The sequence below is a fragment of the Prosopis cineraria genome, unplaced genomic scaffold, assembly GCF_029017545.1.
Source record: "Prosopis cineraria cultivar Desert tree isolate PC_DT_omini unplaced genomic scaffold, ASM2901754v1 PC14, whole genome shotgun sequence".
In the NCBI taxonomy this organism is placed as follows: domain Eukaryota; kingdom Viridiplantae; phylum Streptophyta; class Magnoliopsida; order Fabales; family Fabaceae; genus Prosopis; species Prosopis cineraria.
The window spans coordinates 13,325,962-13,398,050 of NW_026555345.1; the positions used below are offsets into that span (position 1 = coordinate 13,325,962).

Genomic DNA, 72,089 nt, shown 5'->3' on the forward strand with positions numbered 1-72,089 from the left:
TCATCTAAAACGTATAGCTCCAGGGTAGATTTATAGTCCTGATAGATAGAAGGTTTTCAAGATGCCCTCACCACATGGTAAAGACCTTACTTAGTAATTTTGACCCTCCAAGAACATAGCTCTACGGGGACCGAATTTACTGAATAAGTAACAGCTTGGGTGGGGTATTCATAGTAACCTCCAAGAGTTCAACAACTCCACAGGGAAACCACTACTAACTTCTACTAACTTATAGTACTCACAGACCTGAGTATAAGGCTCAAAATATGTGTGTGTCAAATTGTGTAAGTGCACAGTGTGTGATGAGAGCATGCAAGCATGTTATCTTATTCTCATATGCTACCCAACCCTCAACTGTTAATCAGGTCAAACACAGAGACATATATATGTACAGATAAAAGTCTTCTATCCTAGGATTTATTCCGTATATTATCTATCCTAAGACATGTTATAAAAATGAAAAGAGAAAGAGAAGAGGAAAAGAAGGGGAAAAGCACACACAAATTAAAAGGGATAATAATAATAAAAGAAAAACCATATTATATTTTTAGCACGAGAAACTTATACAAGCTTGACTCTCTAACTTATCCCCAGCAAAGTAGCTAACTATTGCACCTGGAAAAATGCGACGCGGACAATGCGCGAGCAGAGGTCCAGGCCTTCGCGGCAATAATTAGATGGAACGAGGAGTCGCCACTAAGATTTTAAGGGAAATCTTGGGAAAATTGATTAATGGAGGATAAGGATGTTCTGTAAAATCAGAAAATAAATTGATTTGGGAGTCAATTGAGTGTAGGGAAGGTGTTAGGCACCCCACAATACCCATTCGTCAGAACGGTTACCTGAAGTTTTTTGTGCTCTATTAATATGGTATTATAATTATTTTAATTATCCCTTTTATATTCATGTGTTTTAAAAAATGATACAAATTAAGTGAGAAATATTTATTTATTTTTGAGGGAGGACTTGACTCAGAATCTGACTTTGAGGCCTACGTACCCTGTGATGGGGATTAAAGTCCACATAGTTCGGTCTTGAAAATTGTTGGTGAAAATATATTTTTTGAAGAGAAATTAATTAAAAATAGTTTACCATTTTGCTAATAAAATGATTTCTAAAATTTTGATATGTGTGTTTTAAATTGCAAAAAGTAATTTAATTTTAATTATTTTCTCAATTTTTGAATTTTTGGAATAAAGAAAGAAAAGAGTTTAAAATTATTTTTCTTTTATATTTTATGATTGGGAATTTAATTGTTATATTTGCAGAGCTTTATTAGTTCATATAGTAATGTAGTTGTTCTAAATATCTGAGGAGATTCCAAAATCTCACACAATAAAAGAATTTAGCAATTTATTTTATTTTATATTCTTATGTATATTTTAAGTGTTAAAAATATATTTTAAGTGTGTATATACATGTTTTAAAGATTTTTAATCATCATACCTGCAAAGTCTTATTGACTTATACAGTAATATGATTATCCTAAATATCTACGGAGATTTCAAAATCTCACACGATAAAGAAATTAAATTTATTTAAATACATCTTTTAGTTTAATTAATTTAATATATAATTTATATATATTTTTTAAAAAATTTATCATTATATCTGCTGAGTCTTATTGACTCATACGATAATACGATTATCTTAAAAGTCTATAGAAATTCAAAAATCTCATATGACTAAAAGATATAATCGGTGAATATGATTACAATTTCAATACATTAATTTGATTAATTAATTTTCTAAGTTGTGTTATATGATTATTTGCAAAAAATAATTTATTTATTATAAAAATTGAGAATTACTATATTGCGAGGACTTATTATCCCACACGAGGACTTAAATAAATTAATTTGGATTATAAAAGAGAGTTAATTTTAATATATAAGTTTTGCTCTCATATCTGCGAAATCTTATTGATTTACATGATACGATATTATCCTAAATATCTGTAGAGATTCAAAGTCTCACACGATAAAAAAATTAAATAATATTCACTTTGAATATATTTTAATGCGTAATTATACAATGCATATTTTTAAATATAAAAATCTTAATTGTTATACCTGCAAAGCTTTATTGACTCACACAATAGTACGATTATCTTAAAAGTCTACGGAGTTTCAAAAATCTCACATGACTAAAAGATCTAATTAGATAATATAATTATAATTCAAATTTATTAATTTAATTAATTAAAATCATAAAAACATTTATTATTTTATTTACAAAATTCATTTATTTATTTACCATATAAATTGTGAATCATGATATCTGCACGAATTTATTATCCTACATGATAATGTGATTAATTTAAGTCTCTACGAAGATTCTTGAAATCTCACATGAGACTTAAATATTTATTATAAAATTGATTCTCATACCTGCAAAATCTTATTGATTTACACCATATGAGATCATTTTAAATTTAAATGCTTGCGGAGACTCTTAAAATCTCACACTACAAATAAACCATAAATATATATATATATATATATATATCTTTTTTTCTTTTTATAAGAAAATCATGACAGCATATGGGAATATAAAGCACCATGATGTATATGTATGTTATTAGCCACAATTATCAGTATGCATGAATAAACTACTACAAATGAACAAAAATTAATGTAAGGATCAAAACCATGTCACCTCATGTTGCATTATTCTAAAACATAGTAATTAAAAAGTTACAAAGTTTATTTGAGAATCAACCATGCAAAACTAAATGTACCTTAGACATGTTGGATATCTTATAATACTACTTTTTGATGGCATTCACAGCGCACATCCTTCCAAGCACAGAGTCCTTCCCAATTTAACAACTGTAATCTTCAAAATGGTATACCGGTCAAAGTGCTCTTAATCTCATAGTTCAATATTCTAACATGCCTTCCAGTTTCTTCTTGTGTAAAAATGAGCCCCATCTCCTTGTCAAGCTCCTCAGCCTTTTTCTTGAGAATCAGCTCAAAAGTTTTCACACTCAACAGATCAAGAATAATGTGGACAAGCATTAGTGCAATTAATGAAATAGAATAAACTTAAGCACGTTTGAACATGGTGAGACACAAGATTCCATTCCCTTGGACAATACTGTTTGACAGAAGCACGTAATAAAGCATCCTCCTCAACTCTCCAACATTACCTCCCCTTCATTTCCAAGCGCAAATCCCACTGCCCATTTTCTCTAACAACTTGGCAACAACTCGGTTCATCTCCAATGCATCTCTTGCTATGTTTTTCTTTCAGCTTTCTCGTTCCCTCTTCCTCCCTATTTTTTTTTCTTCTCTTCCTCGATCTCTCTTTTTTGCTCTGTTTTTGTACTCTTCTTGCTCGATTTCTCTTCTTTGGTTTCCTCTCTCTCTCAATCTTGTCTTGATGCTCTATTTTTGCTTCCTTTTCAATCCATTCTCAGACTCTCCGTCTTAATTTTCTCCTCTTCTTTTTCTAGTTTTTTTTGTGCTTTATCGCTGAAGCTTCTCGGTTTTCTGCTCTCATTCTTGTGCTTTCTTTTTCTATTTTTTCTGTATTTTGTTTCTCTTCCTCTGTACTCCATTTTTCTTCCAGTTTCTCGTCCACCCGCGTCTCTGGCTCTGTTCTCTCTTTTATCCTCTATTTTTTCATTTTCATGTGGCTATGTGTTTTGCCTTTTTCTGTATTTTTCTATGCTTGTTTCAGCTAGCGTATAGGTGCTACATTTTTGCTCTGTTTCTTCTCACTTTTTCCCTACTATAACATCTGCTTTCTTTGCTATTCCGTCTACAAGAGTGTGTGTCTTTGCATGGCTACCTTTCTGTGTGTTTTTTGTATGTGTTTTTGTTTTTCAGTGCACACCTCTACTTCTTCTGTTTCTATTTTCTTTCTGCTCTTCTTGCTGTCTATTCCTTCATCTCTGTTTTTCTTTCTGCATTTTTATTTTGTGCGTTTCTACTCATGTTTTATATTTTTCTTCTGTGCTGTGGCTGTCTGTGACTCTAGTTTTTTGTTTATGTGTTCTCTATGCATGCAAATTTCTCCCTGGTCTACTGCTTTGTGTTTGCTTGCTTTGTGAAGCTTCTCATGCTCCGTACGTACATGTCCAGCATGTTTGCCATTCTTTTTAATGCTTTTTTTAATTAGATTGAAGGAGGGAAAGGAAAATTTAATTTTAATATATATATATATATATATATATTTAAATGGAGAACAAAAAGATTTAAGGAGAGAAATTTAAAATATAGTTGAGTCTAAAAAAAAATTGATTCCCAATATCTTTGAGTGGTTGAGATAATTTAAGAGAGATTTTAAAAGATTTAAACAAGATTTTTTTGATTTTGTTAAAATTATTTTTGTTAAAATATAATCCTAAAAAAAGGATTAAATTTCATTTTTGTATTTTTTTTATATTTTTTAATTATTTATTATTAAATTTAAAAAATGTCCAGACAAAATATAGTGTTCACAGCTTATACCTAATACTTCTGCTGTGTAATATTTTACAAATTGAGTATTTTATGAAATTATTTTAGAAATGTTTTTATTAGGATCCTAAAACTTTCAAAATAAATTGTTTGAATTTATTAGTAGATTGCATGGAAGATTGTATGGTAATGTCAGTAAGGGCATTTTACCACCTTGCAAGTGTGATAAGACCCCAAAATTCCTTTTTATTTTGTTTTCTTTTATTTTAATTAGTGATCAACTGAAGGGAAACTTATATATGCATGTCCATTCACACTAAATTTTTAGATTCACCACCCCATTTTCACCATCTTTTCCATTTTCTCTCTCTAGTTCATAGTGTTCTTTATTTTCTCCACCTTCTCACTACTTTCTCCATTTTTCTAGCACCTATATCTCTTCATCCATCTATCAAACTTCAAAAATTCTTCCACCATTCTTCTTCCCTCCTTTGGTCGACTATAACCCAACTAATTGCAAGAGATTTGAAGCTTAATCCATTAATGAACACCTTCAACCTCATAGCCTCTTGGAGATCTTGGAGAAGCAAGATGTTCTTGATGTTATCTAGCTAGATTATCCATGGAATCCTAGGGGAGAGTTGATGGAAGAGGATCTTTAAAGTCTTCACTTGGTTAAGCTCAACTATTTCTTCATCTTATTTCAATTTCACTAGAATATTATGACTATTGTTGAATGTAGTTCAATTTGACTTTAATTTCATGGTTTTTTGTAATTTGCAATGTTGAAACAATATTGTCAACTTGAATTTCATGTCCTTCTTGCTACTAGAATTTCATCCACATAATGATTTTACATTGTAATTGTGTTGACCTAGCATGCAATTGTGTGGTGAATACTTGATAGGTTGCTTGAGTTTTATAGTTTTGAGCTTATATATAGCCTTGAGTAGTGGCATTTGGGAATGAATTTTTAACTAACCACGTAGTTAATTCTTGAGCTAAGCTAGGGAGGCTACTAAGGGGTTTGTAATAGCACTTAGGAAATTGAATTAGTAAAGCTAAGTTGCTTGAATTAGGAAGAGGAGTTGGGTAAGCTGTCATAATTAATTAAAAGGTAAGATTCTTTCCTTAACAATACCCTGGGGTTCCTACTTTAATAGAAAAGCCACTCCATTCACAATTAGGTTTAGTTTGTTAGTTTAATTCTCTAGATAATTAGATTAGTAATTAGGTAATCAATCTTCCAGCTTGGGGTGATTTATTCCACCAGATAACTTTTAATTAGACTAAGATCATTACTTAGGAGATAACCTAAGATTAGCCCTATATTACATTAGGGTTAGCTTTAGTTTTAATTTTAAGGGTTGAGCGACATATCCGATCACTAAGGTAACATACTACATCTGATGAATCCCTTCTCTAATAACTCCTCCAGTTGTTTCTTAAGTTCAGTTAATTTTGATGGAGCTATACGATATGAAGCCTTAGAGATAGGCTCAGTACTAGGTACTAGGTCAATCGAGAAATCTACTTCCCTTTCCAACGATAACCCAGATATCTCATTAGCAAATACTTTGAGAAATTCATTCATAACCCTAATTTTATCAAAAGCCCCATCATACACTCCATGTAAAGAAAAGAAAACTATGAAATCTTGACACCCTTTTCTCACTAATTTATCTACTTGTACTGCAAACAAAAACTTAGGAGTTTTAAGAACAACTGTAAACAAGAATTGTGTAGGTTTAGAAGCAACTGTAACACTATATATACCAGTAATAAAACCATCTTTTTTATAGTCTAGTGCTACCCTATTAGCAGACAACCAATTCATCCCAATTATCACATCAATTCTTGAAATTGCAAACAAATTAAATCAATTCTTGTGATTATTTTACCAAACTTTAATTTAAATTTCAAACAAGTATGACAATTTTTCATAGAGGCACCAGTCGATGTAGACAAATTCATCAAGAAAGGCATTTTAATTACATTCAAATTCAACCTTATTGTACACTTATAAAAAAATAAAAGAGTGAATGGTGCTAGAATTGAATAATACAACAATTTAATTGTCATTAAGAGAAACCATACCTCGAATAAGCTCGAGGAAGCCTCATCCTCTTCCCTTGACATGGTAAATACTTGACAAGGCATAGATAACTGCTATTCAGAAGTAGGAACATTCTAAGGGCAATAGCGAGTGATGTGCCTTGTTGGATAGGGAGGCACATCGAAAGATTAAAATTTTAAAGTCTCTATCCTAATATGGACCAAACGAACTCATTTAAGTCAAAGTAGATAAAAGAGTTACCTTTCTAATTCTTTAAAGTTGGCGCACATTTGGATCTCAAGAGCTGACAACGTAGGTTTGCTCCCTTTACCGATATCCACACGAATAGCTCTCTAACTTGAACAGCATGCTAGTACTCTCAACGTCTATTCTTTTTTTTTAACGTTAATTTTTCTTTCTATAGGATGTTTCATGGCTCTTAGAGTGTTTTTATCATTAGAATTTTTCTAACTTTGTGCCTTTATAAGGACGTCCCTATCTATATATAGTATATAGATAAGGGTTTCTTTGTCTTCTACTTAAAAGCTCACGAAAATTTAATTAAATTTATCTCATAAATTTAATTCATAATATAATATCTAATTCAAATTTATCTTATAACTTCAAATTATAAAAATGACATGATATTCTCTCTTATCATGTTAGTTATTAAATTTAATCTATCATATAAAATTAAATTTAAAACTAACATAAGATAAGATAATATAATATAATATATATCACATTTACATATTATATTATATATATATATATACACACACGAATATATATACACATATATATTTCAAATATATATATATATATCATATTATCTATATTTAATTTTATATATCATATACATATATTATATAATATATATATACACATATATGGATATATATATATATATCTATATATATTTTGAAAATATATATACATATATATATATAATTATATTTTGAATTTTGTATTTCATATAAATATATATATAAATATTTATCAAATAAATATTCAAAATATATATATATATATATATATAACATTCATTCACCCTATATTACATTCATTGAATCTAGACATATTCCAGATTCAATAAACTTAGACATTATAGCTCGAGTTAAGCCGTTCTTGTGTGCGATCCTGTAAGCCCATATGAAATTGGCAGTGGGCTAATAACGCTAATAGCCCACAAGTTACAAGTAGCCTCTAGCAAGACATTGCAACTACCTAATTCACATGGGGATCGATGATCCAATGTAATCTATCATGCAACCATATCACATCCCTTTTATCATGTAATATTTCGGTCAACTATGAGACATAAAATTGTCATTCTCTTTTACCTGATCATTACTTTCTCAATCTCTGAGTAGACTAACAGTAGCAATGGAAAAACCCTTTCCATTGTAGTATAGCCATACATTTTCTCAGTCTTACTCATTGAGGGGCCTAGTAATATCTCTCACTTAATGTGAGGGACAAATTTCATCTTGACCGCTTATATTCCTCTGCATGAATATTACTAAACTCAATCATAGCTTTTATGATCACCCGGTCAAAGGTGACTTTTAATTAGGTCAATGTTCAGTGGTTATCATCTAGGAATCCATAATGATCTCAAGTTAAATGGCTTAGTGAAGTAGTTACATATGAGATAAGCTTATGATTTATACTATGCAGCTTTCTCATAGCGGGTCGGTCCAGCACCTTGTACTCTTTCAAGTGCCTATGACTTTAATTTGTATCTCTATAATTAATCAAAGTCATACCAGTCTTGTTTCATCTATGACCCCTCAAAGATAACTGACCAGGGACATTTAGGATAATTACTATAGTTTGTCCAAGGATACAGTTATCATGTTAAACATGCAATTGTTATGATAACAAAAGAAAAATTCATTAAATAACAATATGCATAATACAATGATTGGCCCTGGGGCACAATTTCCAACGTCTTCCCACTTGCACTAGGTACAATCATTAATTTGTCTAATTCCCATTATACTGACATGATGTTTATGCTTCACTTGTGCAAGAGGCTTTGTAAGAGGATCAGTAACATTGCCTTCTGCTACTTTGCATACTTTTATATCACCTCTATCATTGATCTCTTTGATAAGATGGAAATGCCTAAGTATATGTTTGGTTTTTTTTAGTGTGACCTTGGCTCCTTACTCTGTGCAACTGCACCGCTATTATCACAAAACAAGTTTATTAGATCTGAGATGCTAGGCACCACTCCTAGTTTAGCAATGAACTTCCTGATCCAAATGGCTTCCTTAGTTGCATCTGATGCTGTTATATACTCAACTTCTATTACAGAATTTGCTGTTGTGCTCTGTTTTGAGCTCTTCTAGCTCACTGACCCACCATTTAAGGTGAACACATATCCTAATTGTTATTTAAGGTCATCTTGGTCAGTTTGGAAGCTTGCATCTATGTAACCTATTATAATTGGCTCGTCATCCAATCCACCATATACTAAGAATAAATCCTTAGTCTTTCTTACGTACTTTAGGATATTCTTGACAGCAGTCCAATGATGCTCTCCTAGATCTGCTTGATATCTATTGGTCATACTTAAGGCAAATGAAACATCTGGTCGAGTGCACAGCATGGCATACATGATAGATCCAATTACCAAGGCATATAACACCTTACTCATGTGATCTCACTGATTTTGTGTACTAGGACACTGGCCTTAGTTGAGATGAATGCCATGAGACAAGGGGATAAAACCCCTTTTTGAATCCTACATGCTGAACCTATGAAATATCTTATCTATCTATGTGCTTTGACTTAGGCTTATTAACCTTTTGGATCTATCTCTATAAATCTTAATCCTAAGGATGTAAGTGGCTTTACTTAAGTCCTTCATAGAGAAAAATTTTCCTAACCAAGACTTGACATTCTGTAAGGTAGGAATGTCATTCCCAATGACTAGGATATTATCTATATATAGCACTAAAAATATAACTATGCTGCCATAAACCCTTTTATAAATACAAGTTTCATCAATATTTTGAATGAATCCAAACTCTTTGATTACTTTATCAAAACATTAATTCTAGCTCTAAGATGCTTGCTTCAATCCATAAATGGATCTTTAAAGCTTGCATACCTTTCCAGAGTCCTCTGGATGCACAAAACTTTCAGGTTGTGTCATGTACAGTTCTTCAAGTAGACGTCTATTGAGGAATGTTATTTTAACATCCATCTGCCATATTTCATAGTCATAATATACTGCAATGGCAAGGAAGATTTTGATTGATTTGGCCATTGTGATGAGTGAAAAGGTTTCATCATAGCCTACACCATGAGTTTGGGTGAATCCTTATGCAACCAATCGTGCCTTAAAGATATTTACTTTGCAATCCATGTCAGTTTTCTCTTTAAAAACTCACTTGCACCTAATGGTTTTTATTCCTTCAGGTGGATCGATTAAGGTCCATACCTTATTATCGTGAATGGATTGCATTTCAAACTTCATGGCATTTAGCCATTTCTCAGAACTTAATCCCATTATGGCTTCTTGGTAAGTGGTTAGTTCATTGTGTTCAATGAGCAACACATCACGACATTCATTAATCAGAAATTCATATCTCTGAGGATGATGATGTGTCCTATCAGACCTTCACGATCCTTGTGTTATTTGAGTAGGCTCATTTACTTCTTGTGAGTCTTTTTAGTTTTCCATCTAGAACTCTGTGCTATTTTATGGTTCTTGAATTTCTTCAAGATGTATCTTGCTCCCACTGGTTCTTTGAGAGATAAATTCTCTTTCTAAAAAGATACCATTTTGAATTATGAACACTTTGTTATCGGTGGGATTGTAGACAAAGTATCTCCTTATTTCTTTAGGATACCCCATAAAAAGGCACTTTGTGGATTTGGGTGCTAACTTGTCTAAGGCTTGTTTCTTAACATAAACCTCACTTCCCCAAATCTTGAGAAAAGACAAACTAAGTTTCTTCCCAATCCATATCTCATATGGTGTCTTCTCAATTGCCTTAAATGGAACACGGTTCAGTGTGAATGTAGCTGTTTCTAGTGTATGGCCTCAAAAGGATGGTGGAAGATCTACTTGACTCATCATGGATTGAACCATATCTAATAGTGTCTAATTTCTCTGCTTAGAAACACCATTCCATTGTGGTGTTGCTGGAGGAGTTAATTGCGAGACTATCCCACAAGTCCTTAGATGATTAATGAATTCTTGGGTCAAATATTCACCTCCTCGATCAGATCGAAGAGATTTAATAGTCTTGCCAAGTTGATTTTGTACTTCATTTTAGAATACTTTGAACATTTCAAAAGATTCAAATTTGTGTTTCATTAAGTAGATGTATCCATATCTACTATAGTCATCAATAAAGGTAATGAAGTATAGATAACCCCCTCTAGTAGTTGTACTCATTGGTCTACCTACATCTGTATTTATAAGTCCTAATAAGTCATTAGACCTCTCACTATGCCTAGTAAAAGATGCTTTGTCATCTTTCCTAATAAACAAGATTCATAAGTGTCATAAGATTCAAAAAATGCGTTGAGAAGTCCATCTTGATGGAGCTTAGAAATGTGTTTCTCATTTATATGGCCGAGATGATAATGCCATAGGTAGGGTGGATTCAAATCATTTGATTTGATCTTTTTGATAGTTACGTTATAGATGTCTTCATTACTAGAATGTTCCAGATTTAAAAGATAATGACCAAAATGCAAATCACCATTAGCATAAAAAAATGTCATTTCGATAAATAGAACATTTACCATTCTTAGTAATGGAAGTAAAATCTTCCTTATCCAAATAAGAAAGAGAAACAATATTGCTACTCAAAGTAGGGACATAATAGCAATTGTTTAAAACGAACAAAAGCCCATTGGGCAAAAGTAATTCATAAGTGCCTACGGCTAAAGTAGCAACTCTTTCTTTATTTCTAACTCGTAGGTCCACTTTGCCCTTCATCAACTTTCTACTGTTTTTGAGACCCTGCACATATGTACAAATGTGAGAACCACATGTAGTATCTAATACCCATGCAAAAGAAGTAGAAAGGTGAATGTCTATAACAAAAATACTTGAAGGAGTAGCCCCGCTATCCTTTTTTTTTTAGATCTTCTAGGTAGAGCTTACAGTTTCTCTTCTAATGACCTGATTTATTGCAAAAGAAGCAAACTCCTTCCTCTAAAAGCATCGCCTTCTTGGCTGGAAGCTTGGTTTCAGGCTTGTTCGACTCTTTGGTCTTACCATCTAAGCCTTTACCTTTTCCCTTGCCCTTGCCCTTACCTTTCTTTTTCATACCCTTTCCTTTCTGAACCACCAAAACAATGCTAGGCTTTTTCTTAATGTTTTGCTCAGCAGTTTTAAGCATCCCATGCAATTTAAAAATGGATTTCTCCATGTCATTCATGTTATAGTTCATAACAAACTGGTCATAACTTTTCGGGAGCGAGTTCAAGATCAAATCTGTAGCCAACTCCTGGCTTAAGGAAAATCTGAGCCTCTCAAGGTGATCAATATAGCTCTTCATCTTTAAAACATGAGTGCTAACTGATGCACCCTCAGCCATCTTGTAGGAGTGTAAGGCCTTTGTGGTCTCATACCTCTCTTGCCTTGCCTGTTGCTGAAACATTTTCTTGAGATGTACAATCATCTCATAAGCCTCTATGTGTTCCAAATCTCTTTAAAGTTCTGGAACTATGGTAACTAGTATTAGGCATCCTATATCCACCGAGTCATTGGTGTGCTTTGTGTAAGTATCTCTTTGAGCTCTTAGAGTGTTAGCCACAGGCTCCTTAGGAATTAGTTCATCCAGGACATAAACCTTTTTCTTTCCTGCTTGAGAACAATTCTCAAGTTCCTGAACCAGTTAAGAAAGTTCGTCCAATTGAGTTTGTCTTTCTCAAGGACTGATCGCAATGATAATATAGCAGTGTTACTAGTCGACAAGATTCTACAATAAAATACACAAAGTTAATTTTATATCTCCTACCAAAACTAACAACCCTCAAATTTGATTGGTGGGCTAAAACCCATATGTCACTTAAATTTAAATCTGCTTTGGCAGGATGCTTAAAATTAAATTATTTAGGTAGGTAACTCATTTACCAATTACATCACATATAACTCTTAGATCTTTATAGGATTCAATCATCATATGATCCGGCATGTTCAATCCTATCTAATGCCTTGAGATCCAAAACCATTTTGAAAATCTCAATTAAGTCAAACAATAATGAATCTTTATGAGTAGCACTATTACTCACGCTTGTCTCACTAAGATAACCCAAATGTATCCACTTTGGTGGATCTTACATTTAAGGGATCTAGATTTTGACAAGTATTCATTAATTGACGGCATTATGACTTAACATTTTGGTTAGAGGGTTTGATTTATTAATTTAATAAATGTGTAAAGTGAAAGCAGTTGTATCTCAAACAAAATCATGCATATTATGATCTAATCAAAAGCATAATTAAACGTGACACAATATGGCTCACCTAACCTATGTCTATCCCAAGACAATGAGAGGACCTCTTTAAGAAGACAAATTACATCAAGAAACCTCATTTATTCATATGAGGGGATTTAGATGAGAAGAGAATGTACATTTAGAGTTTATAGAGAGAGGCACGACACGCAAGCCGTATTTAAAATTTACAACCCTTGTAAAACAAAAGCCATATGTGTCACCATACCCAAACAACTTTAAGGCAAAGAAAACACATCAAATAAACAATTCATATATAATGAAAGGCTATAAATTGTGAATTAGATTGTGCTATGCACAGTTAGCCATGACGGTCCTGTTAAACCATATGAGAACGTGAACGAACAATAATGACATTAAGAACGCACATCATATGGATGAATATTAGTCATATTGAGAACACATATCATATAGCTAAATATTAATCATATTAATTTATTTAAATTCATATAAATTTGAATATATATATATAAAATGAGTTTATAGATATATATGTTTCGAAAACATCACATAAAAAACATATATATAGATTTCAAAAATATCACATATAAATTTCAAAAATCTTAAAGCAACATTCATCCAAAGAAGTTCATCATACGGAGATTTAAGAATGTAATCAACCAAAACCCAACTTACACAAAAATTTGACCTGGCTCTGGTACCACTGTTGGATAGGGAGGTGCAGGGAAAGATTAAAATTTTAAAGTCCCTATCCTAATATGGACCGAACGAACTCGCTTAAGTTAAGGTGGATAGAAGAGTTACCTTTTTAATTCTTTAAAGTTGGCGCATGTTTGGATCTCAAAAGCTAACAACATGGATCTGCTCCCTCTACTGGTATCCACACAAACAACTGTCTAACTCAAACAGCGTGCTAGTGCTCTCAGTGTCTGTTCTTCTTTAAATGTTAATTTTCCTTTCTATAAGGTGTTTCATGGCTCTCAGAGCGTTTTTGCCGTCAGAACTTTTCTAACTCTCTCCCTACCTTTATAAGGACGTTCTTATCTATATATAGTAGATAAATAAGGGTTTTTTTATCTTCCACTTAAAAGCTCACGAAAATTTAATTAAATTTATCTTATAAATTTAATTCATAATATCATATCTAATTCAAATTTATCTTATAAATTTAAATTATAAAACTGACATGATATTCTCTCTTATCATATTAGTTATTAAATTTAATCTATCATATAAAATTAAATTTAAAACTAACATAATATAATATAATATAATATAATATAATATATATCATATATACATACTATATTATATATATACACATGAATATATATATATATACATATATATTTCGAAATATATATATATATATTATCTATGTTTAATTTTATACATCATAACGACAGGGTCTTGGTTCAAAACTAAAACTTCTTCTAGTATTAGGTTAATTTATATTTATATTTAATGTTGGTGTACTTATTCTTAATGTTCTTTGTCCTATGTTGTCATTAGTTATCAATCTTCTTGAATTATTTTCATTTTCATAATATCCTATTGTATTATCTAATTCTAATCTTAATTGTTCAAGTATTGTTATTTTGGTTGGGTCTAATTCTATTTCTTGTAATACAAGCATAAAATGTTTATCAATTATTAATTTACCTTTATTTCTTTTATAAATCTTATGTTCATTTGCAAATACTAATCCTATCATAGCAGTTATACTTATTGTTCTTGATCTTGGTAATAATTTTATTCCTCCTAATTTATGATATATTAACAAGGTCTTATTCATATTTTCATCAACTCTTGAAATACAAAAGTTAGTATTTATTGTAAATTTTAATTTTTGATATATTAGATTTCCAGTTAATATTCCTAAAATACTATCTTCAACACTACTTGTTATTCTTTCATCAGTTATTAATAATTCTATTGATAAATTTCTTCCTTCTTGAAAATAAGCTTTTACTAATAATTATACTCCAGCAATATATATTTATGTTACTTCATCTTTAAATGATAATTTATTAATTTTAGCATGTATTAAGGCTTTACTTATTAATGTAATTCTTAACACTCCTTCTGTTAATGTTGATTCTATAGGGTGTTTTTTTTTTAATACTACACATGCATTTTTTTTTTGTTTCTTAGACTTCACAAGTTTTCTTACTTTGTTCATAAAACTTTCATTTTTTAATTCTTCAAGTTTTAAATTTAATTTTGAATCTCTTATCTTCTCATATTGTTTTTGATCAAAAGTCATCCTTTTTTGAATCATTCCTTCTTCTGCACTTACAACTTCTTTATATTCACTATATTTATTTTGGTTACTACTTTCAAGTTCATCTTCTGACCTATTCATCATATATATATATAACTCATTTCTTCTTCTTCTTCAGATTCATTACTTTCAATTTCAGTTTCAGTAATTATTTTTAATTTATAGATTTCTGTTTCTGAAGTATTTAATTCATTTTCTATTTTAGATAATTCTTCATCATATCCTATTGGTTCTAGATTTTCTTTATATGCTTCTTCCATTATTTCTATAATTTTCTTATCTTTTTTAATTGGACAGTTAGGTGATATGTGTCCTAATTCTCCACAATTATAACATTTACATTTCTTAGGTCTTTTATTATAATTTATTCTTCTTTTTCCTTTTCTTTTAAAGAACTTTCTTGGTTTATATTTACTATATTTTTTATAATATTTTTCTTTAGGATATTTTTTGAATTTTATTTTTAATTTTCTTTTCTTCTTTTTTCTTCCATATTTTTCTAGTTTACATCCCCATTTATGTCCTTTCATTATTTCTCCACATCTTAATATTGTTTTATTGGTTTTATAATATTTTATATTTCTCTTTGTAGTTCTACATTTATCGGCTATATATTTTCTTAAAAATAATTCTCTTTTTATCATAGTATCTACTTTATTTAAAACATTGATTGGACCTTATCTTGTATCATCTATTATTTCATCCCCTTCTGAGGTTACTTTATAAGTATCATAGTAATCTTTTAATATTGTATCTGATATTAATTTTGATAGTTTTTTATAAAATAAGTCTAACTAGAATCTTTCTTCTTTTAATTCTTCTAATCCTGCTTCATAATAATATTTTTTGTATTCACATATAAAAACATTTAAATATTCTGGTTCTAATGAACATAATTCTATTTCATGTAATATTTTTATTGCTTCTTTTTGTTTACTCATTTTATTTATATCCATACTTATTCCTCCAAATTCATTTAATAATGTTTTTATATATTTATCTATTAACATAGCATAATATTCTCTTTTACTTTGATAACTTTTACCTAATCTTCTAAATTTTTCTCTAAATTCTTGAGATTTTTTATTCCGCCAATTTTTTACATTTCCTAAAATTGTTGCTTCTATTAACATATTTACAGTGTTTACATCTACATTTTTTCCTATTAATGCTATTAATATCGATTTTTCCCATTCTTCTATTACTTCAATATTGTTTAAATTACATTTTAAATTTAACCATATTCCTGAATTTGATATTTGTTTACTTTCATATTGTGCTAATGGTGTGGCTGTAAATTCATTATTTTTTAGTATATTAAATGTAGCTTGAAAAGGCATGTTATTACATTCTTTTTTATTTGAATTTATAAAATCTATTTCATAATATGTTTCTTTCATCTAGTTCCATCATTCTTTCATCTCTATGTTCTTTAGATATTCTACTTGATTCTACATTTCTATTATTATAAGATGGATCATCTAAATTTGGTGCTATAAAATTTTGAGGTATTCCATATGGTTGTTGGTCATGATTTACTATTTGTAAATTTTGCATATTTACAATCCTTCTTCAAAATTATTATTTATCAGATGTTTATACTCTTGTTTTATTTTTTCTAATTCTTCTCTTTCTTCTCTTTCTTCATTTTTTTAATAATTTTTAAAATTCTATTTTTAATTCTTCAGATTGACTTTCTAATTCATTTTCTATGCCATTTATTGTTTGTGCCATATTTATTTTTGCATTATGTTGAGGTTTTGGTTTATTTTTCTTTCTAGGTTTATAATTATAATTTTCTAACATTATTTCTGCAGCTATATTTGTACTCTCCCATTCTTCTTCATCTATTTCATTTTCTCCTCTTAATTCTCTTCCTATTTCCTCTTCTAATCTTTGTTTTTATTTTTTATCTTTTTTCTTTGCATAATTTGTTCCATTTTCTCTATCAAATATTTGTAATTCTATTTTTTCTATTTGTGCATGTATAAACCATAAATTATTATTCATTATCTCTTATCCTTTCTTTATTTTTTTCTGTTTCTATTCTTGTTTGTTCTATATTTTCATGCATATCTTGTTTTCTTATTTTTTTTCTTCATTTATAATTTCTTCATCTTCAACTATTCTCATTATATTTATTTGTGACCATTCATCTTCTAATTTATTATGAGGATTTATTCCTAAATATTCCATTATTCTATAAATATTATGACTTATCATACTTTGTTCAATTCTTAGTTTTTCTGTATCATATTTTATTTCATCTAATTTTTCATTACATTCTTTCTTTATTTCATATACTTTTTATTCTAGTGGTTTTGCATATTCTTTAAGTCTTTTCATTTTTTTTCTAGTCTTTTATATTTTCATTTATATAACAATCTAATTATTTCATTAAAAACATATTTGTCCAATTTTCTTGATTGCTTATACTATATCCTTCTCCTCCTAATAAGAAAGGTATTAAAATACATGATAAATTTTGAGAAGTCGGGCATTCCCGGCCCACCAAGCGAAACCTCTACTGGTATATAAGAACTTTTTAGAATTTTATTTTGCTCTACTTCATACATTTTTGGTTTAATTGTTTTTATGATATTCATGGGGAAACTTCTTCTAATACATGTATTATTGAAAAACAAATACTTAGAAAGATTAAAAATTTTCTAGGATTTCTTTGTCTTATAGGTGTTGAATAATATATTATAATTTCTCTTCCTATATATTCATTAATTACCAATATTAATCCTATTTTTGTTTCTAAACTTTCTAAATCTTATTCTATTAGCCAATTTAAAAATATAGATATCATTTTTTGACTTATTATTTGAACAACTATTCACCCAATTGCAATACTATTAGCCAACTAATCAACTATCAAAATATTCAAACTATTCAAAGCAACATATAAGAAAAGCAAGTAAGCAGATAAGGAAAGCAAGAAAATAGGTAACTGAGTAAAATAACAATAAACTTTAAGGATTAAGGAGTTCATATTATCTTCTTCTTAACATCATTTTGACCTTCTGCTTTGATACCATAACGACAACAGCTAGCTATGTATTGCTACAGGGTTTGACCAACACTAATTCGGGTCATAGCAAAACATGAAAAGTTCTCAGTCCTCTTTCATACTGAGATTAACAAGCCAGCAATCTCAAAACCCTGACTATAGACCTTTCACAGAACTACTTCCTTCAGACCAGCATAGCCTTCCTTCATTTCCTACTGGAGGCGTAGCCACAGCAACACATAACTAATAATTTCCCTTATAGGATCATTGTGAAAATCCAAAACTTTTGTTAAGTATTAGATAATAATCCTCCCTTAACCCCTAAAAAGAAATTACTCAGCCATACCTTTTAATCTTCAATACTTGTAAAGGAGGAAATAAATAAACAGAATACTTTTATTGATAATAAGAGAGCAAGATTACAAGGAGGCAGAGAACTTAAGTGCTCAGGAAAGCTCTAAGGTTCTCAGCTGTGTGTTGCCTCAGAGATTACAAGGCTTTATATGGAGTTGGCATTCCAACCCTGGTTACATAACCTTAGTTAATTTTAACTCTAATAATTACAAGAAAACAAAACTACTTTTGACAAAATGAAAAAGCTAGACTTAGACTTCATAGACTTTTTGACAAAATGGAAGGTTAAAGTAATTATTACAAGAGACAATATAGGTTTAGGCTTCTTTTTAGCTCTTAGTCTTTTTGACTTTCTCTTCTTCCATCTTCTTCAGTCTTCTTTTACTTGTCGGCAGGCTAATCCAGAATATTCATGTTGATAAAAGGGTCTTCATAGTTCTTGTCAGCTTCTCTTTTTTCATCACAATATTTACATTTATGGATAGCATATTCTGATAATACTTGACATATTTTCTTCTTTGTCCCTTCATCATTATCTATCAAATTATTTCTTAGTCTTTGGTACCAATTATTGAAGCTTCTTGAATTTCTGCTATTTTTTCCCACTGAGAAAATACATGTTGTTGGACCAGTAAAATATGTCCACTGTTCTTCTTCTATAGTAGTTGTCCTATTGAGTTCTTGAAAAATAATGTGTACTTCTTGTGCTTTGATAATGGAGATCTTATATTTGAGATCTTCATCATTTATAATATCTTCTTTTTCTTTTTGGTCATACTCAAATGGTCTTCTTATTGTCCCAAACTTAATCAGATTAATTGGAGGATAGAATTTGTCAGGAGTTATTTCAGCTATTGTTGAGTAACACCTAATGAAGACTCGGTATTGAGTTACTATTCCAAAATAATATTTGGCGACTTCCTTAATTGACTCTAGAAGTTTTAATATTTCTGACATATCATTAGAAGGATATATTGAGTGAATAAGGCCATAACTATACAAGGTTTTTACAAGATTAGGGTTAGTGTTTGGATAAACAATGACTTTGTTAAAGGAATAATGAGAAACATATTTAATGTTACAGGTATTAGGAAGGGCAAAATGGTTAGTCTTATTGATGAGAAGTTTGAAATAATTATACTGGTCTAAGGTCTTAAAGGATAGTGAAGTTACTGGCCTTGGACTTCTTCTCTTAGAAGAGGTAGAAGTAGATGCACTATTTTGAGGTGTCTTTGTCACTATTTAGGCTTTAGACTTTTGGGCTTCTTTTAATATTTTAGTGAAAGGAATTATTGGGCCAAATTTAGTTGAACTATGAGGCTAGAATAATGACTTAGGAGTTTGAGTAGATGACTCAATTACTTGTTTTACTTGCATTTCAGGGGATTGGGATAATAGACCCTTAGATTTCTCTAAGTCCTCCCTTTACTTGTCAAAATATTCACCTCATTTCTGAGATGAGATACTAATTCAGATAATGATTACATACTATTATTTAGTTGTCCCATAAGAAGGGTCATATTCATCTCAAGAATACTTACCTTCATGATTACTTGGTCAAGTGGGGTCATTATTAGTCCTGTAGGTGAACCACCACTACCACTACTTGTCATCATATTGGTCTCTCTTCTGTTTGACTCCATCTGGACAAATAATCAGCAGCAAGATTATTTTTTCCTTTAATATATTCAATTTCATAATCATAATAAGACATATTTGATTGTCATTTAATTAACATCTTATTACATAACTGGATTGTCTTTATTCCTTTATTTAACCAATGTTTTACTTGAGTATTATCACTTCTTATAATGAATCTAGTATTAACAATAAATAATTCAAACTTTTGTATAGCTTTTACTATTGCTAAAAACTCTTTCCAATTTGAATGATATCTAGTTTGAAAATTATTAAATTTTCCACTTGCATATCTAGTTATTACTTCTTTTTCTTTTTCATTAATGTGATATAAAGCTGCTCCCCAATAATTTTCACTAGCATCTATGTATATTATCCATATTACATCATTATTTATTGGAATAGTTAATTTAGGTAGATTTTGACATAAAGTTTTTATCTGGTTTACTAATTTTTTTCTTTTTCTTTATCCCATATCCATATTGTCTTTTCTCTAGCTAATTTACTTACTTTTGCTATTAATTTTGATAAGTTTGGAATACAGTTTCTAGCCTGATTTACTAATCCTAAAAATGATTGAAGTTCTTTTTTTATTTTTAACCTCCTTAAATTCTAGTATTTTCTTACTAATATGTTCTTGTAATTATATTCCATTATTGGATATGTCCTGTCTTAAAAATCCTATTCTTTCTTTTCTTAATTCAGCTTTCTTAGGCGATATGTTTAATCCTTTTTTTCTATAAGATCTATAAATTGTTCTAAATGTGTTTCATGTTGTTCTTTATCTTTTGAAAATATTAAAATATCATCTATATATATTATAGCAAAATCTTTTATTGGAAATAATAATTTTGTCACATATTCTTGAAATATACTAGGACTATTATGAAATCCCATAGGTAATACATTCCATTCATACAATCCTTCAAATGTACTAAAAGCAGTATATTTTTTATTTTTTCTTCTAATTTTATTTGAAAAAATCCTGATTTGCAATCAAATTTACTAAATATATTTTTTCTCTTATTAAATTAAATAATAAATCTATTTTTGGGATTGGATATCTATTTCTTATTGTTAATTCATTTAATTTTTTATAGTTTATAACTAATCTTGACTTTCCTCTTTTTTCTTCCCTATGTTTTACTATAATTATAGTAGGTGATGAATATTCATATCTACTTTCTCTTATTAAATCATATTATTTCATTTCATTAATATGCATAATAAATTTTTTTTATCATTTTCTATCCATGGGTATGATTTACAGTTTATTTCTTTACTATAATCTCTTAATTCTATTTTTGCTAAAGGTTTATATTTTTCCCAATGAACTAAAGGATTATTACTATAATTTTTTAATAATCTTTGTTCAATTGTTTTAATTTCTTTTATAGTATTTAACAGTTTTATTGAATTTATAACATCATTATTATACAAGGTTTTTTATTTGGTAGAAACTATACTTCATATTCTTCTGTTTTCTTTTGAAATTTTTTATCTCTTCTACTGTAAGGATTAGTTACTCTTACTCCCCATGCTTGGTGTTTACAAGGTGTAGTTAATATTATTTCTTTTTCAAACATATGTAAAGGATAATATTGTTCAATAAAATCTATTCCTAAAATTACATCACATGAGTTATCATGATATTGGTTTAATTTTCTTATTTTTAATTCATATTCTCCTATTTGTATCATAATTTCTCTTGCTTCTAATTCAATATAATTAATTTCTTGTCCTACCCCTTGCATTCTTAATACTTTCTTTTTCTTTTTCCATAATTCATTTGGTAATATATTTGCTTTTGCTACTGAAATATTTGCTCTTGTATCAACTAAAGCATGATATTTTCTAGATCTATATTTTTGATAATTAAATTTTATCGATATGTAATATAATTTTGTCATAACAATTTCATCTTTTAGATTACTATTATTTGATGATTAATATTTATCATAATTCTTTCATTTTATATTCTCCATGGTTTTACTTGTTCTAAGAAATATATTCCTAGGATTATTTTACATTGATTATTATCATCATCTATTACCCAAAATTTTACAGTTAACACATCTCTTTCATTTATTTTTATTAAAGATATTGTTCTATTTCCTTTATTTGTTACTTCAAGATTATTATTTGTTAATCCTAATTATATTGTACTTTTTTGCTCTCTTAGGTCTACTAAGGCCATTATATCTATCCAATTAACATCTTGTTTTACTTGTATAGCTATATAATTATTATTTTCTATTAGTGTCTTTGGTCTTATTGATTCTAAATCTGAACTTATAGGTCTTTCAATTCTAGATCTTCTATGTATTGCTAAAGGGTTTGACCGACACTGATCTGAGTCATAACAGAACATGAAAGGTTCTTGGTCCTCTTTCATACTAAGATTAACAAGCCGGCAGTCTCAAAAGCCTGGCTATAGACCTTTTACAGAACTACTTCCTTTAGAGCAGCACAGCACAGCGTTCCTTCGTTTCCTACTGGAGGCATAGCCATAGCAACACATAACCAGCAATTCTCCTTATAGGATCATTACGGAAATCTTGCCCTCTTATATATATATATATATCATATATACATACTATATTATATATACACGAATATATATATACATATGTATTTCAAAAAATATATATATTATCTATATTTAATTTTATATATCATATACATATATCATATATATATATATCTGATATATAAACATATATGGATATATATATATATATATAATTATATTTTAAATTTTGTATTTCATATAAATAAATATATATATATATATTTATCAAATAAATATTCAAATATATATGTCTATAAAATTCATACACCCTATATTACATTCATTGAATCTAGACATATTCTAGATTCAATGAACTTGGACATTATAGCTCGAGTTATGTCGTTCTTGTGTGCGACCCTGTAAGCCCATATGAAATTAGCAGTGGGCTAATAACACTATTAGCCCACAAGTTACAAGTGGTCTCTAGCAAGACATTGCAACTACCTAATTCACATGGGGATCGATGATCTAATGTAACCTATAATGCAACCATATCACATCCCTTCTGTCATGCAATATTTCAGTCAAGTATGAGATATGGAATTGTCATTCTCCTTTACCTGATCATTACTTTCTCGATCTCTGAGTAGATTGACAGTAGCAATAGAAAAACCCTTTCTATTGTAGTATGACCATATATTTTCTCAGTCTTACTCATCAAGGGGTCCAGTAATATCTCTCACTTAATGTGAAGGACAAATTTCATCTTGACTACTCATATTCCTCTGCATAAATATCACTAAACTCAATCATAGCCTTTATGATCACCTAGTCAAAGGTGTCTTTTGACTAGGTCAAAGTTCAGTGATCATCATATAGGAATCCATGATGATCTTAGATCAAAGGGCTTAGTGATGTAGTTACATATGAGATAAGCTTATAACTTATACTATACAACTTTCTCATAGCAGGTCGATCTAGCACCTTGTACTCTTTCAAGTGCCTATGACTTTAATTTATATCTCTATAATTAATCAAAGTCATACTAGTCTTGTTTCATCTATGATCCCTCAAAGATAACTGACCGGGGACATTTAAGACAATCAATATAGTTTGTCCAGGGATATAGTTATCATATTGAACATGCAATTATTATGATAACAAAAGAGAAATTCATTAAATAATAATGTGCATAGTATAATGATTGGCCCTAGGGCACAATTTCCAATAGTGCCTAACTTTTGTCACTTGAAGCATGCCAAGCAATCTCTAGTCTGATGCCTCCCACATTTCTTGCATTGTGGGGCTTTAATTGGTCCAGCTACAGTAGAGGCAAAATCCTACCTAGATGCTTGACTTTGCCCTCCAATACTCTTAGAGACATTACTCTTTATCTGGGACCTTTGGATTAGCACCCTTTCTGAAAGCTCTTCCTCTTACTACCACTACTGCTGAATCTTGGATTACTACAACTCTTTTACTCATACCTCTAGTAGGGCCCACATAATTAAAGAAACAACCCCACCTATCTCTTTTCTAGCTATCCTCAACCTTATGGCCTCGTCTAGCCATGACTCTCAACTTAATACATATATCCTCAAATTAGATAATATCAAACGGTGCCAGCTATTAATGATAATCAAGCCGTATCTTCTCAAGAAACTGCTCGACCTTCTACTAGTCATCATCATAATTTTGCAGATATGTTAAATACTTCAACAACTTATTAAACTTCATAATGAATTCCTTTGAATTCATACTCCCCTGTTGTAATCTATAAAATTTTGCCTCTCTCTCAACTTTGAATGAGGCAGGGATGTATTGGGCAAAGAACCTTCTCTTAAATCTTTTTTAAAAGAGTTGTCCGCCGGTTTAACACTCTCCCAACACTGCTTGGCAACATCTTCAAGCATAAAGGTGGCTATGATAACTTGCTATTCATATGTGCAGGATATCACAAAGAAAACCATTTCTAACTAATCAATAAAGAAAATATCCATTGAACCCTCAAATGATAGAGGATTCAATCTCGTAAACTTCTTCAAGGCAAGATCAATAGAACTCTCCAGCTCTTTCCCCTTAGTTCTTATAAGTTCTAACCTCTTTATCTCGCTTTCTTTAAAGTAATTATCATATGGGTGGCCACGTGCCTCCCCATGGAAATCATCATGTTTTTCTTTCTCATGGCTCTCTTTGGCCTGCTCTACAGTCTTGCTACTCTTAGTTGACCTCTTCTTAAGGATTTCATCATTCTCCTCAATCATTCTCTGGATATTCTTTATCATCTCTTTCAATTCGAGCAATACATCATCATTACCCGTAGAAGGTCTCAATTGCTCCCTTTGTTCTGAGCCTTGCCTAATTTCAAGCATCTTTTGCTCTATTAGAATAGCTTGTCCTAGTCTTGGCACATTCTCTAGGGCATTGCTAGTGTTTGTCGCTCTCATTTACATCATCTTCTCTTTTAAGGATGAAAGTAATTCCATAAAAGGAAAATATTAGTACTAGCTCAATAGAGGAAAACAATATGCTTAGTATGATAATTACCAAGCTCTATATGCAAATGTACAATCACAAGTAACCATAAATCCTAACACACATACCACAGACCAATTCCAAAACTAGAGAAATTGATATCAAGTTGTAGGGTCTCCCTTAGTAATCCATAATTAACTCCAAAATCGAGATAATCATGGGACTAACCTAAGTAAATTACTAAGTTTATAAAATTTACATAAATAGGATTTCAAGTTTTCAAAATTTAAAATGCTATAAAATCATTTCATAAACTAAAATTAAAGCAAAACTTATATATGAAAGCATGGATATCATACAGGGTAAGATAACATCAAATTGAGGTTTAAAGAGTAAAAATAGTGATTTTGGCATAATAATTTTTACGCTGTGACATAAAATGCAAAACCTATGACAGCCCATGCTATCATGGCAAATTTTCTGGCCTAATTTCTAACACACCTCATTTCTTCATTTGATGTCTAATTGAGGTGATCTAAGTGTCCACAAAAAGCATTCTTGAGTTTTGGGTAATGGTAATGGTTTCACATTCAAATCATTTCTCAATCAAAAGTTAGACACCAAAATAAAAAATCACTCATTTTTACTTTTAAAATATAACTACGATGTCCAAAATCACCACTGAGTGCCACAAGCCCACAACCACACATAGACCATACTCAACTGACTCAATAAGACATGTGCTACATACCACAACACTCTAATAACATGTATAACACATTTTCAATGCTCAATCCCTTCATTTAAAAAAAATGACAAGAAGAGTCTCAATCATGTAATTCCACATCTAATTCACCATCATTCACAAATATACTCACTCCTTACTTGTACAAGTATTTTGGCCACTTATGAAAAGGTTTTTCCTAGCAGTTGTAGCTATCAATAAGAGAAAGAGAGAAAGAGCATTTATTTATTAGATAAAGAGGCATAAACGGTGATTATTGTAGTTGTTTAAAGAGGTTCAGGGCAAAGAAATAAGGAATTTCAAAAAGACTTGCATCTGATTCAATAGCAGGGGATTTAATAAGAACTAGGAGAAGAGCGGATTCATGTAAAAGAGCTAACATTTGATTTTTCACATTTAATTTATACAACCTAAGACCCAAAATACACAACTTAGATCAATGATCAAATAGTGCAAGTAAGCAAAAACATGTAATCTCCTTATTGGCATTATCAAGATAAATCATACACATCAACTCTTAAATAAATGAGGCCTAAAAACCTAGGATAGAAATCCTAGGCCTCTAATTATTTCCCTTGATCCTATCCTGATGAGTTAGTACCTATAATATTGAAGAGACAGGGTGACTACAACTACTTAGTAACCAAGGTTAATCTAACATATACAAATGCAAGTTAATTAATTGTAATGATGCAAATGGCATATTCAAATCAAACATATTCACATATTAAACAAGAAAATTTATATAGTCACAAAACTAACGATCATATGATATTAGATTATTTTACATGCAAGTGTCATAACATTAACAACCTTGTGCCCTTTATAAAACATGCAAGACTACAAAAGTAATAACCATGTGGCCATATAATGATATGCATGATCAGTATCAACCTTATACCCTCCTAATACCTTCAACATAAAGCCAGTGGCTATTTAGTGGGATTCATAGTGATCATCAAACTATTTAAGCCTTTTACTTGTGAGAAGATACCCAGCCAAGGCTACTACACTCATTGTAAGTCATGATTTTCCCTAAGACTAACAATCATAAGATGCCATACCCCTAATCTAGCCTTCTTATGAACTGATGGAGACTAGTTTGGTCCAAGTCCCTCAATAAACAAGTAAGATACTCCCTCAATGAACAAGTGGGACAATAAAATAAAGAGGCAAGCCATCAAGCTCTTAATGGTGGCCTTACTATATGGATTTCTATTATGTACTCATCTTCCTACAAGCAAAACCCCACCTCATATGATCATGCAATTAAATCATAGTTAACACATAATATATGTAATTATTCATCAACTTCTCTACATGGCATACACATATCACACTCATTGCTTCTCATACTCTCCTACACTCCTATCATAATTTCATCACTTCCTAAACCCACGTTTTTTTCAAATCATGCTTAAACAAAGACTAAGAAATAATTTCTCACAATTAAATTCTTTTTCACAACAAAATCTTTAAATATTATCTCTATGCCACAATTTTCATTCTTTCATATATTCAAAAACATACTCATATCTTCAATTATAAATGGCTATAACAAATTAACAAATAAATGCGCAAACTAAATTTCCCTTAGTTACCTCAAACTTTGAAAGGCTAAAGGTTTACCCCTCAATCAAAGTACTTTACAAGCTGTGCAAAAGCTTGAATGGTGTACAAATAATTAATCTATAATTAATTATACCAATCATTATTAATATCATCATAAACACTCTTCCAACTCCCATTAATCAACACTTTAATTACCAAAAATTTTAATTTCTTACACTTAAGCATAACCATTAGGTTTATTAACTTTCATTAACTCCATTTAGCTTCCATTAACTTCAATAATCACTAACATATTATCCAACAATCCAAAATCACATTTTAAAGGTCTATAGTTCATCCAAAATGGATGACCCAAGCTCAGAACCTTGTAGAAACTTCTAAACTTTGTGTAGAATACTTAAACAACTACCATGAGTCTCATATAGATTAATAGTTTAGACTTATAGCTCTAGGTTCAAAAATCCTCATCCCCTAACCTCAAATCTCACTTCTAAAACGCATAGAGAGAAGAAGAAGAGATAAGAAAGACATATCTAGGTGAAATCTACAATATTCTTTTTCTTTTATTATCTTTTTTTTACATTAAATAAATCATTACGTACGAGCTCTCATATAATTTTACCTATAATAACATTAAAAACTTAAAAATGGATATAGATATCACAATATATTAATTACTAATACTTAATAATTATTTTAATCTAAAATAAATAATACCTGAACTAAGATTGTTGCTACCTTAGTAAAATAACACTAAGCTACACTAATATGATATCAATGTGAACCTAAGTTGATCTCTATAAGGAGGCTTAGTTGAAATTTAGGTTTGAAGTGTGCTACAAGTTAAGAGATGATTTAGACAGATTTGGGTTTAAAACTAAATGAGCTAATAGACCTAATTTTAAGGTGAATGAAGTAGGTGTGTGAAAGCCTATTAGAAGTAGGAACTCCTATGTGGAATTGGTTACCTATCCTTGTTTGATTACAACCTAGCTAGTTTGGTTTCTTCTCTCTTCTCTTTAGTTTTAATGGCTTAGTTATATTAATCAAGACTTAGCTAATAACTTGACCAACCCCAATCCAAGATTATGGTCTTAGAATAAGCCAAAGCAAAGCTAGCTTTAAGCTTAACCAAAGTGTTAGAAACATGAGTCAATTAAGTTTAGCATATATGAAGGAATCAATATGATCAAAATTATGATTCATGAAGATATTCACATGCATTCAAGTTGGCAAGATTATGACAAGCAAGAAAACATGTTGAAATTATTAAGCTAACTAAAATTATGAATCAACTTGAAGAGGCCAAAATCTAGAGCTCAAATTAACAAAATTCAAGTTGTAAAAAGCATTTCTCAATCATATGAATCCTCACTTGAAATTACAATATCAAATAGTCATACAAATTTATAATTCTAGAGAGAGAAAAGTAGAGAGAAGAAATTCAAATCCAACTAGAAAATAATATAAAGTCAAGGTTTCCTCCTCCTTATAGTAGCTTCTTCAAGAACTTAGCATTGCATCTTTGAGTGATGAATAAGATAAAGCTCTAAAATATTGGCCATTCTTCACCTCAATTTCATCCCAAGTAAATAAGGTTTGATCCTTGAGAAAGCTGTTAGGTTATATAGAGAGGAAGAGAATGATGGTGGTTTGGTAAAATTTGGATGGTTAGATTAAGAAATATGAAGGAGAGAGAGTAGAAGCATAGAGAGAGAAGTGAGAGGATTTGATGAGCTTGAAGTTTGAAATCTAAAAATATGAGTGAATGATCCCAAAATCTAATCCTAAGCCTAACTAAATATGTTTGGGATGAAAATATGGTGAGCTACTTGCTAAACAAGTTGCCACAAAACTCAAAACAAGTTATTAGGTCAAATGAGGTTAAGGATAGTCTAGGTTCAAGTCACTTAGGTGATAATTTCAATGTTGCTCTTCTAATCCCATATGTGCATGTATATGATAAGCTCTTACGATCACTTAATTACCTTGTAGTTCACTCCTAATGCCATTCAAATTTAGATCTAAAATTTGCTTTCAAGCTTTTCAAACACATTGCAATTATCTTGAACTTTGACAAGTCAACTTGATCCCTTGTTTGAAAGTGCATGGAAACTTCATGTGTGCCTCATTAGACTTGATAAATCACACCATTTTGAAGCCCTTTCAGGTCTGAAATTTTGTGCTCCTTAGCTCCCCCATGTGCCAAACCAAGTCTTGAACTAAAGCCTCTTCTATGCAAAATGTCACTTTGAGTTATGTCTTTATTTGTCACACTAATTCACTTATATCACAATTAAATCAAATAATCAAATAACTATAGTGTGACATTTATTTAAGTAAACTAAGAAAGAAAGTATTTAATTCATCTAAGGTATTAAAATGACTAAAGGAAAAGAGCCTTACAAGACATAAGTATAAACAAGCACATACTTGAACCAAAATTAAAGGGAGACAACCTTAAAATGTTATCTTTTCTGATAACTCTTAACCTATGATAAATTAATAAAAATAAATTAGACCAATCATCTGAGCTCATTAAAAGACATAAACCTTTAGCTTAACCCTAATTTGGTAAAAAAGTGCATTTTATGATCATATTACCCCTAATGTACGTATTTGAACACTTAGGCAAAATTGCACTACGAATGTGATATCAATGTATATGGAGACTTTTAATATATAGAAATGGTCCTAAAACTAATGCACACATAAAATTTCCAATTTGCCCTTGAATTCCTAACAAAGTACAAAATGACCAAAATACCCCTAATATGCACACATTTTCACTATGACCCAAAATCCTAATTTAACACCAAGAATCCATATTTTAGGGTTTCTTACTATGAATTGTGGACATAATGGCTTAAGAAAAGTGTGTAACAAATATGACTCATTAATATCCCTTATGAGTACATATCATCTCATGCTAGTACATTATCATGATAAGACAATTACAAAGCAAAGTCAATATTATTGATATCTAATAATATTCATAATCCTAAGAGTCACTAGTTAGAGGAAAAAGCTTATTCAGATCTAGCAGAAACTCTTGATCTTCAAATGGAGAAGGAGCAATCGAAAAGTTCACAAGATCTAGCAGGGGAGCTAGAACATCTAGAGCTGATAAAAAGTCTTCATATGGAGGGAATGGATATTCATTTTGGGATGTGGAATAAAAATTATAAAATGGAGGTTGAGTAAAGGGATAATTCACAAGTAGAGTTACATTAGCAGTGTCTACAATAACTATACTTCGTATGATTGGTATTTCCCCAATTCTTGGTTAAAACATGATAATCCAATCAATTTCGAGTAGCACTTGGGTGAGTGGCATCTGGACACATTATGAAAATTAATGAGTATTATAAAATAGAAATTTTAAACTAATAATGGTCCAACTGCTTAACCAACAGAAAGAATTCTTTTCCCTGCACTAAAATATTTATTAACATATACATGCATGAATAAAACAATAGAGCCTTATTCATATCAAAATAATAAATTCATGTATCTAGGGCATCCTGACCCCTAGCGTGGCCACAACATGAAACCTTTTAATCTTATGGATATTCTCCCTTAGAATTCCTTTGAAGCTCTTGGAGTATAATTCTTTCTTATGCATGAATACATAAATAAATACAATAGCAAACTAAAAGAAAATAATAACAAAAATACTTAAACAAAATTTTAATTTCTTTGAGTTTAGAATAAACAACTAAGTCTAAATATAGATCACAATTTATTATCTAAAATAATATTATGAATAATATATTTAATGATCAATCTCACGTGTGAATTTTAGTGGATTATAAGTTCTTGGATACAGTGCCACTCTTGTAAAGAGAAAACTCAATCAGATTAATATCATATGCCTTTATTAATTTCGTGTGTGTGTGTGTGTAACGTGCAAAAGTGTGTGTGGTTGTGAGAGAGGAAAATCAATTATGTGTCTTTGGTAGTGCGTGAGTGCCCGAAAGTATAGATGAAACACACACACACACACACACACAACAATTCCATCACAGAGTTTAGTATAGATGAAATAAAACAATATGAATGAATGATAACCAATTTTAAGGAAATAAAAGTACATATATTTAAAAGAAGGAAGGGAAGATTACAATACTCAATAAGACTAGAAGAAAGTCTTGCTCTCTTTTCTTTTTCTGGGTTATATTTCATTCTCTTAGCTTTCTCTTTCTGTATATATCCTGATTTTTTTTGTTGTGGTTTACTAATTAAGAAAACACCTTATTTACACTGAAAAGTGGCAGCTGCGCTCTCATATTTATTTCTATTTTTCGTGCATGTATAGTCTGTTCATTCGACAACGAATCCTACGTGTAACTTTTATAAGTCTTTTGACCATGATGTCATCCTCTTTTACGTAGGCACTTTTATCTTCTTGTGCAAGGAAAAGTTTCTCTTTATTAATAATTTATAATATTATTTAATTTGGTGATATGCAAACACACACTTTATATTATACATACATGTGTGTGTGTGTTCTTGTACACACACTTTGCATGCGTTACCCTCCCCTCTATTATTATTATTATTAAATAATAGTTGCATCCTATCGTTTTATTTATTATATATATATATATCATAATTATTATTATTTTTAGGATGTTACAAAATCAAACTCTAATCACCTCTAAAATGTCCAAAAGTTAATAATCTAGCAAAGAAAATATTCTCTATGTCACCCCTCTCTATTTTCTGGTATCTCTCTTCGTTTTGAGCTACTTTCACGTTTTAAAAAAAAATTGATTCTAAAAATTATATTATAATGTAAATTTTTATACTGCAGCATAATACACAGTAGGTCAAAATTTAATTTTTTTTCTCTACAATTTGAGCCCAAATGGCCCCATTTACTTCTGAATCTAATCCAAAGAATAAAGCCAAACTCAATAGCATTATATTAACTTTCAAAGCCATGGAAATATAAACTTTAATCCTCAAGTCAATGCTAGCACATATCATGTACTAATTTCCTTTACTTAGTGAACATACTTGCACAACTTTCCTAAGCCTTTAGGACACCATTCATGAGATTACATAACTTGATTTTACTATAGAACCTTTATGACTTGATGTCTTTGGATCATTGGCCTCAAAGGGAACTTTATCTTGACTTCTTCAGCCTATCAAGACTAGCTTTATGTGGCAGCAAGGGCACTTAAAAATTCAAGCTTAGTCTAGGCCCAATCATGGAGCATAAGGCCTATTAACTTTAAACTTGTAAATTTTCAAGTTTCTATCCAATTAATTTATATTTCAAAATTATACATTAACTTTGAAAAATCATAACTAATTCTAAAAAATTATTTGAGCATGACCTAGGTCTCAAATTAAATCTTGAGAAGTCCTCTTCAATGCAAAATAATTTCCAAGAGAGCCTACGCACCATAAATAATTCATAAACTTAAGAATCATACTATTTCAGATTTGCCAATGCATTTTTAGATTTCAAACCCCAATTTTAAAAATTTATAACTTATTCGTTAGAAATCATATGAGTATGATTCTGGAGTCAACTTAAACTAATTGAATTCAATTATTTTCGAAAAATATAAATTGGACAATACATCATACATATATTTTCATAATTGCACACAAAGTTCAACTTTATAAAATCTCTTCCTACCACTTCTAGATTTTTAGCCTTAACTTGTAAAATTCATAACTAATTATATACATCTTTGATTTAGGTAAAATAAAACTGTTTTTAAATATCAACATGTCCTCTCATAATGTCCCAAATATGGTGGTTAGATTCAAAATACAAATTTCAAAAACTACTACACAATAAGACAAACTTGAATCTAAATAGTGATGAACTTGTGTTTAAATCTCATGGATTAACTTAGGCTTTGAATCTCATGCATGCTCTTGGATGCCTCCATACTTAAATAAAAACGTGCATCAACATTGAATAGCCTTCACAAGGTCTGAAAACTTCATACAAGGCCAAAAAATAAACTGAAAATTCAGACAGCATAACACCTAAGACAAAAACCATATGCAAGCTTCTAATCTTATGGTTTCCATCGAGAATCTCAACATACAATGCTATATACAACTTAAATACATACTTTTCTGACATTTCCAAAACCTAAAATCATGTTCAACATGGTGAAGTAAGAGATCAAGCTAGCAAAATTCACTTGCAAGCTTGAAAACTAAGAGAAAGTGGAAGAAAACTTGATGAAATCATGATTTACTATTAAGATTTGGCTTGGAGCTTTAAGATATCCCTTTTCCTCTTCTCCTTCTCTCTAAAACTCTCTCTTCCTCTCTCTCTCTCTCTCTCTCTAAGCTGCTGGACGAAAATGCAAATAGGTGGGGAAGGAGATGTCTTCACTTTAAGACAAGGAGGCATCCTTAAAAAGACTCATTAATGGCCTGCTTGTAATTTGTGGCTTGTATGGTGTCTTCTTTTAATCCTTTTTTTCACTTGCTTTACTTTAATTCAAATATGAATTTTAAATCATCTTTATACATGTGATGACAAGTGGCATGATCTTCTGTTAAGTGTGAGGCCCACTTTGACTTCTTGGCATATTTTCAAGTGTTGGGTTGACTATCATTTTTTATTAGATTTATTGAGAATTGTACTTATCGAATGCATGTTTTTGTACATACTTTCATAAAATTTGATCCAAATAATTTTCTCAAACATTTTACTCAAGCTGGACCTTGCATCATTTTGCATGCCAAGAACACTATACTCGTGTAAGTCCTTATTAAAACATTTGGCTGCTTAGTAAAATGTGTTCTTAACTAATTACAATAATATTTATTTCTCCTTATTCATGCACATAAATACTTATTTCTTTGCACTGTAAAACATGCATTAAATTCTCTTGTATCATTTCTCATTAATTGCTTGTCTTGTAAAGCGTGCACTTTAACTTTACTCATTTTTATGTGCACCGTTCTCATAAGGTGTGCAATCACCTGCAACTTACTTTATGGCATAGAATACTATATGTAGGCACCTTTGTGCCTTACTATGATATATAAAATGAAAGAATTCAAAAACTTTTCTAAAAACTAAAGCCATAATTCCCAATTCAAATATACTAATAAAAGCTACAATAATTGAAAGGAATCAATATTAAAGCTTAAAATGAAAATGGAAACCAATTAAAACTTGAAATTTAAACTTTAAACAAATAGGAAACAGTTCGAATCGGTATTAAAGGCTTGAAGCATTTGGGAATCGTGCTACTTATTGCCTTCAAATTAGCTCTAAAAAATGTGCATCATCATTCCACCCTACACTTATCACATGGTGAGTAAGTATGTCAAAGTTTGGATGTTTTGGGCTAGATCTTCATTGTCTTGGGCCTTAGGAAGTCCTCTTTAGTGGCTTTGAAAAGGGACATATGTACTTTAATAATTTGGGCTTGATTTATGTTGATCTCCTTTCTTAAGCCTTTAGATTAGTCTTTAGACTTCTCTTCAAGGCACATGGGCTCTTCATTGAATGGGGCTTGCAACATATAGATCTCCATTATTGAACCCTTATTGGATGCCATCTTGTTGGTTTAGGCTCCCATCAATAGGTATTCAAAACTTCATAGTAGATCCTTAAATACAACAAGCTTGTATTCTTTGACTTAGAACTTGTTGAACATACATGGGATCTCTTGAGCTCCTCCAAGCATGCCACTTTCACCCTTTGGGCCTTGCTTTGCATGGTCAAGCCCCTCCATCTTAGTTTTATCATATGAAGTTCTCCATTGGCCCTCTAAATTTGCTTTATAATGGATTTTCATCTCCTTTTGTTTCAATAATTTTTCCTCCATTTGATCAGCCAAGATTTCTATTGGCAATTCTTTAATTTCTTTCTTCTTCTTTCAGCTATCATCACATGTATCCAAGGTTCTATCCAGCGATGACTTTCATTGGCCAATATCATCTAGGACTGTGCAATTTACCTGATAATCTATTTACTCGCTCGACCCGTGTTTAAACGGGTCAACCCATAGCCATTATTTAAGAAAAATAAATGGGTATGGGTAGGTATATACCTGTATATCAATAAACGAGTGGGTGATAGGTAAGGCTACGGGTGGCCCGTACCCGCTTGTTTATATTTAAAAAAAACCTTCACTACCACTAAACTGCTGGACTAGGATTGGGATGCATCTGGGCATCTAGCTTCTGGACTTCTAGACTCTGGAGACTATTTGGGCTTATGCATTCAGTTCCATTCCACCTGCTGCAGTGCTACCCGTGAGGCTGTGACATAAACCAGCTCTGTTTTATTTAGCCTCTACCGTGAGTCCGTGACCCATGATGTTGATGCCTTTCGTGTATATGTCAGTGTGTGAGATAGTGAGAGACTTACTCTCAGCTGTGCATGTGCCCTAAACAGGTCCTAACTCCTGAGTAGTGTGTTGAGTGCCGATTGTCAAGCTGTGACTCTACGAGCTAATCATCCTCTCGCCCTCTGGTAGATTGGCACTATGCTTCTCATACTTTAGTTTTCCATTTTCCTTCGCCAGTAGCCACGCCAGCCATAACCAGTCACCCTTGCCTAGCTTCCCTCTGACTAATCAACTATCTCCCCTTCTTTGTTCGTGACTTCACATCTATCGGTGAGTTTGATGGGCTGATGGCTCATAATCTCAATTTTAAAATTTTAAGTTTTCTTCGTTCTAACATGCTTCAATGCTTCCTTTTTAGTTTTCACAGCCAATCGAGTGAAGCTTGTTCAGGATTTCAGCTTCTCTAAGTAGACTTCTCATTTATTCGAGATTTCGCTTCAGCTTCACTAAATCACTGTATAGTACTACAGTGTTCAGCCATTCACCATTTTGCATTCACTAATTTATTTTCTCCTCTTTGGTTATATTTATGGATTCTCGTCCTCTTCTTTGACTCTCCGGTTATAATCTGTTGGTAATTTGGTCTGAACTTCTAGGTGATTGATACACTGATCATATTGAATTTTAGTCTAAACTTTCTAGACTCTACCACTCTGGTTATATTATGTTGATAATTTGGTTTGAACTCTTGATTTGGCTCTGTGGTTATATTGAATTTTGAATTTATATGCATGTTTAAGTGTTTAGAAGATTCATGATTCTTTAGTTATATTGATCATATTGTTTAATTTTTCTAGCTGGCTGTTATTGGTTCGGTATTCTGTTCTGCCTATAATTCTCACTGATAGCAAACAAAGCTCTATATTTTAAGCAAATTCTTAGATAGATTCAGTCTATTAAAAATTCATAAACAAACTTCTACATTTGCTTTAATTTACTATTGGTGGCATATTCTTTTTATTGTTGAAGTTTGTCCTTTTTGTTACTTTGATCTAGAGACTTTTTAGTCTTTCCCATAAGACATTATCTATTTCCTAAGGCTTGTTGGTAATTGTATTTGTATTGTGTGTGATTGTTAATATGCTACACCTAACATTAAATATGTCTATGATTGGTTTGTTTTGGTTGTTATATAGTTTTTACTTTAAAATTCACTATGGAAAATGTGCAAGCTATGAAAGGGGACCGTGAACCTAAAACTACCACCACCGTCACAGCATCCATTAAGTCTAAACCTACCCAAGCTGAAGAAGCACCACCCTCTAAACATAAAAGGAGCACAACATCTAAAATGTGGAATCATTTTGAGAAGTTTATAAACAAAAAAGGTGAGCATTGGGCTAAATGCAACTATTGTGGAAAGGATTTTGCTGGCCATTCTTCTAAAACTGGGACTAAGAACCTTTAGCGGCATTTTGATTCTTGACCAAAGAATCTAAACAAAGCCAAGGCGGGACAATCCTTATTCCCTACTTCCTTTAGTAAATCAATGACTTATCACCCGTATAATGCAGAACAATACAAAAAAGCAATTGTTGAATTCATTATTTTGGATGAGATGCCATTTCAAGTTATGGAAAGGCAAGGTTTTAAAAAAATATTGGAAGTGCTTGAACCAAGATTTACATGCCCCTCTCGCACCACTATGGCTAAGTTATGCTACAAGATATATTTAGAAGAAGCGAAAAGTTTGAAAAGGTATTTTAAGAAATCTAAAGTTCGTGTGTCATTCACCACAGATTATTGGACTTCAATTCAACATTTCAACTACATGTGTCTGATAGCTCATTAGATTGATGAGGAATGGACATTACAAAAATGAATTTTGAATTTTTGTATGGTGGAAAACCATAAAAAGGATACAATTGGCAATGAAATGAGGGATGCTTATTTTATTGGGGTATTGAGAAAGTATTTGCAATTACAGTTAATAATGTTTCTTCTAATGATTCTGCTATTGTGTTTTTAAACAAGCATTTGAAAGATTTGGGAGGTCTAGTGTGTGATGGAGAATTCTTGCAAATGCAATGTACTACTCATATTTTGAATTTAATTGTTTTAGAAGGCCTTAAAGATATGAATCAATCTATTGAACTTATTCGGCATGCAATCAAGTTTGTTAGATCTTCTCTTAGTAGGCTTAAAAAATTTAAAGGGCTTGGTGAAAAATTGAGAATTGATTCAATGAGTCTTCTTAGCATGGATTGTCCCACCAAGTAATTTACATAATTGTTAAATTATGATTATTTGCATTATGATATGCAATTTTTTTTTCTAACATTTAAATCTTTTACTTATCTTCATAGGTGGAATTCAACATACATCATGTTGCAGAATGCTGTTAAGTTCACTAAGATCTTTGATAGAATGGAGGATGAGGATCAAGATTACAAGAACTACTTAAAAAAGAAAGTTAAACTATCTTCTAGCTCAAGCTATGTTAATAGGGTGGAAGAGGAGGATGAAGATGAACTTGGTGATCATGATGGTGATGAAGGTACAGTTAAACCTCTTAATGTCTATGAATGGAGTATGGCAAAGGAATTTCTCACCTTTTTGGAGTTGTTTTATACTATGACTCTTTAATTTTCTGGATCAAATTATGTCACATCAAACACATGCTTTTAAAATATAGTTGCAATCAAGACACAATTGATTGTAGCTGAATCTAATTCTTTGTTGAGTGACATGGCAAAAAGGATGCAAAGTAAGTATGATGAGTACTGAGAAAAGGAAGAAAACATGAATCCATTGTTAGTGATAGCTGTGATTCTTGATCCTAGATACAAATTTTCTTATGTTGAAGTTTCTTTTAAACATTTTATTGGTGATTACACAAAGAGGGAAATGATGAAAAAGAAGATTATGGTGCTTTTGCATTGCTTGTTTGATGAGTATTCTGCAACTCTTACGGCCAGTGGTAGTGAACCATCTAAAATTGATACAGAGGTGGGGGATAGTAGTGCCAGTGGTAGGGGGAAGTAAGTTCCTCCATCTTCTAAAAAAATCATTGATGCAGCAATGCAAGATTTCTTAGCCACTGTATTGAGTAAGCGTCCAAAGAAATCAATTTCAGAGGTGGAAGAGTACCTAAATGCAGATTTAGTTGATGCTTATGGTGATAGTTTTGACATTTTGGCATGGTGGAAAGTGAATTCTTCCAAGTATAAAGTTCTGGGCTTGATTGCACGTGATTTGTTGGCTATGCCTGTCTCCACAGTGTCTTTGAAATCTGCTTTTAGTATTGGGGGTCAAGTACTAGATACTTTCAGGAGTTCCTTATCTTCAAAAATGGCCGAGGCACTCATTTGCACCCAAAATTGGCTATCATCAATATCATGCACCCCATTAAAAGAAATTGATATTAACTATTTTGATGAGACTTTACGTGCTGTTGATGGTAATAATAATATGAATAAGTTATTTTATTTATATTCATTTTAATTCTCTATATTATATAATATTTATTATTATTTACTAATCTAATTGTCTTAATTTGTCTTGTAGAGGAAGAGTCAATAGCTCAATCTTATGTCGTATCAAGTGACTCCGAAGAAGATAAATGAGGATCGATGAGACTAAATGAGTTTTCACTTTAAAAATTAGAATTATTGATCCTTGTTTATTTAGTATTTGCTGTTAAAATATTTGTCCTTGTATTATTTAGAGATTTAAACTTTTAGAATGATGTTACTTAAATACTTATATTAAATTATAGTGGGATGAAAATCATATGTTTTGATTCTTTCCTTTTTCTTTTTTTTAAAGAAAATGGTGTTGTGGTTAAACGGGTGGCCCAGACCCGCCCAAACTAATTTACACCCGTTTAAAAATGAGTGCAAACAGGTATAAGCGGGTATGGGTGGGTGGCCACCCGTTTACCTATAAACGGGTGGGTAACGGGTACGGCCATGGGTGGCCCGCACCCGCCCATTTACACCCCTTATCATCTATGATTGCAATGTCCACTGAAGCACAATTTTCAAGAGAGAAAAAAAACTAACCTACTCGAAGCTCTTCTTCACAATAGTTAATTTGAGTAATGCTCTACTGAACCATGAATGACCTCATCAAGAAGTGCATCCTAATAATAATAAAATATTTTATTTAGCAGCTCGAGGGAAAATTCTTCAATTTCTTAAATGTTACTTGTCTTTATTGGTTGAAGAATGTTTAGAATAGCACAATCATCTCATGTGAATTAAAAAAAAAAAATAGAGAGAGATAAGCAATTTGACGGCCTATTTGGTTTTTATTCTCATTTTTTTAAAAAAATTGTTTTGTAATATAATTTTTAAAATTATTTATAAAAATAAAATAAAATAAAAATTTATTTGATTATGTTAATTTAAAAATACTTTTAGAATTACCCCTTATCCTTAGGTTCAATTGGCGAAGGGGTTAGACTTTTTCACACCGTGGAGGGGGTTTGATCTTGGAGTTGGTTGAGGCACTGAGAGAGGCATCCTAGCTCTTGCTCTCCTCGTGGATTGCGGGCGAGCCTGAAGCCCTTCCAAAAATTTTTGTATAAAAAAGCAGTTTTAGAATTAAAAAATATATTACTAGTGATTATTATATATGGCTAATAGTGATGATTTATGATAGAAATTAATTAAGGTAACTATAATTTTTAATAATAAAAAATAATATAATTTAAAATGAAAAAAAATTGAAGTTTTTCTTATTTTTTTGTTTTTAAAAACAAAAAAAGAAAACTATTTTGAAAACAATTAAATTAAAATTACTTAACCAAACAAGTTTTTAAACTTTTTTATGTTTTCAAAAAAAAAAAAAAAACAGAAAACAAACAAGCCCTGAATCTATGAAAATGATGAACTCAAATATGATCGAGCCCTGAATCGCATTTTTAATCCTCTGGTTCATCTCAACCAATGTTGATTCTCAAACACGACAATCAACAGTATATACTGTATATGTTCTTCTTTGCTTAGACTGTTGTTGCCTCATTTTTCAGTCTTGTACCCAATGGATTTTAATGTATGCGATCAGGTTTCTCCCGTCTACGAATTTTTTCTATTACAGTAAGGAAATTCGAATATTTTTTTGGATGCAAAGAAAATTCGATTTTGATAACACTGATGCGGACACAAAATATTTGCTATTGGAAAGACAAAACATGTATTTTTTTTTTTTTTGGTTTATTTGGATCCAAGAAGTTGAGCATGAAACTGGGCCTATTTTCACTATCAATTTGGGGCAGAAAAACCCGGCAGAACTTCATAAACATATGTTCTGGACTCAAGAGCCCAAAGTCTACAGCCCAGAAACTTGTATTTATATGGAAGAAAAACCTAATCAATGGTCTTCTTCAAATTGTGCTGCCGCTGCTTAATCGTCGGTAGTCGCTCATTTAAGGTGTGAAATCAATAGCAACTCGTTGGAGCAATGGGTAAGCTCTTCGATTCATATACTTTGAAATGCGATGGTTTCGTTGTTGTGGATCTGTAATTCGATTTGGCGGTTTTGATTGTGATTGCAGGTAAGGTGCACGGATCTCTGGCTCGTGCTGGTAAGGTGAGAGGCCAAACTCCTAAAGTTGCAAAGCAAGACAAGAAGAAGAAGCCTCGCGGCCGCGCCCACAAGAGGATGCAGTACAATCGCCGCTTTGTCACTGCCGTTGTCGGTTTCGGCAAGAAGAGGGGACCTAACTCATCGGAAAAGTGATCAATTACTCCGGTGATGGTTTTTTTTTTTATAAATTTTTGTCGGGTTGTACTAGAAATTATTAGTTAAAGCTTTCATCTTTCTCATGTGAACCCTTTCATTCTTGTTATGGATCAAAATATCGACGTCCTCTATTGAATTCAGTTTACATGTGTTTCGCATATTTTTCTTTGCTTTTCTCTTTGCCTGTGTATTTGCTCTTATTCTTGATTGGTGACGAACATTGAAACTTCAAATGTTGACATAATCGAAATTTGGGGTATTAATCTGATAGTTTAAGCTAGAATTTTTCTTCTTTGGGATTATGGAATTCTATACTTACTAAAGAAGTAGTGTGCATAGTTGTGTACTGGGCATGAAGGGTTCCGTCATGTTTCTATTGCTATGTTAGATTGAATCTACATACTATGCATGATTGATCGTTGATGATAGCCATGGTGAGCTATGGAATTCTGTAAATTAGTGAATTAATGGCAATGCGTTTGTCAAGATGATCATAATGTTTAGGCGCAAGAAGTTTGAAGAGAAAGTATGGTGTTTAGAAATGGTTTTGAATAGGCGATTAAGAGCTAGATCATTAGTCTATGAAAACGCGCTATCCTGGACCTTCAAAGAAACTCTGAACTTCATTCTGCCGGTGATCTTGACCCTTCTCTGTATGTCCAAACCCTTCATTAGAATTTCAGTGAGCCTTGAAAACTCTGTTGTCTTTGAAAATATGAACGTATTGGCCAAAAGGAACGGAGAAGAGAAAAATACTCATGTATTGTGTGTTTGCTATTTTTTGGTGTTGGATGAACGTCAAATTGGTTCATGTGGCTTTCATTTTTACTCTGATGCCTTGAGCTTAGATCCTATAATAGTATTGTATCGGTGTCACATTGCTTTGTAATTTGAAAACTAAAAAAAAAAAGTGTCTCGCTGTTGAATTTTGTGTTCTTTGGCCAAAAAATAGTTTAAGTTTGTATTCAAGAATGTTCTTTAAACAAGTTATTTGAATGCATGACATGCGTTTTTGGTAGGAAAACCTGACCGAAGCTGATCTGCACTGAAAATATCAGCTTGACTGAGGTTGACTCAGTCTGACTTGCTAGTCCATCAAATTTTTAGTCCTCTACTTTCAACTCTATGGTTAACTCTTCTTCCCAAAGTCACAGAGAGAACAAAGCTTTGTGCTCTGTAATTCCTTCTCAAAACCCTTGAGCTTTGGTTTTGGGGAAGGGGTACTTGTTTAAAGTTGGATCAAGCAAAGGAAAGTGACTTTAGCAATTTTAATATCAACGTAAGATACTTTTAAATCCTTTGATTATTGCTTCTTGTAGTCAACAAATGAGTCACCACTCAATTCTTGCTTGAGTGGAGTTATTCTATATAACAAAGTTTGGGAAATTCATAGGCTTTAAAGAGTCTTAGCCTACGAGGTGTAGAGTGACAGTTAGAGATGGTAACAAGTCACCTATCCTGTTTCTTAACAAGGCGTATCAATGTCTCAGAGAATGGTCTTTAGGCAACAGTAAATTCTCTTATGTAAAGTTGGGGGCCAAATTTAATTTCGATATCAACATGGTGGTACTAATAATTAAATCTAAGACAAATAGTCCAATTACCAACGTATCACATGCCATGGAGACCCCTTGATAAGAAAAGGGAACGACAAGTAATGATCTCCTAAAAAGATTGATGCTAAATATTTTTTTCTTCAGAGATTATAACATTAAAACATGGAATAAAGAGTATTGAATTTATAAATTTTAATTATGAAAGGATTTCAACTTGACATAATTTTTTTTATGGGGTCTTTGCCTATGATTCTCTTGAACAAAAATACCATGGAAGTCATACCAACTGTACTCGTGAGCCAAATTTGATTGTCATAGATGCAGTTTACTAAGATACCATAAATATGCGTTTGCCAATATTTTAATGCTGACTTTGCAATAGTTCTTGGAAATATGATCCAGGACAATTATGAGTGAATTTGGTGGTAAGGGATATTCTTTTAATTTACTCCTTTTGGATTATAATATAAGGCTTTACTTAATTCAAAATGTAGAACATTGGGTAATTATTTATATTTTTGCTTTATTGAATAATTAATGAGAATGTTTTAAATAAGTCAAATGTTATATTTGTGGGGAAAAATTATATACTTAGCTTTAGATATTTTGTTTGTTTCCAAATCATAACATGTGGATCATTTATTTATTATTTATTTTATGACAAAATCTTATTATTAATATTATAAACACATTAAAATCCACTTTTTTATTTGATTAAAAAAATATTAAGTATGTAAGGTTAAATATCTAAGTCTTGTCCTATATTTATTGCTCTTAAGGATACAATTGAAAAGATGTAAAAAAAATTTTAAAATTAATATTTTAATAAACTTTTTTTTTTAGAAATGTAAATTAGTTAATATTGACTTATATTGTACTTTGGAAAAATTAACATTTATGCAAGTAAAAGTAGAGTTAAATTCTTCTTTACCATTGTTATGGCAATTAATGAGACATCATTTGTTACTTAATGAGACTAAAGAGTGGGAAAGTATGTTAATCCGTATTGAGATATTTGCAATGATAAAATGACTTCTTAAACGGGCCGATCAAACGGAAAATCCAATAAACCAGCTATAAAATCGGTTCAAAACAAAATAGCAGAAGGTATAAATTCTAGAGTTTATGTAAATAACAATTTAATTGAGAGGAGTCTACCATTTGCATCCAATACATTGAGAAGATAATTGTTACTGTTAGTAAAACTTACTTCTTAAGCTATAAAAAAAAAAAAAAACAACAGAGAGAGAGAGATTCAGAATAGACACAAAATCAACTTTAAGAACTAATCAAAGATTGTGAAAATTGTTTGATAGTCGAAAACATGATTATATCTATTTTCTTTATTATTATTATTATTGTTAGAGAAAATTAATCTTTAAGTTTTTCAAGTTTCAATTGATTTTAAATTAGATCCTTGTAATTTATTTTATTTTAATTAATTTTTTATTGTGTAATGGATTAAATATATTAGTCCATGAAAATTAAAATTATTAATGAATGATTAACATTTTCTAAACAAAAATACTTTGTAGAAAATTGAATTAATATTTTTAGCCAAAAAAATTAATTTAATTATGTAATTAATTCTAAAGTATATAATCTTTTACTAAAATTATAAAAGTTTTTAATTTTAATTTTAAAAAATGATGAATTTTAATCATTAAAAATTAATATAATTAATCAATTAAATTATGAGGCTTAATTAAAATAACATAAACTCTAAAAATATAATTTAAAATTAAAAAAGGAAAAATGACAAAAAAATCCATTTACATTATCTATTTGACAAATTGGTCCCTCGAAATGGTATAATTTCCCTAGAGTCCCTTAAGATCCTTTTGTCATTAGGAAATCAAATGAAATCACCAAATTGCTCTCAAACTAAACAAAAATTTCAATCCTTACTGAAGAAAAATTCACACGCGTTTATTCATGTTCTCATCTTCTTCTCTCGTTCATGGTATTCTTCTAGTCCATCTCCCTCTCCTCCTCAGTCTCCTTCTCTTTCTCCTTCTTCTCCTTTTCCTTCTTCTTCTCGTTCTCGTGTTCCTTTTTTTTAGTTTCTATACATGCGTTGTTTGTTTTGTTTAGCTTCTATATGTGGGTATATATAAGCAAACATTCTTCCTTTGTTGCATCTACTGTACGTGGGTAAATTTCCTCTCCTCCTTGAAATTTTCTCCTCTCATATGTGATAGTTGAAGTTGATGTGGGTTATTGTACGTAAATGATTGAGTTTTTCATTTTCTCTTCATGCTTAAAGCTGAAAAATGTGGGTACTAATGCTTATTCAGCATGGATAAATGATAAATGATATATCAGTTGTATTGTAAATGCAAAAACCAAAAGTTGTAAATGACAAATGCAAAGTTGTGAATATAAAAACGATAGTTATTGTTAGATAAAACGTAATAGATATTTGATTATGATGTTTAAAAAAATATACATGTTGATGAATGACTATTTCATTATTTCATGTTGATATGAGAAATGGCTTCTTTTGTTTCTAGTTTTGGAAAGGAACTATTTTGTTATTTCCATATAGAGAGACATTTTGTAAAAAATATTAAAGGTAAAATACAATATGATGGGGGGAGCATAAGGGTGAAAATGATAAGAGAAGAGATGATGCTTGAAGAATTCAAAATAATGATATCATTTTATTTTGGCATTGATACTAATTTGAGTGACATGAAATATACTGTGATATGATGAAATGACCCTTATAGACCTTGTTGATAAGGAATTGCTACCCTATTTGAACATAATGTTAGAAGTAGTCATATATATATAGGTTGTAAAGGAAATGGTAGTAGAGAAACAATAATTGAGGAAGCACCAATGTAAGTTGCTGTGTTTAATTCCTCTAAAGAAAGTTATCATTTGCAATAGCATAGTTATTATTTTAGTAACTGAAGTTGTAATTGTCAATGCAAATATAAAGGAGACATGAAGTTGAATGGATTGTGAATGCAGGATGGAGCAATTCTTGTCATTTTCAAATCCAAACACTCCTGCTCTTACTATTGAAGATCATGATTTTAAACATGTAGCTTTTGAAAGCAGGGTAGAATGTCTAACCTACCAAACTTGTGGAGAACTTCTAACATTACCATGTGCAGTAGAAAGTGCACCTACACTGATGCTAGAGCTTAATTCTTCTAAGTGGAGGGATTTGTTGTCAGGTGTAAGGCAGACTTTTCCCCATGTTGAAGCCTTTAGAAAAGCATTACACAAATATAGCATTGTTCATAAGTTTTCAAGTATAATAACAATAATACAAAGAAGATGAGAGTGATATGTGACATTGAAGGCTGGCCTTGGAAGATCACAGCATATGCAGTGGGAAAGGAAATTTTATTTCTATGCGTGAAGACGTTTAAAATTGAGCACATACATTATGCACAAGATAGTTTGATTGTTACCCGCAGGAAAAGTTCAAGTCTAACATCATGTATTGTAATTGAGGCTGTGAGGTCTCATATAGACAAACATCCTAATGACATTAAGAGATAGTTGCAAACAAAATATGGTGTTAATCTGACATACCAACAAGCATACAGAGCTAAAGGAAAGGCGTTGGAAGATATCTATAGTAGCCCTGACCAATCTTATATGTTAATTCCATGGATTTAAGACCGATTAGTAGAAACGGACCAAAAACAGTTGCTAAGTAGGTGGCAACTAATAGTAACAGATTTGAGTGAGCCTTTATAGCTTATGGCTGTTGTATAGAGGGGTTCATGCATAGTGCAAGACACATATTATACATATATGGTAGTCATCTAAGTGGTCCTTATAAGGGGACTTTCTTGTCAGCATCTGTTTATAATGCTGATAATGAGTTGTTTTTCCTTTACTTATGCCATTATGAAAGGGGAAACACTTGAATATTGGACTTGGTTTGTAACACCCTCAAATTTACAGATCGATTTTTCACAAATTATTAAAATCATTATTATGGTAGAATTTTTTTTTACCATGATACATCCAAGACATACCACAGGTCTTAAAATATCCCAAAAGGCAATTAAAACCATGAGGGACAGACATGATCCTCATGGCATGATATTTAAATCAGATCATAAATCAAGAAGGACAGACATAATCCTCTTGATCATATAAATACTTTTAATAAAAAGGATTAGAGTTTACATGCTTCTCAAAAAAGATATGTCCTAAGTTGGCACAAGATACATTGTATAATCCAAAATAAGAGGCAACGTAAAAGATGGTGTCTCATACACCATAGTTACACCTCTGGTGCTTTCTCGGCCGGACTCTCTCCTGTAAAAATATTAACCACGGGGAATGAGACTTAAAAGTCCCAGTAACCAAAAATTAATATGTAATGATGCATGCGGATGTAACTAATCATGCGATTGCTAAGTGGGCACACAAAACATTTAACTGAACAATACTTTCAAACAAACCGAACAAGTATTTAATTTGCATGACTGCACCTTATATCCTCCTTTCGCCATGCTCGGACGCCAAATCACCCGGCCAAAGGTGAGTTGGACCAAGCGACACGCCACTCATTGGGTCCAATGAGGGCTTACCACGTGGTAATAATTAACCGAACAGAAATTCCCATTAACACCATATATTAAAATATCCTGACAAGTCATGCATCATTCAAATATCCAAACAGAAATATATCCGAACAATAATAGCTCATCATGATAAACAAAAATAAATTTTTAACCCACTTGGCAATAATTTCAAACAAGTATATACAGTATTTATTTTCAATAATTCATAATTTTTCCAAACAATAAAACAACACATAACCATTCACAAACACACCCATCACAACATATTAATAATGGTTACCTTGTGTCTTGAATAACAAGTTCCCCTTCACAACTCCTCTTTCACCACTATCTTTGTCAACACAATCTACATAGTTATTTCATAATACTATATATTAATTTTACATTAAAATACATAACTCTAATTTAAAGAGTTAGAAAGTCTTAGATCTATAATCCATATTAACACTAATTTAAGATTTATGCCTCATTTAACTTCTCAAATTCTTTTCTAAAATTCTCGTACCCTAATAAACTATTTTTAAGCCTCAAATTACTTCTAGTATCACAATTTCATCCTTCTATATTCTAAAAATTCGTCCAAAAATAAATTAAAAATTTAGAATTATCCTGAAGTCTCAAATCACCTTTCTATAATCTCAAAAATACCTATTCATACTTAAATAAATATTTAATAATCAGAGGTTCATCCCTACATCTCAGATTCTACATAAATTCAACCATATAGATCTAGATTTTAACTCAAAAATTCTTAAACATGAGTTTCAACCTCAAGAAAATATTCTATAATATTTATTATATCTCTAAGAGTTTTAACCTATATTTTTAATATATCATATCATCATATTAACTATCCTATAGAAAAATTCTAATCAGAATATTTACTCTATCCTATAAAATAATCATATCACTAGAAAGCTAATATTATTTAGAAAATAATTATAAAATTAATAAATTAATTAAATAAATTTTTAAATGCTAATCTAAACAGTAAAGTTAGAACATACCTGAAGAAAAAGAAAATAATCTCCCTTGCGAGAAAACGCCGAGCAACATGAGAGGAAGAGAGAAAAATAATATAAAAATGGGATTGTGAGTCCCAAAATTATATTAAAAAAAACTATAGGTCTAAATTTAATTATTCAAACCTTTGGGCCATAAGTTGCAATTTCCTCTAATTTGCATCTTAGCCTCTCATGCTTCCTAATGCACACACCCCCTCCTTTTTATACATGAAGGCACCTCTTCTCTTCCCTCATACAACAACCTTCCTCTCCCCCCCTTTTTTTGTTCCTTCTACCTTCTCTTTTTTTTTTAACACACACATAAAAAAAATATTTATGTATTATGTCTTAACTAAATATTGCTTATGTGGTTTTAAATTTAAATTTTTAAATTCATAATTAAATAATTAACCATAATATTATTTCTAAATAACCTCAAATAATATAAATTCCTATTATTATCATTTTTTTCCTCAAAACCTAAATTCCACAATTTCTTTATTATATAAAAATCAGGATGTTACAATTCTCCCCTCCTTTTAGAAATTTTGTCCTCAAAATTTAATAGATAAACTTAGAAACTATGTACCTAAGCAAGTAAATGTGGATAATCTCGCCTCATACTCTCCTCGGTCTCCCAAGTAGCATCACCTAGGGCTCCACCCTTCCAAATCACCTTCACGAGTCGGATGGTCTTATTGCGCAGTTGTTTGTCCTTAAAGTCCTCAATTCGCTCCGGTTCGGATCTAAAGGTCAAATTCTCCCTCAATTTCACTTCTTCAAGTTCAATAACATGGGAGGGATCTAGGTTGTACTTCTTTAACTGTGATACGTGGAACACATTATGGATACCTGCAATCTGTGGAGGTAATGCAATTCTATATGCAGCAGATCCAATTCACTCCAAGATCTCATACGGGCCCATAAATCTAGGTGTCAACTTTTTTGCCTTAATGGATCTACCAATGCCTGTCATCGGAGAAACCTTCAAAAATACATGATCTCCTACTTCAAACTCTAACGGTCGTCTCCTTTTATCGGCATAGCTCTTCTGTCAGCTCTGAGTTATTAGCAATTTTTGCTTAATCATTGCAATCTTCTGGGTGGTCTGCTCTACAATTTCTGGACCAATGATACTCCTCTCACTTAATTCTGTCCAACACAAAGGCGATCTACACTTTCTTCCATACAAGGCCTCATAAGGCGCCATCCCAATAATATAATGATAGCTGTTATTATAAGTAAATTCAGCTAATGACAAATGATTATCCCAACTACCTGGTAGTTCAATGGCACAAGCTCTCAACATGTCCTCCAAAGTCTGGATCGTCCTCTCTGTTTGTCCATCTATTTGGGGGTGGTATGCGGTGCTAAAACTCAGTCTGGTACCCATAACCTTCTATAGCGCACCCCAAAAGTTTGAAGTGAACCTTGGGTCACGATCTGACACAATTCTAGAAGGTATACCATGAAGTCTAACTATCTCCTTAATGTATCTCTCAGCAAATTTCTCTAATGTAGAGGTAAACTTGATCGCCAAAAAGTGAGCCGATTTGGTGAGTCAGTCTCCTATCACCCAAATAGCATCCTTACTCGAGGGTGTTCTTGGCAGTCCAGTGATGAAATCCATGGAAATATCATCCCATTTCCACTTTGGAATATCTAACGATTGTAATGTTCCAATTGGCTTCTAATGTTCTATCTTTATCTTCTGACACGTTAAACATCTAGAAACAAATTCGGTTACATCTTTCTTCATTCCTGGCCACCACCAACCTCGCTTCAAATCATGGTACATTTTAGTTATATCGGGATGAATTGTATATTTGCTCCTATGAGCCTCTTCTAAAAGGATATTCCTTAATCTTGGATCATTAGGTACACAAACTCTACCTTTATATGTCATCACTGTGTCATCAGAGATGGTAAAATTTAGGGCCTTACCTGCCACTATCTCCTTCCTTATATTCTTCAAGTAGTCATCACTCTGCTGTGAGACTCTGAGATTTTCCCAAAATTTGCTTTCAAAGTTTGCTACCTAGAGTGCGGCCATTTGATGTTCAGTCACATCCACTAGAACATCATGAAAACTGTTCCACAAATGATATTCATAAACCATCAAATGTGCAGCATGAATAGTCTTCCTACTTAAGGCGTCAGCTACCACGTTAGCCTTACCCGGATGGTAATGTAATTCAAAGTCATAATTCTTTAGAAATTCCATCCATCGTCGCTGCCTCATATTAAGCTCTTTTTGATCAAATAAATATTTCAGGCTCTTATAGTCACTGAAGATTTGAAACTTAGATCCATACAAGTAGTGTCTCCATATCTTCAGAGCAAACACAACTGCAGCCAACTCCAAATCATGTGTAGGGTAATTTTCCTCGTGTGGCCTCAACTGTCTGGAGGAATAGGCAACCACTAGGTTATTTTGCATCAAAACACATCCTAAACCCTTTAAAGAAGCATCAGTGTATAGAGTGTACGGCACCACAGGGTCAGGAATAGTCAACACTGGAGTAGTGGTTAACCTCTTTTTCAATTCTTGGAAAGCAGCTTCACATTTGTCAGTCCAAATAAATGGGGCATCTTTCTTAGTCAGCTTAGTTAAGGGTATCGCAATTTGCAAAAATCCCTTAATAAAGTGACGATAATAACCTGCTAAACCTAGAAAGCTTCGTATCTCTGTAACAGATTTTGGTTGTTCCCACTTCATCACTGCATCAATCTTGCTAGGATCTACTGCAACTCCGTCTCTGGACACAACATGGCCCAAAAACTTTACTTCTTGGAGCCAAAATTCACACTTATTTAATTTGGCATAAAGCTTATGTTTCCTCAAAACTTGCAAGACGATTCTTAAATGCTCACCATGAGCCTCCTCATCCTTTGAATAAATAAGAATGTCATCAATAAACATTACTACAAACTTATCTAAATAGGGTCGAAAGATCCTATTCATGTAATCCATGAATACCGCAGGAGCATTCGTAAGTCCAAACGGCATCACCATGAATTCATAATGCCCATATCTCGTCCGAAATGCTGTCTTAGGTATATCCCCCGCTCTTACTCTCAATTGGTGGTACCCTGACCTTAAGTCAATCTTTGAGAAAACTGTGGATCCCACAAGCTGATCCAGCAAATCATCGATTCTCGAAAGTGAATATTTTTTCTTGATGGTTACTTTATTCAATTGTCTATAATCAATGCACAATCGGAGGCTTCCGTCCTTCTTCTTTATAAAAAGAACTGGAGATCCCCAAGGTGAAACACTTAGTCTGATGAAACCCTTCTCAAGTAGCTCTTCAATTTTCTTTTTCAGTTCTGCTAACTCTGAGGGGGACATTCGATAAGGAGCCTTAGAAATTGGCCCTGTACCAGGTACCAATTCAATTGAGAACTCTACCTCGCGCTTCGGGGGTAAACCGGAGACTTTGTTCGGAAATACATCTGTAAATTCTTTGACAATAGGGATATTCTTCACGCCTTCATCAATCTCAGCTTGGATAGAGAAGAAAACCATGTAGGCCTGGCAACCCTTCTTCATATATCTATCAACTTGCGCCGCCGACAAGAAAACATGATCTTGAGTCTCGACTGGAGTCACCGACAAAGAAGATAAAGACACACACCTCTCTCTACAATTTAGGATAGTACCATTTGCACCCATCCAATTCATTCCCACAATTACATCCATACCTCTCAGTGGTAGGATAATTAAGTCCATAGTTGTTTTCCTATTTTTAAACTCGACCACTAGGTTAAGGCATGCCTTAGCAGTCCTCACAGATTCTCCCACAGGAGTAGACACATTCATATCAAAAGGTAAAATACACACAGGCAAATCAAGGTTCTTTAGACAAGTTTCAGAAATAAAAGAGTGTGTAGCACCCGAATCAAATAGTGCAACAATATCATGATGAAGGATTTTGATGTTACCTCTAATGGCATCTGGGGAGTTCATGGTGTCCTGAGTAAGAGCAAACACACGGCTAGAGACAGTAGGATGTTGGGAAGGGTTCTTCATATTTGAGCCCTGGTTGTCTCCACAAAACTTTGCAATATAACCAGGTTTCCCACAAATGTAACAGACCCAGCACTGTCCAAAATGACGACGCCCGTATTTAGTGCACTGCTGAGAGCTCGCTGTACTCGGGGTAGGGGTAGATATTGTTGGGCTCCTCTGTGATTCGTGATAACCACTATGATAGCTCCTCTGTCCTTGGCCCTTTTGAAAAGGACCCTTCTGCCTTCCCTGGTTTCATGAGCTACTCGAACCTTGATGGTTCTTCTTCATAATGCCTTCTGTGGGTTGGGGATAGGTTGGGGGTCTACTATATGAATACCCCCTCTTCTCTCTCTCAACCTTCCTCTTACTGTGAACTACTACTTGTAATTTTATGCACATTTCATCATAGTATCAGATCAATTGCTCCCTCAATTCTGGTCTAGCCTTCTCCAATAAGTGCTTGGCCTTCCATTTAGAATCATCCCTATACTACAAGTATGTGAAGTATCTAGATAACTCCTGAAACTTAGCAATGAATGTGTCCTCATATAGGTTTCCTTGCTTAAGCATGGAACTCAGCTTCCTTCTCAGACTTTAACTTTGATGGAAAGTAATGCCTGAATAATTTTTTTTCTTAAACTCCTCTCATGTGAGTGTCGAATCATCCTTGGGTCCCACTGTCTCCCACCAATCTCTTGCTCCCTTCACTAGGAGCACTAATGCTACTTGCACCTTCTAATTACTGGTGCGTGTGACTACTCGAAAGATGGACTCGAGTCTTTTTACCTATTCCTTTACCACAGATGGTTTAAGGTTACCATCAAACGTGGGAGGGTTAAACTTCCTAACAGATTCCCACACATCAATAATGGTCGGTGGGACTCTCTGTTCCTCTTACCTAGTCTCCTCTCTTCTAAGCTCATAATCCCTCGGAATGGTAGGATGTGAGGAACTGCCTTCCCCTACATGACTCTCAACATGAGCCCTATCTCCATTCTCAGCGAACTTTATCTTTTTAGCTCCATCAACTCTCGTTCATATTTTTGAACCTTGTTTGTTAACGTCTTTACAAGCACTCTCAATTCCGCCAAATCAAGCTCCTCATTTGGCGGTAGAAGTGGTGGGTGCTCATGTTGGGATCCTAAGTTACTGCGAGTAACAGGCATTTTCTCTCCCCTCCTAAAGGATACAAGATATAAATAATAAAATTAGCCTAACTATAAAATGGCCATACAATGAGAAGCACCATAACAATGTATATTGCCAACCCACTATATGCAATGCACCACACATAATAAATACATATTAAATTCACACAAGTAATAGTTTCAAACAAAAGTTCAAATAAGTATCAATAAAATAGAGGCTCGAAACATGATGCTCTGATACCAATATGTAACACCCTCAAATTTACAGACCGATTTTTCACAAATTATTAAAATCATAATTATGGTAGAATTTTTTTTTACCATGATACATCCAAGACATACCACAGGTCTTAAAATATCCCAAAAGGCAATTAAAACCATGAGGGACAGACATGATCCTCATGGCATGATATTTAAATCAGATCATAAATCAAGAAGGACAGACATAATCCTCTTGATCATATAAATACTTTTAATAAAAAGGATTAGAGTTTACATGCTTCTCAAAGAAGATATGTCCTAAGTTGGCACAAGATACATTGTATAATCCAAAATAAGAGGCAACATAAAAGATGGTGTCTCATACACCATAGTTACACCTCTGGTGCTTTCTCGGCCGGACTCTCTCCTGTAAAAATATTAACCACGGGGAATGAGACTTAAAAGTCCCAGTAACCAAAAATTAATATGTAATGATGCATGCGGATGTAACTAATCATGCGATTGCTAAGTGGGCACACAAAACATTTAACTGAACAATACTTTCAAACAAACCGAACAAGTATTTAATTTGCATGACTGCACCTTATATCCTCCTTTCGCCATGCTCGGACGCCAAATCACCCGGCCAAAGGTGAGTTGGACCAAGCGACACGCCACTCATTGGGTCCAATGAGGGCTTACCACGTGGTAATAATTAACCGAACAGAAATTCCCATTAACACCATATATTAAAATATCCTGACAAGTCATGCATCATTCAAATATCCAAACAGAAATATATCCGAACAATAATAGCTCATCATGATAAACAAAAATAAATTTTTAACCCACTTGGCAATAATTTCAAACAAGTATATACAGTATTTATTTTCAATAATTCATAATTTTTCCAAACAATAAAACAACACATAACCATTCACAAACACACCCATCACAACATATTAATAATGGTTACCTTGTGTCTTGAATAACAAGTTCCCCTTCACAACTCCTCTTTCACCACTATCTTTGTCAACACAATCTACATAGTTATTTCATAATACTATATATTAATTTTACATTAAAATACATAACTCTAATTTAAAGAGTTAGAAAGTCTTAGATCTATAATCCATATTAACACTAATTTAAGATTTATGCCTCATTTAACTTCTCAAATTCTTTTCTAAAATTCTCGTACCCTAATAAACTATTTTTAAGCCTCAAATTACTTCTAGTATCACAATTTCATCCTTCTATATTCTAAAAATTCGTCCAAAAATAAATTAAAAATTTTAGAATTATCCTGAAGTCTCAAATCACCTTTCTATAATCTCAAAAATACCTATTCATACTTAAATAAATATTTAATAATCAGAGGTTCATCCCTACATCTCAGATTCTACATAAATTCAACCATATAGATCTAGATTTTAACTCAAAAATTCTTAAACATGAGTTTCAACCTCAAGAAAATATTCTATAATATTTATTATATCTCTAAGAGTTTTAACCTATATTTTAATATATCATATCATCATATTAACTATCCTATAGAAAAATTCTAATCAGAATATTTACTCTATCCTATAAAATAATCATATCACTAGAAAGCTAATATTATTTAGAAAATAATTATAAAATTAATAAATTAATTAAATAAATTTTTAAATGCTAATCTAAACAGTAAAGTTAGAACATACCTGAAGAAAAAGAAAATAATCTCCCTTGCGAGAAAACGCCGAGCAACATGAGAGGAAGAGAGAAAAATAATATAAAAATGGGATTGTGAGTCCCAAAATTATATTAAAAAAAACTATAGGTCTAAATTTAATTATTCAAACCTTTGGGCCATAAGTTGCAATTTCCTCTAATTTGCATCTTAGCCTCTCATGCTTCCTAATGCACACACCCCCTCCTTTTTATACATGAAAGCACCTCTTCTCTTCCCTCATACAACAACCTTCCTCTCCCCCCCTTTTTTTGTTCCTTCTACCTTCTCTTTTTTTTTAACACACACATAAAAAAAATATTTATGTATTATGTCTTAACTAAATATTGCTTATGTGGTTTTAAATTTAAATTTTTAAATTCATAATTAAATAATTAACCATAATATTATTTCTAAATAACCTCAAATAATATAAATTCCTATTATTATCATTTTTTTCCTCAAAACCTAAATTCCACAATTTCTTTATTATATAAAAATCAGGATGTTACATGGTTCCTGTACATGGTGAAAGAAATAATAGGCTTAATGAAACTCATACTAGTTTCAAAGCGACATAATGCCATAATAGGTACTGTTCAAGCTATTTTTAGAGGTGAGCAACATGTATTTTGTCACCATCACATTAAGTAGAATTTCAGTATAGAATTTTTGAAAATTAATAGAGGTAAGAAAAGGACCAGTGGGTAGAGTAAGGATGATGCATTAAACTCGTTTGATGGCATTACATATGCAAGGCTTGAGGATGACTTTAATGAAGTAATGGGAAAAATGAGAAATTTCAATCAAGAATTAGCTCAATGGCATGAAAATCATGGAGATGTTAATAGGTGATCTTTATTTAAGTTTCTATATAAAAGATGGGACAATATAATTACAAATCTTGTAGAGTCATTTAATTCATGGATGATTATTGAGAGAAGGTATGGTATTATACAATTGATCAATGAGCATAGCGAAAATGTAGGTCGCAAAATGCATGCATCCAAAATGGCTCTCTCTACTTGGAAAAATGGTGTTCATCTAAAAATTAAGGCAAATTAAGAGACCACATGGCTAGAGCTAAACAAATGTTTGTAGAGTATTATGAAGGAAATAGGGTTTGTGTACATACTGCATATGGGGATTTCCGTGTTGATCTTGGCTTACGTGAATGTAGTTGTGCAGCATGACAAATGTCAAGGATTCCTTGTCCACTCGCTTACTCTGCCATCAAGCTAATACATGGTAATGTGTATAGTTATGTGGAAGATTGTTATAAAATCACCGCACAAGAGAAGAAATACTGTAGCAGCATGATTCCTGTTGTTACAATAGACATGCCTCATCCAAATGACTATAACATTCTAAATATTAAGGGCCGAATCTCCTCCAACCTTTAAGGACTAATCGTCCTCTTGAGAGGCCACAAACTTCTAGGAAGGAGTCATAATTTCAGAACAAGAAGATATATCATTGTTTACTATGCCATCAACTAGGTCATACACACAAGACTTGTAGGAATCCTAATCCAAGCTAGGATATAATGTAGATATGATACCCTTTTTGTGTATATTTTGTGAATTCAGCTATCTTTTGTCTTGTATAATGTGTAAAGATGACTATTGTTTTATTAAATTGTGAATATGACATACCTGAAACTTCTTATGTATAGAAAATTCAACCCTTCATATATTTTTGTCAAAAGGATTGTAAGGTATTTTGATGAAAGTTGTGTAAGGTCTCCCTTACTTAATCATATTAAACTCCACAATCAAGGTAATTGAGGGATTAACCCTTGAAGGATTACCAAAATTGTAAAATTACATAAATGAGAAGAATTCTCAAATCATTTATAATGGAATCCCAAAATTCAATTTTTTAATCTCAAATAACATTCTGATATACTCAAAACTAGAGTTTGAAAACAGTGCGAAAGCTTGAAAATCAAATGGGACAAAAAACAAAGGGTTTTAAAAATTAAAATTGTGTTTTGTGTAGAAAATGACCCATGCATTATCGCTCATTCACCTTTGTGCCATGCGCTGTGATGTGAGGCACCATGCATTGTAGCATTACACGAATTTGATAGATATCCGCTGTCAAAATGATAGCACAGGGAGCAAATTTCAAACGCATCTCAAATCTCCGTTTGACATTCGATTGAGGTGGTTTTAGTATCCACATGAAGATTTCTCTTAACTCTAGCTAATGGCATAGATTTCACACTTAAATTCATTTTCAACAAAAAGTTAGACACCAAAATCCATTTTTACCACTTTTTACTTAAAACACAAAATTTTGGTGTCCCAACTCAATCACAAGTGCCAAAAGCCTACCCAGCTATTTGACCACATTCAATAGACTCTAGTAGAGCTGTGCAATGCACCATACAATCAAAAACATATATTTCTCAAGATCACCACTTAACCCTAATTTTCACAAATTGCAAAGGGGAGGAAAATCATACACAAATTTATTATTTTCATTTCAATTCTTCCAAAATACATATGTTTTTACTTGCACAAGTATTTTAGCCCTATCCAAGGGTTTACAATAAAAGCTCACTAACCCGAGGTATAAAATACACAAGTTGTATACTATAGTAATGCAATTAGTACACAAATCACATGTAACTCCTAGTTGGCAATTGTATTAACATTCACACACATAAAACAATAAAGAGAGGCATGGCACAAGGATTACTTTACAAATCCTAAGCCTGTGTGTATTTTCCCTAACTTGGATTTGATGAGCTAAGCCTTAAAAATATTAAGAATTGATGGGTGAGTACAACCATTTAGTAACCAAGTTTCACCTAATTTATATAATTGCATATCAATTATAAATAGATGCAAATAGGCAAACACATAAACACAATACTTGTGAGGAACTTGGCTATGGTTCATAATACTAATAGCTATGTGATCGAGCCCAAAAACACATATCTATTTTAAATCTCAATGCACAATATGAGGTTACAATATTACCAACATGTGCCCCTAACACATGCCAGACCATAATACTAACAACCATGTGACCAGATTTATATACATGATTATATGCCAATCTTATACCCTCTTATTACCTCCGACATAAAACTGATAACTATCATGTGGCTTCGTCCTTCATGGACTAACCCAGCCTTTTACTTGTGAAGAGTTATCGGGTATGGTTAACTCACTCACTTATATAATCCGGTTTCTCTCAATACTAACAACCATAGAGGGTTATACCCTTAATCTAGCCTCCTCATAAATCGATGGAGGCTAATTAGGTTCAAGTCCCTCGTAGAACTAGTGAGACATTCCTGAATCAACCATGGGACATGAGTTACCTCCCGATTCCAATAGTTAGTGCTAAGGCAAGTTCTTGTTCTAACAATCACTGTCAATACCATGTGGATTTAAATCAACTACTCCTTTCCCTAAGCGAACTCCTGCCAATGATCATGCTATGCACAACTTACATAATTATGCATTTAACTCAAACATGTCATGTTATATGACTCACATACTCCTACTCAATTACTCCAAATACTCTACATTCTAAATCATAATTTTTCACTCATAATAACTTGCCAAGATAAATTCATAAATCACAATTGGTTGGCATGTAAGAGGTTTTCATTTATCAAACCATTTACAAGTTCATCTTTTGCCCAAAATTGCATCTATAATTAGAAATATAAATCATGATTCAAAACAATCCATTTTCAACCAATAACAATTATTATTCAACTATACAAAGTTAGGTTTCCTTCATTTATCTCAAACTTTTGAGAGGTCAAAGGTTTACCCCTTACATAAAAAACTTCTAAAGCTTCTACCAAGCTTGAATGATGCTAAATTAAACCACACTACAAACATAATATAAGGATATCATCATTATCCCATTTTGTGAGTTTTACTATTACTAAACTCCATATATCTATTCTATCAATCTTTTAAATAACTACCCATTCATACCCAATGGGTCCAATAGGTTCCATTAACTCACATTACTACCATTGAGTCTTTAAACCATCATTAATGATATTAAACTCTCCCAACTACCTTATTTATGTTGATTTTCGAACATTAAATGCTCCACCTTACTAAACATACATGAAATCATTAATGTAGGATTTAACTATCATAAACAACTTTCTATTATATCTATTTTATCTAATGGAATCGGACCCATAACTCTTATGGACTGAAAGTCAACTTTCCAACTCAAACCTTGACTTAAATCTCTATAAATGAAGGAGATAAAGGAAGAAAGAAGCTTATCACACTTACCTCAAGTGTTAGGAAGCTTAAAATTGCCTTCAAGGATCCCAAGGTACATGCCCTAGCAGAGCATTAGTCGTGCTCTTTGTATTTTTCTTCTCCCCTTTTCTGTTTTCACACATTAAAGGCAAGCTAGTTTATCAGATTTTTGACCATGCGCCATAGTGCATGCTGCCCTTTGCCATAATGCATGGCATAGAGAGGCTCATTGCATTTAAATCTACTACTGTGTGCCGTGGCGAATTGATCACATGCCGCGATGTGTGGCACAAAGGGCATTTCTTCACTTTTTCTTCATCTTTCCTTGCTCAAATGGCCCACCATTGATTTAGACCTACTTCTAGAGCTAAAATTACAATAAATTACATCAATTAGGTCCTTAATTCACTAATCACACTCATTAGGTTAATAAATCATGTTTAATTTTTTCGGATGTCACAAGTTATGGATCATGTAACTGACAATAAAACCTTAGAGTCATTTATGTCACTTTTTAAGGTTTTCTTATCATTTAAATTAATGAAAGTTGTTATTTGTTGGATTAGAGTGGTATTTCATTTTTTGCTAATTTAGTCAATTTACAGAGGGTTCTAATAAATTATAATTCCTTATTGCATAGTTGTGAATATAGGGACAAAACTTATTAATATTGAAACCAAAGTTGTGAATGGAGGCTTGTGAATTTCCAACTCTAATGCTTGTCTGAACTTGCACACTAAGACTTGTGAATGGTTAATAAATTGTTGCGAATTTAGGTACAAAACTTGTTAATATTGAAACCAAAATTGTGAATGGAGACTTGCAAATTTTGTACTACCAAACTTTCCTTGTTGAATTTTTTCCTTTAATTCTTTTATTATTTTACACTTTGTTCATCTTCATTCTTCTATTATTTTAATTGAACCAAACTATGCTTGCTAAATTTTTTTCGTTTCTATTCACATGCACACCAAAACCTCAGTTTTTAATGCTTAGCTTTAGTCCTGTAAAAGACTAATTTTATATAACTTCCTTCTCTATCACTTGAACCCAAACACTATTTGGTATTTCACATTTACTAAGATATATTCAACTAATGAATGGAACTTCATTTCTTAAAACAAGAAGTCATTATACATATTAACAAATATTCAAATAGTGGCTACTCCTTTATATACTAAGAAATCATTAACAAATATTAAAATCCCTCTTTATATACTAAAGTGGCTACTCCCTTCTCTTTTTTGTCTTCTCTTCATCAAGTAATTTCAAAGCCACCTTTTTTTGTTTTTGTTTTTTGAATGATTAATCAGCTACCACAATAGCTCAGTCTTAAACTTAATAACTTCTTGCTGCACCAAAGAAAGAATAACACATAAGTAGAAAGAATAATATCATATAAAGAATAACACACATGTAAAAATAATAACATTAAAGAAAATGCAAGCATACATCATGCGACACTATGGGATCCCATGTCTTCAACCAAATCATGACAAGAACACCATAATCTTGCTTGCAAACATGTAGCATATAAAAAATAATCACAATTGGTCAAAGGAAACAAAGGCATTACATAAACAAGATAGGCTGTAACAATAGGAGAGAATGCATAAATTATTTTGTTGGGGTACCAAGGGCTAAATAACATTAACTATTGGTTTCTTTCTGATCAAGTCTGGGTTCATTAACTCAATGATGTCAAAGAACCTATTTTGCTATAAAGAAAATAAATTCATACTATCAAAACAACATACATGCAAGACAAACCATTAAAGATGACTAATAGACCATACACATGTATTTGCTAATAATCTTTTTGCATCTAAAGCTCCATCCTTTTTCCTTTTCTTTCTCCTTGGTTCAAGACCACTATCCCCCTTTAAGGAGTCAACAACATAGAAGTTCATTGTCTTTGGCTCTAGCACGAAACATATCCAATGATGCTTCACAAGCACTAGACTAAGGATGAGATCGCATTCAGCTATATTATACCCTACATATTCAAGCAAGATATCCCTCTTGTTCTTCATTGCCTTCCAAATGAGGGAATTTGATGTCATTTTGCACTACAAATAAGAACACATTATGCTACAAATTTCAAAAACAAAACATAGTAAACAGGACATTGTAAATTTAATTTCACTGTGAGCTAACCATGAAGTCAGCATTAAATATATGATGACAAACTGGACCTGGATCCTTAATATCACCCATTAATGCATGGCATAGCATAACCATGAACTATAACTACCAAGGAATTCATGTTATTTGTACATTACTATGTGTAAATTATAAAAAATAAATTTAAACACTGCCTCACCATGTTACTAATCCATTGCATTTCTCCCAAACATTGAAGTTCATCATGGGTGTGATATTGATCATACATTTCAATCAAAATCCTGAAACAGGAAATAATAATTAAATTTTCTTAAATTGTTGAAAATGAATGAAAACTTAGGCAACAAAGACTACTTACTCGTCACCTTCCTCCCTTTTACACATGTGTGATACAATTGAAAATAATTATTGCTTTTCATCAACCTTCTTCTTCGTCCTATTCATCGACTTTGATAGAACCCAAGAGACCTAATAATTAGTATTTTTGTCCTCGTAGATCTCCTAAGCTCTCCTTCACCATCATCTTTCTTAACTTCCTCCTCTGATTTTTCCTCTTTGTTTTCTTCTTAGAAAGATACATGAATTAGAGATGACAAATTATCAGTTTGTTCTTCTTCTCCTTCTCCTTCTCTATCACCTCTACCTTCCTTTTCATGATCATCTTCTTCTTCATCATCTTCTTCTTTGTCTCCTCCATCTTCTTCTCCTTCATCACCTCTATCTTTTTCAGACTCAAAATCTACCTTGTCTTGTTCTTCAAACTTGAGCACTGGCTTGTCTTCACTACCATATCCCACCCGGTCATCTTCTTCCTCAACTTCAACACTTGACTTGCCTTCCTTTTTTAATTTTCATGATGCTTCCCCTTTCATCTGCTCCTTTTTGAATGCAAATTTAACATAGGCAATCAATTTTTGGTGGTTATCTTCAATAACCCCTATTACTGTTGATAATAAGTCCTTTAATTTCTATACATTTAGAAAATGTAAATAGAAAAGAAACTTGTTTTAATGATATTCTATCCAAAATAATAAGAAATAAATACTAGGTCTAGATAGGATGTTGTAGGTCTCTTCTTAGTGACAATAGAAGTGGGCTCTTCTGCAAAAGCACCATAAAGCATCCCAATATTGCTGTCTCCCTCTTTTTATAATCTTTCCTTAGCTCTATTATCATTCTAATATTGGATAGTATTTCTTAAATTATGGTTACTTGTTTCGACTAATGAAAAATGCTCAAAAAAATATATCTACAATAACACATATATAATTATCACATTTTTAGTATGAATGCATTACATTGAAAAGAATAGCATAAATTCATCTATATATACCACTAAAAAGTACAAGCATCCTCCAATGTTTATAGTGCCATCCTTCTTCTTCTTCCTCATTTGTTACAAATATTTTTCTAATTCGTCACACAAGTCATCTAATATGTATCTTGACTAATTGAAGTCTTTCAATGCATTCTTGGTACAATACATTATCTTAAGCATTCTATCACGGCTTTGGAACTTCCTTTTCCTTGAACCGTGTTGGCCTTAGCTTGATCAATCTCTTGATCGTGACTAAGTCAGCCGAACCCACAAGTAGGCAAAGAGACTTAAGAGAGATAGATGCACAAGTAAAGTTTGAGTGAATGAACTTGAGAGCTTTATTACTTGCTTGAGTTGTTACAAATGAGGGGTGAGGGGGTATTTATAGACCTCCCCCTTTTCTCTAGAAAATTTCCACCTCCTTAATGGACGGTTGGGATTAATTTGATCCTACGGTGTACATTCCATCTCTAGATATCTACAAGAAATATCTTGATATTTACAAGGAGAATTCTAGAATGTACAAGAGAAGAATATCCCTAGAATAATCTAGATACCTCAACTGCTTTCTATACTATTCTAGAGATATCTAAGTCTTTTGACGTTATGCTAATGTATTCTAGAAGTCTCTAGTGCCTTCTTGATTGTCCTGGATCATTCTGGAAGCTTCTAGAATATTTTAACCTCATGAAAATTTTAACTTCGTCACATTCTCCTCCACTTAATCCAGTGACATTCTCGTCACTAATTTGATTCATGTACTTAGGATTCCTCTCACAAGGATCATTCTTCTTCTTGGTTCTCTTACAATTCATCTCCCCATAAGATGAGATCATTCTTGGCATACTATCCTCCCTTAGTACTCATATAGTTGATAATCGTGAAAATCCACCGTTTGAAGTGGGTACCATGTAAGCAACTCCTCTCTTGAGAATGCAAAATATATTATGATATGGCATGATAAAGGCTTTTACCTTTCGCATAAACTCTAAACCAAGCACCACCTTGTTGTCTTCCATACGAGTAACTAAGAAATCTACCTTTTCATGCTAATCCCTAAGACATAGCTCGACCCTTCGAGCAATGCCAACTAAGGGTTGAGGAGGAGAATTAGAAACTTTCAATAAACCTCCCCCTTTTTCAACTTTGAGACCTACCCTCTTGGCCTCTTTTAGAGAAATAAAGTTGTAGTCGGCCCCAGTATCCACCATAATACTGACAAGCTTCCCATTTAGCTTAGCGTCCATATGCATTAATCCACTGCCTTGTGAAGGTTGGGTCATAGAAGTGTTGAGGAGTTGAATTGATCATATCCTAGGATTTTCTTCTTCCTCTTACGCTTCCTGTCTTCGCACCAAAGCAGATAATGACCCTAACTTCGGGCAATCCTTCATCCTATAAAGGCCTTGACATATAAAGTAGTGAAGTTTCCTCTTCTCCTTCTGCTTTGTCTGGGATCCCTTTTCAGTGTCTCCCTTATTTATCGCCTTCCCTTCAAGGTTTGTCCCTTTATCGTTTCCTCCCCCACCATTCTTAAGATTAGGGTTAGGAAATCTATTCTTGGGAGACTCACCTCTTTCCTTCTAAAGCTCCGAGAGACTCTCGGTGACCACAATGGCTTCATTGATAGTCTTGACACATTATCGTTGCAACTCATGCTTGGCCCAATTTTAAAGTCCATCAATAAAGTAGAAGAGACCCTCTTCACTACTCAGATTTGGAATTTGAAGAGTTAAAGAGGTGAATTCCTATACATAGTCCGAGATAGTGGTCATATGTTTGAGCTCCCTTAACTTCTTACGAGCTACATAAACCACGTTCTCGAGATAGAATTGCCTCTTCAAATCCTTCTTAAAATCTTCCCAAGTGTTGATGGTGCAAAGCCCCTTCTCGATGTCTGTATGCTTCCTTCGCCACCATAACATTGTGTTATCAATAAGGAAGTAAGTAGCAGTACGTACCTTGATTTGATCATCTGTTATCCCTAAGGTGTCGGCGTAACGATCCATCTGCCATAAGAAGTTCTCAACTTCTTGGGCATCCTGTACACCTTTAAATTCTTTGGGTTTGGGAAGATCCATCCTCACTTTCCTTATTCCACTATTTCCATCCAATAGTGGATTCCTTCCTTTTGCCTTTAAGGAAGTTTTGAGAGTGTTGAGTTGCTGTTGCATTATGGTGATAGCCTCTATCACCTTTGCCCCTGTGGATTTCACAGCATCCTCCTATTGATCCTCTAAGTTTTACAAGACATTCACACTACTCTTTACCCCTTCAAGTTCTTTGAGAGTGTGGTTCTCCAACGTACCCATATCACTTTCAACTTTCTCTACTCTACCCACCATCTCTTCCATAGCTGTCTCTAAAGCATCGATTTTTATGGAGAGTATAGTTAGGTCTTTTGAACATACCTTACTAATGCCTCGTGCCTTCTTGCTACCTTAGTGTAGAGGTTGGGATTCCCTTTCCCTCTCTTCCACATGAGCAAGAGTCTCCTCAGTCACACCCGACATTCTTACTTACAAGTATCTATTAAAACCACGGCTTCCTCGATACCACATTTTCATGGCATTGGAACTTCCCTTTCCTTGAACCGTACTGGCCTTAGCTTGATCAACCTCTTGATCGTGACTAAGTCAGCCGAACCCACAAGTAGGCAAAGAGACTTAAAAGAGATAGATGCACAAGTAGAGAGTAGAGAGTTTGAGTGAATGAACTTGAGAGCTTTATTACTTGCTTGAGTTTTTACAAATGAGGGTGAGGGGGTATTTATAAACCTCCCCCTTTTCTCTAGAAAATGTCCACCTCCTTAAGGACGGTTGGGATTGATTTGATCCTATAGTGTACATTCCATCTCTTGAAATATCTACAAGAAATATCTTGATATTTACAAGAAAAATTCTAGAATGTACAAGAGAAGGATATCCCTAGAATAATCTAAATACCTCAAGTACTTTCTATACTATTCTAGAGATATCTAAGTCTTTTAAGGTTATACCAGCGTATTCTAGAAGTCTCCGGTGCTTTCTTGATTGTCCTAGATCATTCCGGAAGCTTCTAGAATATTTTAACCTCGTGAAAATTTTAACTTCATCACAATTCACTCACTAATATTAGCACTAGCTCTCAGGCATAGAAATATTCCCAATGTATACAATAAAAATAAAAACTCAAAATTTTCAACCTCTGCTCCAGATTTAATTAATGCCAATATCTTTTTATATGGCATTTTACAATATTTTTCCTTCAACCTCAAGAATGCTTCCTTTTGATCATCACCTCTTGATCATCCACCTCTATTGATAGGGGTGAGCAAAACCGAACTGAAACCGAAAATCGAATCGGATCGAATCGAATTTTTATTATTTGATTCGGTTTATTTGATTTTTTGGTTCAATTCGGTTTTTTATTTAAAAATATTTTGGTTGATCGGTTCGGTTAATAAAATTTAAAATCGAATAGACCGAACCGACCGAATTATGTATTACTTATTAATTTATAAATTATTTTATTTTATTATTTTAATTTATATTGAAATAAAAATGTGAAAGTTGAAAAAAACCCTAACCCATAAGTCATATCCCGCCTCACTGCCTCAGTCCGGACAGACGCAGACCGCAGCCTCACTCACCCTAACCCTGTCTCATCTCAAGTTTCCTCTTGGCTCTCAAACTCTCATCTCTCAGATCGCAACTCGCAAGTCGTCTCTCTCGCCGTCACATAGCCTCGCCGGTCGCTCTCTCTCATCACTCATCAGCCATCTCTCTCGCAGCTCAGGTCACCACAGATTCACAGCCTCACTCGATCGCTCTGTCTTAGCCTCTCAGACTCTCAACTCTCAGATCGCAAGTCGTCTCCCTTAAGCCGTCGTCGTTCGCATCTCTCGCATCTTGCCGTTCGCATCTCTTACATCTCAGGTTGATTATTCGCAGCTCAGATTTCCTATCTCTGTTCTGGCATCTCAGTCTCTCTCTCTCTTGCCCTTACTGTCACTAAACTCACGGAGACACTGTCTGAAGGCGAGAGGCTGCTTAGATCTGTGAAACACAGAACCTTAAGCTTGAAGGACAATCTGCGTAAAGCATTTTAACAGGTTTTTTGCTTCTTCCCTCGAAATGCAGCTCTTCCTCTCTCTCCCTTTGATTTGGTCTGTTCTTGTTGTCTTGATCTACCATGCCCAAGATCTAGTTGTTTCATAAGAGTTTTAATTGCTTTCTCTGTGAGTCCACACTATGAACTTTATGCTTGATTATGCATTGTTGAGATTCATGTCGTCATTAGCTGTGAAGTTCACTGTAGCTTGACAATGAGTTTTCTTTAGTTCATCTTCCGTCTATGTCCCTACTTCTTTGCTCTTTTTTGTTTATGTGGTGTGTTCCTTTCAAGCCAAAATGCAACAAAGGAAAATGTTATTGGGAATTTAATTGACTGCTTTCGCGTTCTTTGCTGAGTTGCTCTGTCTCTACTTTGTATTTATTTTTTTTGATTGCTATGCATTGTCACAGATGTCTTCTCAAGCTGAAGCTATGGCTACAAACCAAACTGAAGTTAATGAAGAAAACAAAGCCCCAGTAGCATCAAGTGGAACTGAAGTAATGAGTTCCTTGCAAAGGATGAAGAGGAAAGCCATGAGGCCAAGATTTGAGGTCTGGGATCATTTCACTAGATATGTGAATGAGCATGGGGAGACCAAAGGTAAGTGCAACTACTGTGAAAAAGAATTTTTTAGTGATCCTAAAAGAAATGGTACTACTGCATTAAAGAACCATATGACAATATGCAAGAAACGACCTGAACTAGAAGAGCCTAGGCAAACACATTTAAATTTTGGTATAGAAGATGATGCTATTGTTCTTGCTACTTGGAAATTTGATCAAGATGCTATTAGGAAAAGTTTGGCTGCTATGGTTGTGACTGATGAATTGCCATTTAAATTTGTTGAGGGGATAGGATTTAAGAGGTTTATGTCTCATGCTTAACCAAAATTTAAGATTCCTTCTAGATGGACTGTTGCTCGTGATTGTTTTCAACTTTACGTTGATGAAAAAATCAAATTCAAGGATTATTTGATCAATAGTAAACAAATGATTTGCCTCACTACTGACACTTGGACTTCAATTCAAAGAATCAACTATATGTGCATTACAGCCTATTTCATTGATGCTGATTGGAATTTGGTTAAAAGGATTTTAAATTTTGTTCCAATATCTAGTCACAAGGGGAGGGATATTGGAATGGAAATAGAGAAATGTTTGCTTGAATGGGGGATTGAAATAGTGTTTACTATTATTGTAGATAATGCCTCTACTAATGATGTTGTTGTGTCTTACTTGAGAGAAAAAATTATAATTGGGGCCATTCTGTTATGAGCTGTTGGTTTTTACATATGAGATGTGTTGCTCACATTATTAATTTGATTGTGGTTGATGGGTTGAAAGAAATAGGAACTTCTGTAAAGAAAGTAAGGGGGGCTGTTCATTTTGTGAGGCAATCTCCACTTAGGATGAAAAAATTCAAAGAGAGTTGTGAAGATGAGAAAATCCCAAGTAAGCAATTGTTGTCTTTAGATGTCTCTACTAGGTGGAACTCTACCTATTTGATGTTGGAGACAGCTCAAAAGTTTGAGCCTGCCTTTAGGAGGTTTGAGGATAAGGACCCTTATTTTAGGATTGATCTTGAAAGTGGGGAGGGAGTGCCTAATGTTGAAGATTGGGCAAATGTAAGAAAGATGACAATGTTCCTAAGTCATTTCTATGAGTTGACTTTGCGTGTTTCTAGTTCTTTACTTGTCACATCTAATGAATTTTTTCATGAGATTTATATGTTATTCCGCCTTTTGGATAAGTGGAGAAAATGTGATGATTTGGAGTTTTCTTCAATGGCTTATAAAATGAAAGAAAAATTTGATAAGTATTGGGGAGATCCTTCAAAAATCAATAAATTGATGTTTGTGGCTGCTATTCTTGATCCTCGGTATAAGCTTGAGTGGGTGCAATATTCACTTGATAAGATGTATTCTAGTGAGGTTGGAAAGCAAGTTGGAGGGCAATTGAATGATTTGCTCATTTCTTTGTATAATGAATACAAAGAGCATGTCTCTCCTTCAAAGCAAGTTGAAAAGGAGCAATCATTTAATTGCTACGAATCTGATGAAGATGATGACCCAGCTGTGAAAGTTAAAAAAATTCTTGAATATGAAAAGAAAAAATTCATGAGTGAAAGGCTTGGTGGGAGAACTAGTAGGACAGAAGTTGACAAGTATTTGGCTGAAGAAATTGAGATGGATAAGGATGATTTTAATATTTTAAATTGGTGGAAGTTGAATGAGCCTAGATTTCCCATTCTCTCTCAATTGGCAAGGGATGTTTTGGTTGTCCCAATTTCTACTGTTGCTTCTGAGTCTACTTTCAGCACTGGAGGACGTGTGCTAGATTCATTTAGGAGCTCTTTAACTCCTAAAGTTGTGCAATCTCTTGTTTGTGGTCAAGACTGGCTTCGCCACTCACTTCCGGTTCTAGTAGAAGAGAAGATAGATGACGCACAAAAGATTGAGAGAGGTGATTTATTATGTGTTATATTGTTTTAAATTTAATGTTGAGCTATTGGTTAAATGATATTAATATTAAATACTTTATTTATGTTTAGATCTTCAAAAAATTGCTATAGAAGCGAATGTGGATGTACTATGAGCCTTTGTTCTTAATGACTTGAGGTAATTATTTATATGTTAGCTTTTTAATTTTTAAATTTAATGACTTGAGGCACTGTGGCTGTTTAATTTTAATATACTATTATGTTTTAATTGTTATAGCTTGAGGCACTGTGGCTGTATATAGCTTTTTAATTGCTATACTATTATGTTTATTATTTGGTAGTTATGTAAGCTTTGTCGTCCAGTTCTTTTCATGATGATCTGTAAATAATTCTTTGCATCTTCCAGTCATGGCAGCAACAGCACCTGAGGCTGAGGAATCACAATTTGATGCTCGTCAATATGACACCAAAATTAATGAATTGTAAGAACTATAATCTTGTTCCTTTAACAAGTTATAAGCATATTTAATCTAGATTTTGCTTATGATTTGTCTCTACATTAGGCAAATTATTGCAATTGAATGCTCATACTCTCTACTTGATATTGGTAACTTCTTGATTTCAGACTTTCAGCTGATGGGCAGGATTTCTTGGCTTCTTATATGATTTTTACTTGTGTAATGTAGGTTGCAAGATGCTAGTGCTATGGTACTCCATTTATGAAGGTTGCTCATTTTATTTTGTTTTACTAATTTGGATATTTGATTATTGTAATGGTTTAATTTTAATATTTTAAAGACTTGTTGGTTTCTATGACTGGATTATATAGTACTGTGGTTGTTTAATTTTAATATTTAAAGTTATCTTCTTCTCTTTATCAATATTATATGGCACTTGGCTGATAGGAATTCCTCATGTGGAATTGAACAGTGATGCGAGCTTTTTTTTTTTTGGTTTCTTTCTTATTCGTTTTTTTTTTGTCAACTTTTTTTGGACCAAACAGTGATGTGAGCCTGAGGAAGGATTCTTTATATGGCACTTGGCTGGATTAAAAATTTTGTTAGCAAGCACATGTTAAAATGGGCTCATTGAAAAAAATGAATAAAAAAAGCCTAATTTTATAGTATTGTTTTTTAATATTTTAAAAAAATGGGCCCAATTTCAAGTAGCCCAATATGAAACCAAAAAACTGAATTAACCGACCGAACCGAATTATCAAATTTCAGTTCGGTCCTTGTTCGGTTTGATTGGTTTATTCGGTTCAATTCGGTTTTTATTTTTAGTGTTATTCGATCGATCGGTTCTGTATATTTTGAGACCGAACCGAACCGAACCGACCGATGCTCACCCCTATCTATTGACACCCTATCCCTACCAAAGGGTAATCTAATCAATGTGTGAACATCTTTTGCTTTCATTTCTTTTGACTTTCCCTTGATACGAAATTGATGGGTAGGTGGATTATAAGAAGATATTAATTTATAACAGAGGTCTTGAGGGAGTGTTTTCCATCTGATATCAAGCAACACCCTAAACCTGATGTTCTCTACCCTTATTCTTAGGTTCTCGTTCCCTTTCACAAATTCTGCAAGCTCCATAAACTGCCTCAGAGCACCTCATGTAAAAAGGAACCTTATATTTATTTTTTCCAGCATGTTCATAAGATTTTAATTGCCTAGCTTTCTCAATATACTTGGCTTTTTTAGCTTCTAGCAACTCTTCCCACGCCTTCAGTTCATATTTTATTCTATGTTTTAGCCTCATTTTCTTAAATTTATCTTCATTTTCCTTGAGAAAGTCCTCCTTGAAAAGACTTAACACATTCACCATCTTATTGCTTTAGAAAGAATATACATAACTTGCTATGAAAGTCCTTTCAGATCCAATCAATTATATATGCGGATCATATACATTTTTGACAAAATATATAATAATGCTTAATAGAGTAAGGATTGAGGTATAAAATTTTCAGACACAAAAATATAAAAGATAAAAAATAATAATAAAAAAATGAAAAGAGAAGGTGGGTGTGCAAGTTGAGTTGAGACTTATCTTGCACATGGAGGAGTAGGACTATGTAGCTTCTTGTGTTAAGTGAGAAGGTTTACCAGTTGTGACC

General features: G+C 32.4%; 1 protein-coding gene and 1 long non-coding RNA gene across 2 annotated transcripts; both read left to right on the top strand.

Annotated features, from left to right (window-relative positions):
• Positions 1-41,141: 41,141 nt before the first annotated feature.
• LOC129293893 (40S ribosomal protein S30) lies at positions 41,142-41,707 on the top strand. The gene is made up of 2 exons (XM_054932015.1): positions 41,142-41,269; positions 41,360-41,707. The coding sequence occupies exons 1-2, from the start codon at positions 41,266-41,268 to the stop codon at positions 41,542-41,544; spliced, it is 189 nt and encodes a 62-aa protein (XP_054787990.1). The 5' UTR covers positions 41,142-41,265; the 3' UTR covers positions 41,545-41,707.
• A 28,108-nt stretch (positions 41,708-69,815) lies between these two features.
• On the top strand, positions 69,816-70,784 carry LOC129292637 (uncharacterized). Its single transcript, XR_008588926.1, has 4 exons — positions 69,816-69,993; positions 70,082-70,148; positions 70,377-70,452; positions 70,657-70,784. It is a non-coding gene; the product is annotated as an uncharacterized LOC129292637 (long non-coding RNA).
• Positions 70,785-72,089: the final 1,305 nt, after the last annotated feature.